We start from the raw sequence: 71,283 nt of genomic DNA on the forward strand, positions 1-71,283 counted from the left end.
GGCGGAATAATAAAGAGGAGATCTGAGCTAGAGGAACAATGAGACGAAAATTGGTGAGCAAATTGGGTTAAGACGATCTCAAATATTGATTCACGTGGAAGAAAGTCAAGCATTGACTTTCATTCTTTTGACCATTGAATCCACTGTTCATTCATCCCCAACATCGACATCGCCATTCTTCCATCATACAAATCACCATTTTTAACCATCATCACCTCGACATTAATATTCATCTAGCACATTCACGAACCACCATAGCTCACCATCACTCCACCATTCATTTACAATTATGCATCATCATCATACCTCACCATGCCATCATCAACCATACATCATTCACCATTTTTATCACCTCCTTCATTCGTCCCCATTACCTGCATCACCAACCTCCATGGCAGCCAACAACAGCAACAACCCGACATCCCATATGCTCAGCCCAGTCACCTTCATCCCGCCATACCCGCACATCATCATCACCAAACTCGAACCATTTACATCTCCTCTGCTCGCCTCCATTAAACCGCCACAGCTCACCTCCGTCACCATCATTAATCACCACTAAACTCACTTGTACCCTCAATACCAGCAGCAGCGACATCCCCCATCAGTCATCATCAATTCGTTCATCAACTCGAGCTCGAAATCGAGCTAAATTGAAGCTTTGAGTCCTATGCCGGTCAACCGCGATCGACTATCCACACCGCGAGACAACAACATCAATTTCTCTCTTTTTTGTGAAGTTCTCGCTACCGGTCATAGCCACCGGCAAGACAAGCTACTGCGCACGCAACACGCAATCCAACAACCTCGCATCAATTTTGTTCCCTCTACCGGTGCCCCGGCAGTCGACTGACCGGCAGAACGCACACCCCACTTGATTTCTACCCTTGATTCATTGGCCTCGCTAGGCATCAAGCCCGGCCGCCGGCGAGCCGGCAGGACACCTCATATGACTGCGTTGTTGTCTTATTGTTTTTCCCCATTCCTTTTCCTTTTTTTTTTCTCTTGTTTTTGTGGCGTCTCTTTTACAAATCCCCTTCCCTTTTCTTTTGTTAAGTGTCGATTAATTTTATTACTCCGTATTAATATTATTATTAATTATTATTATTATTATTAGATTAGTAGTATAAATACACACCACCATATTACACACACCTTACATTAGAATTAGACTAGAATTTAGATTAGTCTCTCTATTTTTCCTCTCTCAATATTTAGAACCCTAGAATTAATTTTCCTCTCTTCAATTAGTCTAGAAAAATTGTAATCTTTATTAGAAATCAATGTAATTGTTCTTTAATTTATCCAAGTTATTCATTTCTCATTAGTATACATTTAGTCATCTTTGGGTTGTATTTTGGAAGACAAGAAGAAATTCATCTCCTTTATCAATCCAAGTTCATTACTTTCCTCTTAGTTGGTATAATTCTCATCCTTTGTTTACATTTACTTTCATTAGTTTACATCTTTTATGTTGGTTAATTATTATTCATTCAAAGTTTCTATCTTTATCATGTTAACAATGTTTACTTGTGTGTTGTTGCATATTGTTGGTGATTTCTCATCCATGAACATGTGTGAGTAGTCTCATATAGAGTTTAGGGGGATCTTGGGTCATTAATGGATGTAAAATTGGGTTAATAACATTTGGTGTTGGGTGATTACTTGATATTTACTTTCATGCATATGAAGTGCTCGATGAAATGTTCGAACGAAAGTTGAATCTTTCATTAGCATGTTTAACTTATCTTGGTGCTTAAGCTATTAGATGGTCTTTATGCTATGATTAGTAGATCGATCGGTCTTGTTCTCATGCATATTAAGTGTTCGTAGAATAGTTTGAACGAAAGTTTGACTCTTTCTTTGACATGTTTGGCTTGTCTTGATGCTTATGCTATTGGAAGGTCTATATGCCATGTTAGTATTGAGTTCATATTAATTAAGTGACAACTTGTTAATAAACTCGAGGTGACTAGGAAATTAGTCTTAATTCCTTGACCATTATCATCACCCATGTCTTGTTTTGATCTTGTTTTATGCCCTCCTACCCAAGTGAACCCGAAGACTCTAGTTCTCCCATCAATTGAATACAACCCCATTTAGTTTAATCATATTTCTTATTTGCATATTAGTTTACAATTTATCAACATCTTATTTTTATTAGGCTAAATTGGGACTTAAACAAACCAAGTATCTAACCCCCGCCATCTTTGTGTTCGACACCCGACTAAATACTACTTTTAATTGGGTAATTTATAAATTGTTTTTGATTGGGAAACGACGGCAAATCCCTTATATCAAACATCCCCTTCGAGCTAGGCTATGAACCAACCGATGCAGACATCCAGGAGATGAACCTCCTAATTCGGAAGCGCAAGAAGCACGGAGTTATTCTCCGTCCCTACTATTTGACCCTCAATGGATACTTTGTCCCCGAGGGAAAGTCCGAGCTCTACCACGGCTTTCCTGAGCCGATCTATGACTCTGTGGCCAAGGTCAGACACCCGGGTGTAGTGATACCGCCGTAGAGTATCAAAGATAAAATTTATAATCCAAACTACTACTATAGCTAGTGGCAGTCAGGGTCGAAGCACAGAGAGGCGATGCAATTAATAGTTGTCTAATTTTAGTCTAAAGTAACAGTTGTGAGGGGGTTTTATTTGAATAGTTCTATAACTAAAGGTAACAAAATTAAAACTAAACTAAAGCAAGTAAATGAGTAATTAAAGAAATAAGATGAAATCAAATATTAAAAGGATGCTGAGATGGTCGGCTCACTGTAGTTTCGACGACAGTAACTCTAAGTAAACTGATTTGAACATGTTAGACGGGAAAAATAAAAAGTCCTCTCGGTCCAATTTAACAGGTATCAACCTTTCGGCCTAAGGTACGGGTCCCTAAGTCTCACTAATACTAACTTTCGTTCTTGATTAATGATACTTAAAGCCTAAATTAACTTATCTCTCGATATTATTAATTTAGTCGTCTTAATTAGGTAGTCTATTTCCCTCCCCTATCTTTCGATCTATCGGGTCAGTCAATTCCTAAGCATTCAACTAGTCGCGTGCACTCGATTCGTCAAATATAGCAATTAAATTAATTAAGTCGAAGCTAATCTAACACGTGGCAGTCGATCGACCATGCATGGCGGTCGATCGACCTACGGACCTAGTCGATCGACCAACGAAGTCAATCGATCGACCAGAGCCCGATAACAGGTTACCTATTGTCGAAACCATCTAACCTACAGATCCCCTACATCTTAGCACGCAGGATTTAGCTACTCATGATGATGATAATACCAACAATGAAAATAACAAATAAAGCAATTGAATTCATAATTGATTTAACTAAATAAATAACTAACATGAAACGATAATTCGGCTTTGGGAAATCTAAACTAGCAATTCAAAACTACGGAAGAATTAAAGCAACGAATTTAAACAAAGGAACAGAGGAATACCGTAAAGAAGAATTGAAGAGAAAAGACCAAAACCCAAAGCGAAAAGAAAACTTTATTGATGAAAACTGATCTAAACTAATGAAATAATCTCCAGTTCAACTTCTTTATATTGAACCCTAATTATTTCCCTAAAATTCGATGATCCCCTCTCCTGAAACCTCAGGTTACGTTATATAGATAGACTTACGCAACTTTAATTCCTAAAACCGAATTACATTTGGCTTTCTAATTCTCGTCCTTTTAATTCACGCCAGAATCACGGGGTGGTCGATCGACCACTAGGACCAGTCGACCGACCAAGCCTCGCTAAACAGTAGCTTCTGATCTCATTTAGGAATTGCGCTCCGGTCGATCGACCATGTAGGTCAGTCGATCGACTGCTTCAGCTGGTACTTTGCTCCAAAAGCCTCGTAAATTTGTCTTTCAGGCCTCGATACGCGCACCAAGTTCACTTCCCGAGTCTTTACTTCACGTCAAGTCCTATGCCTAGTACTCGGGAATGGATTCGGCTCATTTTCCGCTGCATTCTTCCCATTTTTGCAATATTACACAAAAACACGAAAGTAGACGGAAATAGGGAAAATAGTAGCATAAACTACATAATTGAGCTCTGAAATGCGTGTAAACTAGGGTGTAAAACATCATATTTAGGACACGCATCAAACTTCCCCAAACCAAACCCTTGCTTATCCCCAAGCAAGACTAGACTCGATCTTAAAACCTAATTGAAACGATTTCAATCTCAGAGCGAAATGCAAACTGCAAAGCCTAAACCAGTTTAATGCAACAACTAACAATAAATTAGCAATATGAATCATGCAAACGAGTTATGTAGTCGTTAAAAACTGCTGAACCGTCAACTATAGAGACTTATCAAGTCAGACTCTCACGGGTCGCTCAAATCACTCAATAAATACAGGTGAATATATGTAAAGATAGAAAGAAGTAATTTTGTAATGACTCTCACCTAACTACGACCTATAAGAACATGCCTGCAATCTAATATGAAAATAATCTCTACAACCGTACATTTGCATTACAAACAAACAAATGACCATGACACATGCCGAGGTAAATATGGATATGTGAGGTAATGGGTAAGAAGCGGCTAAGATAAATTTGGATATGAGGAGTTAAATCCAAGCTAGTAACTACATATCCAAATTACGGGAACATCCCAACTTCAAACTCAAGAACAATCGATACAAAACGGTGCCAATTAGAAGCACAAATCTCACAATTTCCACAATTAGTCAACTCCCCATAAGATACAAATACAACATGGGAGCAAAAATCGCCATTTAATAAAGACTTTGAATTATGCGATTTTGATTTTTTTTCCTTTTCTTTTCTGCAGTGCACGGTCGAACTTGCTTTTCATTTTTTTTTCTCTTTTTCCAATTCTATTTTTCTTTCTTTCTTTCCTCCTTTCCAACATTCCACCAACCTTCTCATAAAAAGCAATATAACAAAAATGCAATAAACAATTCCCACAACTACCAATACTAGCTCGGATAAGGTAGGTTAAATATAGTATGTAGCTTATGGGATAGAAGGCAATTTGGCTATGTGAGGTTTATGAGTAAAATGAAAAAAAGGGGCCTCTACCACATGTGTCAACAAACCACAAACCGAATGCATACAGGTATTAAGTAGATTAAGTTCATATTTATGCATATTTATGTAACATGCCTCATAAGGAGTAACTACTCACATCTTAAATAAACTGGTCATGGATGACACCAATTATAAGCTCTAAACCTCAGAAAATGATGTAGTTTGCCAAAAATCTAAGTTAAGTTTAAAGTTCAGCAATTTTTTTAATGAAAACTCGTAGGCTATGCATATGTGATTCTACTAATAACATGTCAATTAAGCACGGCTTAGGCATAAACATATGCAAGTGCAATGTCATCATTGAACTACTACCGTTCCGACTCGACCTACGTGCTAAAATAAACGTGCAATTTTTTTGAATTTTTGAAATTTTTCAAAAAATTTTTTTATTTGAATTTTTGTATATATATAAGAAATGAAATAAACAATGCAAGACAAAAACTAAACGTGAATGCAAAATAGAATGAATGCAACGCAAAACCCTTCCCCAAACCAAATCACACAATGTCCCCATTGTGCGAAATCATATAAGAAAGATAAACAAAGGAAATTGGGATTTTGCGGAATTATAACTAAAATTGACATAAAAGAAGGACTCGGAAACTCACAAGACATTAAGCGCAGCAGGAAACCTCCCCAAACCAGCGTGAGCTAGGAGGTTTCGAGGTTGATGCTACACAGTACACGAAAAGAAACAAAAGAACCGCGCGTAATTCCGAGAAAGCAATTTACGAAATGCAAAATTATGTGCAAAATAAGAAAACAGAAGAAAACAGAAATGAATCGGAGAATAAAGTGGAGAAAAGACTCCCTCAACTCCGCAAATCGACCAAACACAGCAGGGGAATGGTCGTGGAATGTCAAGTTGAAGGCGGTCGATCGACCATACCAGCCAGTCGATCGACCAAGGTGACAGGTACAGAAACCCCTGGAGTCGCGGCATAGTCGATCGACCGCACAAACCAGTCGATCGACTGAGATACCTGCTGTAAGTTTCTGATTTCTTCGAATTAGCTCAATAAATTGAGCTAATATGGTCTATGAACCTGCAAATACACATAATAACGTGCCCAAAATTGCGCAAAACCCAAAGTAACAGTCTAAAATCTTTAAATCCTAAGCAAACTTATTAAAGCGAAGTCTCGCGCACACCAAAGCAATAAAAAGTCTAACAAAAGCAATAAAATGTTTCTTTTTTAAAAAAGTCTTAATCAACTAATAGTTGATCAAGGATGGCCACGGAATGGCCCACTTGCTCAGCTTCTGGCTACAAGAGGTAGCCTCTACAGTACTCAATTCCTCAGCGGGGCTCCTAACAACTCCAATATCCGAAGAACTCAACGGATCAACATCCCTAACATCTTCCCAATCACTGACCTCGTCTGGCTCATCAAAATCCAAATCGGACTCCGTCACCTTGACTGGCTCCTCATCAGGATCCTCGTCAGTTTCATAGCTCAGACACCCTAGACCGCCTCTTTGAACGACTGGCTCCTTCACAGCTGGAGCAATGAACGACTCTTCCTTCCCCCAAACCATTTCCTGCAGCAGTCAAAGCATAAGGATCTTCCTCCAATTCGCTCCCAATCTGGGGCGGAGGTGTTATAACAAAATAGGCATAGGAGCAGGCATATCAGGCAACACAACATAAGATTTAGCTACATTGCAAGTTACCGGGTACATAGCATCCTTCTTCTTATAGGTCTGGGCAAAAACAATGGACTGTTTTCCCACCTTAAAGGTCAATGTCCCTGAGCCAACATCAATAACTGCACCAGTAGTGTGCAAAAATGGTCTACCCAAAATGATAGTAATGTGAGCATCCTCGGGTATATCTAACACAACGAAGCCAACTGGGAAAAAGAACTTTTTTATTTGCACAGGAATGTTCTCTAAGACTCCTATAGGCTGGACCGCAGAACGATCAGCCATCTGTACTGTCATATTTGTGATTGCAAACTTAGTTAATCTCAATCTCTTAGCAAGACTCAAAGGCATAACACTAATACTGGCCCCTAGGTCACACAATGCCTTCTCAATAGAAAAGGTGCCAATATTACATGGGACTGAAAAACTATCTGGGTCTTCTAGCTTATGAGGTGCAGTATGAGTCAAATAGGAACATGACTCCTCATTTAGTGCGATAGATTGCACAGTATCAAGTGACTTCTTTTTAGACAACATCTGCGTCATAAATTTCATACAGGCAGGCACTTGATTTAACTAATTCTAGGAAAGGACTTGCACATTTAAACTACGAATAACATTTTCAAACTTCTTAAACGATACATGTTCCTTTGTCGGCACCAATCTCTCTGGATAAGGAGCTGTAAGAAGCAACTTAGCACTCTCCTCTAGGTCTCTCATACCGGCATCAGTGGACTTAGGATGAAAATCCACTACTTTGTCCTTGTTGTAGCTCGAACCTTCTTCAGACCGTCTCAGGAATGAACCATTAACCGTCGTAGGGTCATACTTTGGAACTGGAACTGACCCATCAGCATTTGGATCTTGCCTCGATAATTTTGGAGCCGTCGTACCCCGAAATAAGTAGTCCCTCAAGTTATCTGGCATTGGAGGACGAAAAGGTTCACGAGCAGACGTATCTTCAGTCGATCGACCATGTAGGTTAGTCGATCGACTGGCTTCCGCAGGACCAGAAGCTTCACTGTTACCCGTACTGGTCGATCGACCAGGTGTGTCAGTCGATCGACTGATGTACCTGCTGATCGTCTTTTTCTTGCTACTGTTCATTCCAGCCTTTTTCTTACTTGGTTCCGCCTCATCTTTTTCAGTAACATCTTCGACCATAGCGGGCCCATCAAGGGTAGACCCACTCCTCAAAGTAATCACATTATGAGTCTCTTTTTGATCCGGCTGCGACGGTAATTGCCCCGGAACTCTAGCTGCACTTTTGCTTGCCAATTGGGCAATTTGACTCTCCAACATTTTGGTAGAAGTCTCTCTAGCTAGAGACTCCTTTTGCATCAAATCCGACAAATTCTGAACCATGTTTTTCAATTCAGAAATATCAGAACCTTGAAATTGCTGCTGCTGAGGCACATAGGGAGGCTTTTGATACTGCTGCTGCTTATGAGGGGGTACATAGTTTTGCTGCTGCTGCTGTGGACCTGGATTAAGGACATTCTGGTTAGTCCACCTCAAATTGGGGTGGACATTGGAGGGATCGAGATAAGTACCAGTCTGCCTAAAATGTTGAAAGGCAGCACATGTTTCATTCGAACTAGTACAAAACTCTGAAACATGTCCCTTTCCTACACATCTTTTGCATGTAAAGGGACCGTCTGAAACTGCGTTAACTTTATACATCCCACCTTTTTGGGATCCCCCAAAATCTAGCTTGTCAAATCTCGCAGTAAGGGCCTCTATCGCAGCTACAGTAGGAGATTCAGCCGATCTTCTCTGATTTCCTCTATAATTCCCATGCTCAGCTTTATGGGTGGCCATATCTTCAATAATCTTCCACCCCTTAGTTTCTCCAACATTCTCCTGGAATCTGCCATTAGCTGCAGCATCCAGAATAGCCCTCTGATCATCGTAAAGCCCATTATAGAAATGATTACACAGCCACCATTGTTCGAACCCATGGTGCAGAATAGATCGCACCAGCCTCTTGAAACGGACCCATGCTGGTCGTGTCCCCTTAGGAGGGTTTAGTTTTCTGTACTTGTCGTTAGGAGCACCTAGACCAAAACACAATTTATAACTCCACAAACAACTCTACAATTAGTAAAGAGGCAAGTAAAGGTCGGATCCCAAGGGACGAGAATTGAGATGAGATTTTCAATTGCAACTAGCGTAGTCTAGGGGTGTCACAATTAGGGGTTTGAAGTAGAAGATCACTAAACTAAATAGCAATAAAAGTAAACAAGCAAGATGATTAAAAATGGATGTAAACAATTGATAAAAGGCACTATGGTGTCATGGGGTCATAGGGGATTCATGGGAATTGATCATACAAACATATTCTCAAATTATAAGCAAGCAATTATTGTTGTGATGGATCGAGTTGGTTTATATCTTACAATCCTAGGAAAGTTTGGGTCCCGGAGCCGAATCGATTAGATTGTACAACACCTACAAGTCGACTTAATCTTCCCTACTCAACTATATGCATGGTCTAATGAGACTCGAGTTGGTTTATGTCTTACAAGTCTCATTGAAAAGATAGGTGATGGGTAAAAAATGCAAGGATTCATAGGCTCACATTTCATCAAACATAACATGTACATAAGTTGAGATCACAACAAGCAAGCAAATAAATTATGAAAACATATTAAATTAAGCATGAATCATTCCCTATGTTGGTTTCCCCTAATTACCCATTAAACCTAGCTAAGGAAACTACTCACTCATTATCATGTTGAACATGCTAGCAAGGTTGTCAATCATACCAACAAAGTAAAACATGATGAATAAATGAAAATGATTAACAATAATTAAAAAGGGATTAAGAGAATTATACCTACTAATGATTCCAATAATAAAGCAAAGAATAATAGAAGTACTTGATGCTTGATTGGAAGGTTGTCAATCTCCCAATAATAACCGAAATAATCTTCAATTACCCAAAATAAAGGATGAATAAAAGAGAGATTAAGGAAATGAGATTTGTATTAAAACTTGATTAAATGTTGATTATAAGATTAAAGAGAGATTTGATTGATATTAACTACACTAAAGATTGCTAAGAAGAACATGCTAATCTAATTAGACTAATGGGGTATTTATAGTGGGGATTAGGTACATAAATTAGGGTTAACTAAGGGCTTAAATGACGATTAAGTCCTTGAGGAATCGCCGGTCTCCAGAGAGACTCCGGTCTCCTTTTCGCCGGTCTTAGAAAAATATGCGCATCCTTCCTTGAAACTTGTAGAAGACGAAATGGCTGACACACAATCCGAGCGTCCAGGGCACGGGATGGGCGGATTGGGGAGGTTCTGGCCGAGCGGATTGTGGTGGTGGACGGGCGGATTGTGCAGTTTCTGGACGGGCGTCCATTGAGGGAAGACGCTCGGATTGCTCTTGCTGGATGGGCGGATTGTGGGTAATCCGCTCGGATTGTCTTACAGCTACTTTCTTTCTTCTTTTCTTCCTTTTTCTTCATAAAATCCTTGAGGATTTCCTCGGGGATTCAAGGATCTTTTCTCATCATTGCCCATCTACTATAGTATGTACAAAGGCCTTCTAGTCTTGTCTTCTCCTTGATGCTTGGTCATTGAATTCAATCATTTTAGCTTCATTTTGCCATGAAAATGCAAGGTTTGCACTCCTTTCCTACCAAGGACACAAAACCTCAAAGAATATTGAAAACAAAGGACTAAAGACAATAAATGACCCAAATATGCACTAAAAAGCATGGGAACAAGGCAAATTCGGGGACTAAATGTGCTTAAATTATGGTCACATCGCATGCCTCATGGAAATCTTCATCAGGACCCTGTTTAAAGCTTGTGATCTGAGCTCTAATCGCATTGGTCTTCGATGCAGAGAAATATTTCTTATAAAATGCTAGGGCCAGTGAATTCCAAACAGTAATCCCATTGGCAGCTCGATCCAGATCTCGGTACCACTCCCTGGCAGCATCACGGAGCGAGAATATGAACATCGTCTCTTTTATCTGGTCCTGGGTCACACCTGCTGGTGGGGGTATGGAATAACAGTAGTCAATGAATATCTCCATATGTTTAGTTGCATCTTCATTCGCAGCTCCCCCAAATTGGTTTCTCTCAACCAAGTTGATGTAGGACGGTTTTGCTTCGAATTTTCTTTCAGTCCCGGCTGGCAACGCGAATCCCTTATAGAGATTCTCATCTTTTGGCTCGGAGTGACTGGCTATACTTGCTTCTTCAGCCATATCTGGAGATGTAACAGTCTCAGCTGAAGAAGTAGAAATAGGAGACGAAGGTGGATCCTCCTCAAATAACTCGTTCTCGTAATAGCTGGACAGAGTACTCAGCTCTTCCTCTGTCGGCAATACTCTAGATGATCGTCTCAAGTCACGCAAAGTCCTTTCGATCTCAGGATCTAATGGTCGTAATTCACCACCCTATGACCTGCGCATACGAGGAAACTACAAGTAGAATATGAGAAGAGTTTAAGGAACAGATGTCCCTTAAACTAAGATAAAGACTGAAATAAAAACAACTAAAAATTAAACAATTGCCTCCCAGGCAACGGCGCCAAAATTTGATACCGCCGTAGAGTATCAAAGATAAAATTTATAATCCAAACTACTACTATAGCTAGTGGGCAGCGTCGTGGTCGAACACGAGATGCGATGCAATTAATAGTTGTCTAATTTTAGTCTAAAGTAACAGTTGTGAGGGGGTTTTATTTGAATAGTTCTATAACTAAAGGTAACAAAATTAAAACTAAACTAAAGCAAGTAAATGAGTAATTAAAGAAATAAGATGAAATCAAATATTAAAAGGATGCTGAGATGGTCGGCTCACTGTAGTTTCGACTTAAAGTAACTCTAAGTAAACTGATTTGAACATGTTAGACGGGAAAAATAAAAAGTCCTCTCGGTCCAATTTAACAGGTAGCAACCTTTCGGCCTAAGCTACGGGTCCCTAAGTCTAACTAATACTAACTTTCGTTCTTGATTAATGATACTTAAAACCTAAATTAACTTATCTCTCGATCTTATTAATTTAGTCGTCTTAATTAGGTAGTCTATTTCCCTCCCCTATCTTTGGATCTATCGGGTCGGTCACTTCCTAAGCATTCAACTAGTCGCGTGCACTCGATTCGTCAAATATAGCAATTAAATTAATTAAGTCGAAGCTAATCTAACACGTGGCAGTTGATCGACCATGCATGGCGGTCGATCGACCTACGGACCAGTCGATCGACCAACGAAGTCAGTCGATCGACCAGAGCCCGATAACAGGTTACCTATTGTCGAAACCGTCTAACCTACAGATCCCCTACATCTTAGCACGCAGGATTTAGCTACTCATGATGATGATAATAACAACAATGAAAATAACAAATAAAGCAATTGAATTCATAATTGATTTAACTAAATAAATAACTAACATGAAACGATAATTCGGCTTTGGGAAATCTAAACTAGCAATTCTAAACTACAGAAGAATTAAAGCAACGAATTTAAACAAAGGAATAGAGGAATACCGTAAAGAAGAATTGAAGAGAAAAGACCAAAACCCAAAGCGAAAAGAAAACTTTATTGATGAAAATTGATCTAAACTAATGAAATAATCTCCAGTTCAACTTCTTTATATTGAACCCTAATTATTTCCCTAAAATTCGATGATCCCCTCTCCTGAAACCTCAGGTTACGTTATATAGATAGTCTTACGCAACTTTTATTCCTAAAACCTTATTACATTGGGCTTTCTAATTCTCGTCCTTTTAATTCACGCCAGAATCATGATGTGGTCAATCGACCACTAGGACCAGTCGACCGACCAAGCTCGCTAAACAGTAGCTTCTGATCTCATTTAGGAATCGCGCTCCGGTCGATCGACCATGTAGGTCAGTCGATCGACTGCTTTAGCTGGTACTTTGCTCCAAAAGCCTCGTAAATTTGTCTTTCAGGCCTCGATACGCGCACCAAGTTTGCTTCTCGAGTCTTTACTTTACGTCAGGTCCTATGCCTAGTACTCGGGGATGGATTCGGCTCATTTTCCGCTGCATTCTTCCCATTTCTGCAATATTACACAAAAACACGAAAGTAGACGGAAATAGGGAAAATAGTAGCATAAACTACATAATTGAGCTCTGAAATACGTGTAAAATAGGGTGTAAAAAATCATATTTAGGACACGCATCATGTATAAGTCTTCCAAGACTGCTACTTCATCCCCGACAACACCGAAGCTGCATAAACTAAGTCCAAGTCGTCCTCGTGCCTCGACGGATAAGCTGTCACTCTCCTCTTCGGGGAAGATAACATCAAGCACCTCGACTATGAGGACATCATCAACATTACTCTAAAGGACAACCAGTTTGACCCCACCTCCTTAATCTCTGATACTGACCCAGAGAAAACTACATAGGGCTGGAGGAAACTTGTCAAGTGGACTGATCGTCAAGGTTGCATTCTCAAGATTACAACTTAAGAAGGCCCTATGTTCAAAGAGGGAAGTGAAGAAGAATCTGAGTCTGAGTCTGAGTCTGAGTCTGAGTCTGAGTCAGAGTCTGTCTTAGCTCCTAGCACTCCTGATGCCCCAGTCAAGGTCCCATTCCCACTGTTTTATCACAAAATTGTGGCTCCTTCAGAGGCTGAGTCAACTAGGGTCATCCCCACTCTCATGGAAGGTGACAACCAGGAGCTTGTTCCAGGGGCCACCTCCTCTGCCGTATCGCCTCTGACTGCCCACGACATGTCTGTCCTATCCGAGCTTTTCGCTCGAGTCAACTTAATGAAAGCTATGTTTGCTTATGACTCGTCCCAATTTAACTGCAATGCAATTCTGAATGACTATGAGGAATTTAACTTGAGTAACTACCCACCTCACCTAGCCAAAGAACTTGACAAGCGGGAAACCAGGACCCCCATAATTGACGAGACCGAACCGATTAACATAGGGACCGACAACGCACCTCAAGAACTTAGGATAGGGACAACCCCTGACCCCTCGGAAAGACAACAGTTCATTGACCTACTACACGAATACAAGGACGTATTCGCCTGGTCCTACAGAGATGCCTAGGATTCACAGGGAAATTGAAGAGCCCGGAGCTAAACCCGTGAAGCAAAAGTTGCGCCGGATGCGCCCTAAATGGGCCTTGAAAATCAAAGAAAAAGTGGATAAACAGTTCAAGGTCGGTTTCATCAAAGTGTCTGAATACTCTGACTGGGTGGCCAACATCGTGCTTGTACCCAAGAAAGACGGAAGATTTCGGGTTTGCGCTGACTTCAGGGATCTGAACAAAGCAAGTCCAAAGGACGACTTCCCTTTGCCACATGTTGACATTCTGGTGGAAAATACCGCCGAGCATGCTCTCATATCATTCATGGACGGGTATGCTGGGTACAACCAGATCATAATGGCTGAGGAAGACATGCACAAGACTGCATTCACTACACAGTGGGGGACATATCGCTACACTGTCATGCCCTTCGGTCTCATCAACGTCGGAGCAACCTATCAAAGAACCACTACCCCTCTCCTACATGATATGATGCACAAGGAGGTAGAGGTATATGTCGATGACATGATCGTCAAATCAAGAGAACGGGACGGTCACATCAACGCCCTTCGGAAGTTCTTCGCTCGTCTGCGGAAATATAACATGAGACTGAATCCTCAGAAGTGTGCATTCAGGGTCACCTCCGAAAAGCTCTTAGGACACGTCGTCAGCAAAAGAGGCATTGAGATTGATCCAACAAAAATCAAAGCCCTTCAACAAATGCCTCGGCCTAAGAACGAGAAGGAAATTCGGGGATTTCTCGGTCAGCTTCATAGCCAAGCTCACCATGATTTGTGAACCAATTTTCAAGAAGTTTCGTGCCTCCGATTACACCGATTGGGACGACGACTGTCAAAAGGCCTTCGACAGGATAAAGGAATCCTATCCAAACCTTCTGTCCTTATGCCGCCTCAACAAGGGATTCCCTTATCCCTATACCTGACCGTCACCGACACAGCCATGGGAGCAATGCTAGCACAAACAGTCGACGGCGAAGAACGAGCCATCTACTACATCAACAAAAAGTTCATCGAGTATGAGACAAGGTACACCCAACTGGAAAAGACATGCCTTGCCCTAGTATGGTCAACAAAGAAGTTGCGGCACTACATGCTCAGCTACACGGTTCACATCTACTCCAAGATGGACCCGGTCAAATACATCTTCGAAAAATCCCTACTAAACGGAAGGCTGTCTAGATGGACACTCATGCTATACGAGTTTGATCTCAAGTTCGTGTCCCTCAAGGTTATCAAGGGAAGGGTAGTCGCCGATTTCCTAGTAGAAAATCCCGTCAACGAGGATCCAATGACCGACACATGGTCACTTCCTGACGAGGACATCCTTTGTGCCGACTTCGACGCATGGGACCTATACTTCGATGGTGCATCTAATATAAGAGGCTTCGGGGTAGGAATCCTTCTAATATCACCATAGGGAGAACATGTCCCGATCTCGGTAAAACTAGACTTCGCTGTCACCAGCAATGCGCCGAATATGAAGCATGCCTCATCGGCCTCCAAGAAGTCATAACACTTGGCGTCAAGAGACTGAGGGTCCATGGCGATTCCTCGCTCATCATCAATAAGGTGTCCGGATCATGGAAAATCCGAAGTGACAGCTTAGCTCCCTACCGAGCAAAAATCAATCAAGAGGCCGAGTTCTTCGACCAAGTCGACTACTTCCACTTGCCACGAGAGGAAAATCAATTTGCTGATGCCCTGCAAAACTTGTCGTGCTCGTCAACATACCTGACGACATGACATCAATGCCCCTATGTGTCGAGAGAAGAAGCGAGCCAGCTTACTTCTGTACCATCAACAACGACGAGGAAAACCATGATGAACCTTGGTACCAAGCCATCCTCAACTACAAAACCAAAAACGAATTCCCTCCTAACTCCGATCCAAGAGGATAAAGAGCCATCCGTTTACTTGCATCACAATTCGTGATAAACCAAGAACAATTATACAAAAGAACACCCCAAGGGGTTCTGCTCCTTTGCATTGACCATCACAAAGCCAAAAGAGTCATGGGAGAGGTCCACGACGGAGAATGTGGCCCTCACATGAGCGCAATGATGCTGACCCGAAAAATCATGCGGTTAGGCTACTATTGGACCACCATGAAAGATGATTGTCGTAACTATGTCAAACATTGCCACAATTGCCAAATATTCACCAATATAAAAAAAATACCACCGTCCCTTTTATACACCATGACATCACCCTGGCCTTTCTCGACCTGAGGCATTGACATCATCGGGAAAGTCAACCCGATAGGCACCAAAGGGCATTGCTTCGTCCTCGTCGCCATCGACTATTTCACCAAATGGGTGGAAGCACAGTCATACACAGTCTTGACCGCCAAACAAGAGGCCAAGTTCATCCAGGACAACATCATCTGCAGATATGGGGTACCCCATGAAATCATCGAGTTAGAAGTCCCATCTCTACGCATCCTACTGGAAAATCAGGTTCCTGAGGCGGAACGGACCCGTCGAAGGTACGAGCAGCTCACACTTCTGGACGAACGGCGGCTCAACGCCCTGCACAATGTCCATCTATACTAACGACTTATACAACGGGCATTCAACAAGAAGGTTAAACCCAGGAACATCAAGGAAGGTGACTTGGTCCTCAAGTCGGTTCGAGCACTATTGCCCGTCGATCTGAGGGGAAAATTCAAACCCAATTGGGTCGGGCCATACCTGGTCAGGAAAATACTTTTGGGGGGCGCACTGAGACTGAGTGACCTAGACGAGGAGGATTTTACAAACCCGACCAACCTAGGCCAACTCAAGAAATACTACCCTTGAACCTTAATAACCAACAACCTCACCCTTGTTTTACAACTAGCGACCACCTTAACCCTTTCAAGTCAAGTTCCTCAACGCGTTCTGATTTGAAATTGCATGTTTTATCGAGTCTAAGTTGCGGCACCTTTCCCGTTTCGAATGCCCTTTGATCTGTCAAAGGCAACATCCATTTGCACTCAAACACAACCCCCTGAACTACGAGCATGGTTTGATTTCATCTTTTCAGGTGGATACGTAGGCAGTCCTTCTTATACGAGAGGGATAAAACCACAAAACCCCAAATAAATTCACAAAACATTTAGAACTACGATCATGGTTTGATTTCACCTCTTTAGGTGGATACGTAGGCAGTCCTTTCTTACACAAGAAGGATACAACCATCCCCGTCAAAAATCCCCAAAAAAAAACATTTCGTTATGCTTAACCACCAACAAAAAAAAATCACCCATATCAACTTCAAAAAAAGTGAGAGAGGAAAAACATTCCCTTTCCCACAAAATACAAAAAAGGAAGCCTTTCTCCCTTCCTACAAGAATCCCACTTTCCCAAGTGCAATGTTTAGGATAATTCAAGCCGAATTGCCTTTACAAAATGGATGGAAGAAACAAGCCTTCACAATTTTGTCACAAGCAATCCTCTTATTTAGTTAATAATGAGAAGGATTACAAATTCAACAACAAATAAAGCTCGGCAAGTCTACAACTTGTCAATGCTAAGGTGTTGACTAAGACACCTCACATAGTAAAACTAGCACGAAACACACAATACATAGCTAGTACAACATAATAATCACAACACTAATACAACATAATAATAAAATGGGTAATGGAGGTCTTCATTCTTCCATTCTACCCTTGCCTTTTCCCTCGGGGTACATCTTCCCCTTGTTCTTCTTGTTGGCCCGCCTAGCATGAACTTCCTCTTCGGAACGGATCCTCAACGGATCTACAACGGCGACAGCCTCCGGTCTCATGCATGACCCCATAGTCGGTCGAAGGCGAGCCCATACACAGCCCACTATATCTTTGGGACCCGAGCTTCTCCTCTTTGGTGGCCTCATCACATCCGGGCTAGCTCCACCTACAAAGTCCTCAAAGAAGGCACGGTTGGCCTTGCCAATCTCTCTATACTTCAAGTCAACAACCTCGTCCTTACTAGATTTGGACCTTTCCTCCAAGGTTTGAGCTCTTTACCACTTGACATAAGCGGGAGTCACCCATGTCGTGGCAACGGGATTTGGTACCTCCCAAAGCGGCCGGGTGGCCCACCACCTTTCGAAGACCTCCACAAGCTCGGAGTTTCGAAACACACTCTCTTGAACAAGAGTATGTTGAGCGGGCACCTTTTGTTGACGCCCCATTTGCCTCATGAGCCTCTCGGGATAAATAAAGGAAGCAACCTTCAAACCCACCACCATCAAAGAGCAAGAACTAGCAACCGGAGCGGGCAACCCCGTGAAGGACCTCAAGTGCCACCATGGCACCACCCAATGGATATGAGGACGACCCTCCTCCACCAATCTCGAGGTCCAATAGGCCTCGGTGGATGCAAAGCTATCCGAGTACAACTTCTGCCTCATAGTAAGGTGACGGAAGGATTAAGAAGAAGAATCGACCGGAGGCTCTACATACCTTAGACTCTCCAATAGCCATACTTCGAGGATCCTTAGGGATCCAAACGAGGGAGATTCTCCACAAGATCCCTTCTTGTCCAAAGCTTGGATAATCTCGCCAAGCACCAACCCTGATGGATCTCTACCGTGCTCCATTTGGTCAACCACGTGCACAAGGGTCATGATACCATAGCATTTTGACCTCTCTTTCTTCAAAGCATCAACAAAGAGGTATGCGTGGACAAGGCAAAAGGCAAGAGCCCTTCTCCTAGCCACTTCCGAAACATTGACGTCCAACCGGTTTGAGAAAATGTTGATAAGAGCCAACATATCCACACCATGAGGAGCAAGGAGAAAGTTGACTTGACTTGTTGACAAGCCCAACATCGAACGGAACTTCTCCTTGTAACACAACCGAGTCGGAGGAAGCACCGGAGCACAACCCGGCCACCCAACAATAGCACCTACTTCTTCGGCAAGAGGACAAATTTTACCTTTCGGGAAAACGAAAACATGATGTTTCGAATCCAAAAACCGATAGCATGCTTCAAGAAATGAGGATTGCACCTTGACTTGATGAAGCACCAACAATTGAACAACTCCCATGCAAATGAGTTTATACTTCTCGGGAGGCGACAAATCCCGACACCATTGTCGCAACACATATTCGAAAGCATCCATGAATAATTTTGTGGAAGAAGAAGAAAGGTTTTTATATAGATGTTTTTCGTGTTTCGGATGATGAGACAATGAAGCACAAACGTCTCGATTTATACAAAACAATCAACGCGTTTTTCCGGAAAAAGGGGGAGGCTGGCTTCTATCGCCAGTTGGCTCGCGCCTCTTTGGGTTGTTCCTTAGGATCCCCACCTTGAATTGTTCCTTTCAAGTTGTGTTTCTTCCTGACACCTCAAACCTCCCGCCGCAGGGCTCACGCCTCTTCGGGCCTATCCAGGATATTTTGTGTTTTCTCACACTCACATTTCCTTATTTTCGCATTTTACGAAATCCGACACGATTTCCATGACGCAGCTTTAAACATACGGGTTTTTCTCCTTTTTTAAGGGGGAAGGGCTAGTCGCCCCGATCCACGACGGATCGTTTCCAGGTCAGTCGAAATTCCGAAAATTTTTCGCTTTTTCGCATTTTCCACAAAATCAAAAATTGAAAAATACGTCAGTTTTCTTCAAAATTTCAAGCTCTCACAAATCCGAGTCTTCATCTCAAAAAAATCAATCAAATACACTCGCAAAAATCTATTTTTAAAATTCACCCATGGCGGTTTGAGTTTGAATTTTTCGAGTTACAAATCAATTTCAACAATTTCGATGCGATTTAATTCAAAACACGACTTAATCGCTCAAATTTCAAATCCATTCTTTTTGAGAAATCCAAACGTGAAGACTTGTCGCGGAATTTTCAAAATATCTTTTCAAATTTAAATTTTAACTTCGAGTCATCGTGGTTAATTTTATTTCCAATCAAATGCTTTTTATGTGTTTACATTCATGCGTATGTGCTACTTGTTGCCCGTTTTCTACACTAACGATGCAGAAACTAGTGCGAAGCAAAGGGGAACTAACAGCCGACAACGCTTCTCCGAAACACAACACAAAAAGCCAAAAATCATAAATAAACCACAATCCAAAAACACATATATACAAACGGCTTCACGCAAAATACATCAACACACGTTTGATACAAACGACTGACCATACAAACAGGATCCGGTACAAGTATTTATCATACAGAAACTGGCCTAAGACAACAAACTGGGGGCTATCTGCCACCTACCGAACTAAGCACTCCCCATCCCTCCGATCAAGAAAGAAAAGGAGTAACGGCAGAAGCAGAGGTGGTTACCATGACGGTAATACCACATTCCTGCTCCGCGACAAAAAGGAAAATGATGCCTGGCAGATTTTGGATGACATGACAACCGAGGATCGCAACTCGGCACGTTATCTCGACGTTAACCTCCCATCATCAGAATTCAAGGACAAAAGGGAACCATGACGCCAGGCGCTACCCCGATGTTGAACCCCAATCATCATAACTCAACAACGATCGAAGACAGCAACGTGGGATAGCGCACCCGTCTTGAACCCCACTCATCAGACATCTGAACCTCTGTAGACAACAACCAACGATCGGTACCCGATCATTGGCCGGGCAAAGGCCGCCAGGGAGAAACACAACCAAGCCTGTAACAAAACACAGTCGTCTCCTCCTCCTTCTGGATCATCCTCGTCCTCCAAAGTCTCGGCGATGGACCCGGTAGGCCTCGAACACTCCCCTGCGATCAAAGGAAAGGCAAAAGAGAACGTTAGCCGAAATTTCGACATTGCGACGGCATAAAACGGACAAATCCAAAAAAAACAAAACCCTGCAAAGCAAAACAAGGGCAATCCCGCCCGAACCCAACCAAAAAAAAAAAAAAAAAAACAATCCACAAAAACCGCACAAAAAAGACGTCTCGCCCTTCTTTTCAAGCAAAAGATGAGTCAAAACAACAACAACAACAAGAACGGCACCTGGAGACCCACACAAGGTCCACCAACAACAATCAATATATTCCCGATACAATGGTAGATTTTCCACGGCTCGAAAACGGCAATTTTGCCCCAATTCGAACACAAATAGGTCGAAATTTCAAAATACAACCACAACAAAGCAACGTAATTTTATCACGTCTCAAAGCGACCTAAACTACCAATAAGGTCCATTTCAAAGAAAACTGACTCAATTTGAGCTCAAACAGATGCTTATTTTGTTAGACATAAGACCGTCGCAAAAGGCAAAAATTCCAATTTTGCCCACAATACCCTGACAAAGGTTCAAAGTGGCAAACACGGTCTTCCCCGACTACAATACAACCTAGTGGGGCACACAACTCAAGCAAATAAACTTGACATTGTGAAATAAGACGGTCCCCTCGCCTCATTCACGTTTTTCAAGCATAGGGAGCGGGAACGGGGACCAAAATGCAAACTAAAAGCACCCCTATACTCCTAAACAAGTTTCTAACCTAATGCAATCATCAATTTCACTCGAAATTGGCTTAATCGAAAACGCCCAAATCGTTTTTCAGGGTATAAAGTTTCGCCCTAATTCAATCAACGAAAAGGCGAACAAATTCAAATGGATTCAAGAGGATTTACATACCTTGAGATGACATGATGATAATGGCACGAAAACAAGTAAGAAACAAGATCGAAAATGGCGTCCTTTTGCGGGTTTTTTGTGTTTTGTCGAGGAAGATGATGAGAATGGGGAGCTTCCCATTCTCGCGTCTTTTTACAGAAAAAGGGAAGCTCCCTTCCTTCGCAGCTATGCTCGCGCCTAAATGAGGCGCTCCCTGACTCATTTAGCGAAATTTTGGGCTTTGGCCCAATTTCCCACACAAATTATCAAATTTTAACGACGGCAATAAAAACCGTCATTTCAAAAATAATAATAGTGAAATTCAAAATTCACTATTTCTTCAAATTTCAACGACGGTAATAAAAACCGTCATTTCAAAACAATAATAGTGAAATTCAAAATTCACTATTTTTTCAAATTTCAATGACGACAATAAAAACCGTCATTTCAAAACAATAATAGTGAAATTCAAAATTCACTATTTTTTCAAATTTCAACGACGATAATAAAAACCGTCATTTCAAAAACAATAATAGTGAAATTCAAAATTCACTATTTCTTCAAATTTCAACGACGGCAGTAAAAACCGTCATTTGAAAAACAATAATAGTGAAATTCAAAATTCACTATTTCTTCAAATTTCAACGACGGCAATAAAAACCGTCATTTCAAAAACAATAATAGTGAAATTCAAAATTCACTATTTCTTCAAAATTCAACCACGGCAATAAAAACCGTCATTTGAAAAACAATAATAGTGAAATTCAAAATTCACTATTTCTTCAAAATTCAATGACGGCAGTAAAAACCGTCATTTCAAAAACAATAGTAGTGAAATTCAAAACTCACTATTTCTTCAAATTTCCACGGCAAAATTGAAAACCCCCCAAAGTCAAAACAATATAGCAAGATTCAAACTCGCTATTCTCACAAATTTTCAACACATTCATCAAATCTCAAATTGTGGAAAGACGAAATTGAAATCGTCCTCCCCAAACACGCATCGAACGATAGAGCACGCATCTGTCTCTTTTCTACAAAACCAACGGTAATAAAAACCGCTATCTCTCCTCGAGTTTCAAAAATCGCTGCCGACCCTGGGGGTTAGGCTCACGAACCTATCCCTTTTCGGCACCACAAACAAACACCGAGATTCCCCAACAGGGTATCGGAGACTTCCTCACGAAGCCCGCTAATTCAAACAAACTTCCCAAAACAAGCCCATCACGGCTATTTCCCACGGTCGATCAATCGACCTTCGATATAGTTGGCGAGCCTCAAAACGCAGCACATTCAAATATCGCTGGCAGGCCTTACAAACGCATATGGCTAGCGAGCCTTACAAAAGCATATGGCTGGCGAGCCTTACAAACGCGTATGGCTAGCGGGCCTTACAAATGCGTATGGCTGGCGGGCCTTACAAACACGTATGGCTGGCGGGCCTTACAAACGCTTATGGTTGGCGGGCCTTACAAACGCGTATGGCTAGCGGGCCTTACAAACGCGTATGGCTAGCGGGCCTTACAAACGCGTATGGCTGGCGAGCCTTACAACGCACATGGCAGGCGAGCCTTACAACGCACCGCGGCTGGCGAGCCCCTTTCATATACGCACCGCGGCTGGCGAGCCCCTGTCATATACGCGCCGCGACTGGTGAGCCCCTTTTATATACGCACCGCGGCTGGCGAGCCTCTTTCATATACGCACCGCGATTGGCGAGCCCCTTCATATACGCAACGCAGCTGGCGAGCCTTTGTCCGCAAACAAGAACGTGCAAGGACATATACCGAAGATGCCTCGAGTATGACTCCTTCTTATGGCTGGCGAGCCTTTGTACGTAGTCTAACAGACTTTAAACGACCCGCACGGACAGTCGACAGACTCTAAACTGTTCCCGACGACAGGTCCTCGGCTCGTACCCTTGAGTCGCCTTGGCGTCGCCCTTCCTGACGGCAGGTCCTTGACCCGATTCCTTTCGAGCCACCTCGACGTCGCTTCGGTCTCCAGGTTGTAATCTTCGATTGACATGGGGGCTCTACTTTGACTTTTGCCTTGTCCAAGCCTTAGTCAAAGTGGGGGCTTTGTAGATACCCAGTATCTGTCGAGTCTCCAATAAACATCCAATGATTATCGGACTACAACATGCTTAGGAATCGCAGCGTTTGATAGACAGTTTGTGTAAAACTTTACATCGGAAAACTTAAAACGATTTCGAAAATAAAACATTTCAAACTTTTCAAAAGTACCTGGAGTGTTTGATGCATGATGACGGGGTTGCAATGACACTAACTAGAGTCAAAACCGACATCGGACCAAAAACCGAATCAAAATTCAAATCCCGACTCCAACAACGAGTCAAACACAAAAAATAAACCATTCAAATGCTTCCATGTTAAGATTTCCCGGAATCATAAATGGTCAAGTACAAATCAAGTTCTTCCAAATCTTACGATAGAATAAATCATGACTTCCTCGTGTGATAGTGACAAGACACCTCGAAGACGTGCGACATGGCTCGCGCCTCTTTGAGCAGCCCATGCGGCCACGTCGCTCAAAACTCACACAACCACCCATTTTCCTATAAATACCCCTCAAATGCCACCATTTGAGAGTTACGCGAGTGTCCGCCCCCTCTTTTCTCCCTTAAAATTCTAGACTCGACTTCTCAAGTCACAATCCGACACGTGTTTACGACCTACCGATCGTAAACACAAGCCTTACACATTGTTTGGTACCGTCATCGTGCATTAAATCACTTGACCGACCATCTCGACCACTACACCATCACTAAACTTAACAAAACACTCTTTTTACTTACTAAAATGGTTTTTAAACTGCGTTTTCCGGCCAAACAAGTTGATACACTTTCGTCGGTTTCTCGCTACAAGCCTAGCATCTAAGTATGAGGGTGTAAAAATCTTCCTTTATCATGTTTTCCTATGTTTCATGACTATAACATGCTAAATCATGCATAACATGTTCCAAAACATGGGAAGAATGAGCCAAAATCGGATTTTTGGTTGAGGCAGAGGCTACTTACGTAGCATACAGGCTCGTGCCTAAAGCAGCTTGCCCAACCTAAATCCAAACCGTGTTCGGTCCCTTCCTCTCCTTCATTTTTATTTCATATTTGTAATCGGTTTTTACCATTTCGAGTATTTTCAAATCTTTCATTTTTTTTATGACAAGTTTAACCATAAAACATTTTTCACCCTTGGTTCCTAATACCATGACGGTTTAATCCGTGTTTCGGTGATAATATTTGGTTAATTACATTATAAAAGGTATTTTAAAACCTTTTATTTTATTTCTTTATATTTTTAAAACAAATGTATTAGTCATCAAAACAAAGTCATCCTTGGTTCCACATACCATGTCGGATTTTAACCCGAATACGATGATAAATATTGACTAATTACAAAACAAACGAACTTAAAACAATTAGTTCATAACCATTTTCAAAGCTATTCATGTCAAGCTTGCATAATCGAACCCGACATCGAATATTGTCAAAACAATGACGATTATTCAAGTGTCGTTCTTCAAATCAACACAAAAGCGGCCTAAACGGTCTTTTCAAATGAAGACGGGTTTAAACACCCATTTTTAATTACATTTTACAAACCTTTTTGAATGGTCAGAAGACGTTTTCCATCGTCTGTTGACCCGCGCCTAAACAGGCTACTTATTTTTCTATTTTCAAACCAGGGGAGACCTCTTTGCATCGCCAACAGGCTCGCGCCTCTTATGGTGATCTGATGCAGATCAGGGCAGACCCTTTTGCATCGCCAATAGGCTCGCGCCTCTACTGGCTGCCTGATGCAAGGTCTGTTCCCCTTCCAGCATTTGTCTAGGATGATCCCGACCTCGGTTAACCCGAATACAGGACGGATCAGATGACAAATCTGCTCATTCAACATTATATTTGCAAAATGCCTTACTAAGACAAATGATTCATGTTATGAACCATAAACCTAATTCGGTAAAAGGATGTTTAATTTCCGTCTTGGATGCAAATCAACGTTAAATCCAACTCGACATCTTATACTTGATACTTGGATTAAACAAACCGACATAGAAAGCTCACATGTTAGGTTCAAACTAGTGGATGCGCATTCATGCATTTACCCGTTTTATCAACTTTTGCATTTAACCAACCAATATCTTTCAGCAGAGGCCGCTTCCGCGGGCGGGGTTGGGTGTCTGATTAAAGGGCTTCCCAATACGTACCTTAACCTCTTAATCAGAAACTTTAGATAGTGGACGACCTTGTCCATGGCGTACGAGAGTCATTCTAGAGATAGGATGCTAAAGAGGGACGATTCCTTATCTGTAGTACCTATGTCAAACCCTGCTTTGTGCTTCGTTTGACCGAGGTATAAAGTGGATTCGAACGGGTTCCAAGCATCCTACAAATGCTTGGTGGCGACTCCGAACATCTCTTGCATCATTTCGAGACCCTTGCCGAGACGAAACCGACCGATCTAAAACGATCCGGTCGAAAGCATTCTTACGCCGTCGAGCGTGGCTTTTAAAAGACTGTTGCATGTCCACAGATTGGCTTAGCGTGCAGGTGGCCCGTGACTACGGACCGGTAGGCGGCATCGCGCCCACAGACCGGCTTGTGGCCCATGTCCACATATGTCAATTAACGACTCACTCGATGCAAATGAATGATAAAAGACTCATTTTATAAATAAATGCAACAATGAAACTGAGTAGGATAAACCTACCTCACAGCAAATCCGCATAAGCAAACCGTCACACAAGCTAGGTCCGTCTCGTAAAACCGTCTCACAAAACCCATTTCATAAAATACGATTATAATAAAAATTACAAATACGTATAAATATACCAATCTAATACGTATAAATATTCTAATCTATTTATATAAATACGGCTAATTAAACCTGTCTTATACACTAGCCAAAACCCGAGTCAAACTCAACCACCACTTACCACCTACTGCCGCCACCATGGCTCCTACCACCAGCCATGGTAGGCCACGGCTGACAGACACCACAACCGCAACAATAACAACCACAAATGACAACAACAACAACAACAACAACAACCCGCAACAACACAACACCACGCACAAATACCACAACCACAACTGCCACCGGCCATGGCCGGCCACGCCAACCAACACCATGGCCTCCCCTGACCACAGTGGTTCCAGGAGCAGCAATGGCGACGACATCAACCACCAACAACAGCCGCAACATCCACCACACGACCCACAAACAATGATAACAAAACAGGTCGTACAACCACATTTGGCCTCGATTTTCGACCACCACAACCACTATACCCACCCACCAAAACCACCACTAGCTCCTCCTTACTTCTCTCGACACAATCCACCCAAGGTTCGCCCAAAATAGCCACGAATGGTGGGTCACAATACTGTCTTAAGATCGTCGCACAAAACAGCTATAACCATGTATATAGTCGGTCAAACCCAGATTTAGGGTGGTCAACGGTGGTCAAGCGTACGGTCAAGGGCGGTCATATATGGGTCAAGGTCGAGGCAGGTTAATGGTATAAAATAGATAACATAAAAGCTAGCATAAGACGGTCTTACCTTACGAACTCGAGGCGGAGGGCGAAATCTCCACTTTCTCTTCCTTTCTCTCTTTCTTTCCTTTCTCTCTAAAGTTTGGTGGGTCATGGATTGTACTGATATTTTTAGTGAATAAGGGTGATAGGTGGATAAGGGTGAAGTATATAAGGCAGGTGGGTGGAAGTTTCTAGCAACCGTCATAATTACTACCGTCTCGAATTAATTATTATCGTATATTATTATTATTATTATTATTATTATTATTATTATTATTATTATTATTATTATTATTATTATTATTATTATTATTATTATTATTATTATTATTATTATTATTATTATTATTATTATTATTACTACTACTACTACTACTATTCCGTCTCAAGCCCAACTCGCTAAATAAAATAAAATATTATTATTATATAATTATTAAATACGGAGTATTATATAAAGTGTAACAAATTTTGCTGATACCACAAAATGTTATGATGGGACTATATCACTAGCAAATAAGGTGGGACCATGCACGATGGCAATGCCTTTTTATGTGGTTAGAAGTTTTTAAACTCGTGTAAACAATCAGTTTTATGATTTAGTGACCCTCATGCTTTATTTATTAAAAAGTTGTAAAATTTTCATGATTTCCACTGTTAATTACGTGTTAACTCTTTATGCGCTCCCGCGGGTTGTTAAAATGTGTTATTAAAAATTTTTCCTTTATTTGAGGGACATTCTATTTTCTATACACAGTCTACTAAATGCTATACAGAATTTTTGTATAGGATTTAGCAAAGTGTGTAGGAAATAACAATTATATTATTTTAATATGAATGATTTAAATTTGATTTTCAAGGGTTATTTTGAGTTATTTTAATTACTTGATTTTTAATCCGTGACATTTTATATAACAATATTATTTAAATATTTTTATTTTTTTCATCACACCCTTTGGCCTTAATCGAACTAGATCTCTTAGAGCAAATGCAATGATTGTTCTTATTCTTGAGTTTGTCAATAAAAAGTTTAAAAATAAAGTTATTCCATTGGGCGTATTATTGGGTTTGTCAAAATAAGAACTAGATTCTTATTTAAGAAAAAAAGTTATTTGATTATTTCAAAAGACTAAAAGAACTTGTTGGAGATTAAAAAAAAATTAATAGTGGCTCTTTAATAACAAAACGTAAAAGTTCGTCCATTAGTACAAAACGTTATTAAAGTTAGAGATTGGTAAAAAATGACTTAATATAAGAAGAATAAAATTCTTACATTACAATTGCTTTAGGATTTTTTTTATAACGCAATCTATCAATTCATACTCAATTTTCAAAAAAGAACCTCAGAGTGATGGAGAATAATAAGGGAATTGTTATATCACGCCCTCTTATTTACTTGTTATGCCCCATAACATTCTTCATTTTCCTATTTAGCCTTCTATCACTGTAAAATATTTCATTAAAACTTAAATTCGTTTTATTGAAAATGAGTACCCGCGATGATTTTTATAATTATTTAGTTCGTATAACGGTGAAGGAATGCAATTCAACAACGATTCATATAACGACGAAGGATCGTAATTCAACAACGATTAATTACAACTAAACAAAATATATGAATTAAATATAAAATTTAATAACAATATAAGCAGTTAAGCACTTTATCATGCATTACAACTCAATTTTAAAAAAAATCTAGGAAAAAAAAACAAAACAAAAAAGTACGGCTCAAAATTTTTTTTTAAAAAAAAGAGAGAGAAAAAGTGGCTTAAAGGTGTGGAATACACGTCTAAGCCTAGACGTGTGGACTACACGAGTTGGTCTTGGCCCAATTGTGTAATCCACATATCTTGGCCCAAGCTAATTACATTCGTTGTTTTTAGGACCGTTATAATTGGCCGAAGCTAATTACATCATAATTGCTACAAAATTGTAAAAATAATTTGTACGAGTTTTTAGGACCGTCAAACGTATTAAATTAGTTATTATAAAAATCTTCTCTGAAACTCGTTTATGATGAACCGATAATTAGTTATTATATAAACCTTCCCCCGAGAATCAATTACGGTATAACGATAATTAGTTATTATAAAAAAAACGTCACCAAAACTTAATTACTATTAAACAATAATCAGATATTATAAAAAACCGTCTCATAAACTTATTTACGATAAAATGATAATTAATTTTTACAAAAGTATTTTGGACGAACAAAGGGCAAAATAGGAAAAACATAAATGTTAGAGGGCGTAACAAGTAAAAAGGGGCGTGATATAACAATTTTGTATAACTAATTTAGATCTCACGCAAACGCATGATTTTTTAGATACTAACTAGTTTTTGTACCCGTGAGAATCACGGTGCGTTTGGGAATAATTGCGTAAGCACTTGCATAACGTAACCTCGTTTGTTTGGTACATATTGACATCATTGCCTCCACTGACACGAAAAAATGTTGGACATGAATTGTTGTTCATGTATTTTGGCGAGAAGTAAAACAACATACTTATTTTTAATTTCACAGTATTATAATATTAACCGAGCAAGTAAATGTAATAATATAGCAATGTAACCTAGAACTATTTGATTCAATGTTAAGGATTGTGATATAAAATTAACCATGTCAATTGAATATTTGATACCTGCACAACCTATGTTTATCATTGACCAATGCTTTCCTATATACTCCGTAATAAAGTTTAAAATTGTGTAGTTGTATAAGTAGTTATAATTACCTTTTAGGAATATCATTATATAAATTTGATAATACTATGATTAATATTTATATTAACTACCAAAATGAATGTGTTTATGTATCTAGTACACTTTTTATTTCCATCCTCTTTCCTTTAAAAAACAATAAACCCAATTTCGGAAAACCTAATTTGATTATAGAAAATGTATTTGATTTGTTTATTAGAAATTATTGGTTGTATTAGTGTTTTTTTTTCCGTTTTATATCACTCATTTTCGTTTTATTTAGGAACTGCGGTTTTTATGATTTTATTTGATTGACGGTAGTTGTGTGTAAGTCAAGCTTAAAAGGCGTGTTGGTGAGAAGGGTACAGTGATGATGAACAATTGGTCAATAGGCGAGAGAGCCAGTGCTTGACATGTTTCTAGAAAAAGGGAAGAGCGGATTGATGGTGGCTTGGAAGGGGTTGATCGGTTGGTGGTAGGCTAGGAGATGATGGGCGTGTTGGTGGTGGAGTTATGCGTTTTTGTTTAATTTTCAAAATATAAAAATATCTACATAATGCTCGTATTGTTTAATTCTCTCTATTTCTTTATGTATTTCTGAAGGTTTTTTTTCCCTCGCTTGTTGTAGCACGTGATTTTTTTCGCTTTAATTTGTTTTGTTCTCATCGCAATGCATTTTATTTAAATTGTTGCATAAAAAGATATTTACATGGTGTATTTTATTTTGTCCTTATAATGCGACACTACTACAAAAAAAAGCTTAGAGAACTGTTGAAATCAACTTTAGAGAATGCCTTAGAGGCGTTCTTCAACTCAGTGTTCTCTAAAGCTTAGTGTAGATACCCAGTATCTGCACCTTTCAAAAAACCACCTGATGATGATCGGACTATAACGTGTTTTTGATATGCGTGCGTGGATTGGCTATACATGAGACGGTTTAATGCACTACTCGAATATGAAAAATGATTTCAAAAGTTTTCTAACTTCATTTGCATTAAAATAACACTATTTAGAGTTAAAACTGTCTTCGGACCCAAAACCGACTTAGAAACCCGCAACTCTAGTCAACCTGAGTCAAACCGGGTCAAACCAAATCTCAAATGTCGAAAATAATGCCATGAATGTCTTTATCATGTCATTTCCATCAAAATGACCCTAATTAGAGTCAAAACCGACACCGAGCCAAAAACCGTCTCGAAATTCAAATCCCGACTCACACGGGTCAAACCCGATCAAAGACACAAAATACCTACCCCAAATATCACCCAAGAGGAAGCTTACACGGCTAAGTAACCATCAAAGACCACAAAGCACAACCAACAAAACATTGGTTAGAACAAATGCAAAATCCAAATTTGCGAAAGGGAAATACACCCATTTCCATCACGAGGTAGCTCGCGCCTCTTTAGGCATGCCCTTGGCCAGCAAGCAAACTTAACCGACTTGCTACCACCCCCATTTCTCTATAAATACCAACCTTCACACACCATAATACACACGCGAGATTCCGCCCCCTCCTTTTCCCTTAAACTTCTAGACCCGACTTCTTAAGTCACAAAATCGACACGTGTTTACGACCTACTGATCGTAAACACAAGCCTTACACATTTTGTTTGGTACTGTCGCCGTGCATTCGACCGACCTATTCGACCAACTCAATTCATCAATCAACATGTTTTAAGTAACATATTTTCAACATATTTTCCAAACAAAAATCCTTTTTTAAGGCACTCTTTTAAACTTCTTTGATCGTGTGTAGTCGCTACGAGAAAACCGACTCTAAATTCGTCTACGTCGCAAACATCAATACACGTAAGTTTGAGGGTGTAAATAACTCATTTAATTCGTATCTTTACTGTTTTGATGAGTTTATAAGCATGAACAATGCATAACCCGATTCAAATATAGGTTAGACCAGCCAAAACCGAGTTTTGGCCCGAGACAGAAGCCCTTTGCTATGCAAAGAGGCTCGCGCCTCTTGTGGGTTCTCGGGTCAGACTCAAACGTGTTTGTTCTCGTCTTTCCTCTTTATTTTATTTCTTATTTGTAATCGGTTTTTACCATTTCAAATGTTCCAAATCATTTTATGACAAACCTTTTAACCCTAAATTATAATCACCCTTGGTTCCATATACCATGACGGTTTAATCCGTGACTCGGTGATATTAATTGGTTAATTACATTTTAAAGGAAATCCTTTTCTTTTATTTACCATTTTAATTCATTTTTATGATAAACATATTTTGACCATTACAAAAATCATCCTTGGTTCTTTATACCATGACGGTTTATTCCGTGACTCGGTGATATTAATTAGTTAATTACACTTTAGTGGATATTTTAACACCATTTTTCTTTATTTAGCTTTTTTCTCATTTATTTACATTTGCAAACAAATTAGTCATAATTCATAATCATCCTTGGTTCTTTATACCATGTCGGTTTAATCCGAGTACGATGACAAACTTGACTAATTACAAATAATTGAACTTAATATAATTACTTCAAATCAAACATTTTACATTTTTATTTGTAAACTATGCTTTTCATGTTAGAAAACATATTTTAAATATCACATATTTTGGTTTAAAGTTTTAGTCATAAAAACTTAGGGATCTTAAGCATGCAAAACTAGAATAAGACTAAGGAAAAATTGGTTTCATACCATATGAATATTTCGGCCAAATATGGGCACAAAAGTGGTCTCCTTCTACTACTTGTTCTTGAGCAAATAACACAATGGATGATCCTCCAAGTATTCAAAGTAGAATACCTCCAATAAGTTGCACCCAAGACTATCCCATAATACCCATATAATTATTAACTAGATAATTATATAAGTTACCTTAAAAATTCTAATATACATATTACTAACACTAGTAATCTCTTATATTAGTTTTGAACAAGATACATAAAACTAATTTTATGTGTAGTAAGAATTAGAGAGGTTTTTCTATAATTTTATTTATAATGAGAGATAAAGAGAAAATGAGAATAAGCATCAATTAGAGAGAAGACCACTCATCTCTCTTTTGTTGTAGTCACCGAAAAAGAGGAGGAGGGGAGAGGTTAAGCATGCCCTTGTCACTTCTCTTTTTCATGCATTGGCTAGAGTAAAAGTGCCTTTTGCTTTTTGTCTTCACAAGACAAATTGTGTAAGCCTTTGTCCATAGTCATGTCACTATCAATCATTTTAGACAAAATGAATAAGGCAAAGACTTCTCACACTACCCTCAAAATTTCGGTCAAGATGTATAACATGGAATCCATTTTAACTTTGTAATTTTGTCAATTGTATAACATGTGACATGTGACATCTCATATGTCAAATGTAATTTAAATGCACATTTAACTAATTAAATGTCATTTTAAAATAGTTAAATCACATTTAACAAATTGACTAGTAATTCTAAATTACTTTTACATAAAATGGTCATTTTAATATAATTCACAACATCTTGTAATTATAACTAACTTATCATTCTCATCTCGCGTGTTTCGCAAACACCGGTTTATTTTAGTAATAAATAAAATCTTATTTAATCACAATTTAATAAGATGTCATTTTCTTACTTGTAATTATAACTTGTTCAATTTTAAGGAATTAATTAATCTGCATCGACATACAATTAATTAATCTTTTTCAATTAAGGGAATCGTCCTTTAGGTGTGACCTCAAGGGATCAACTGACCACCACCGTCAGACGACAGTAATGTCAAACTCTAGTTAGGCAATCATTACCGATTTATGTTGGTCAGTTGACTATTTAATTGAATCATCCCTTGCGTATTCTTATTATGAGATTTAATTATGTCATTGACAATGTGATCGCATTATTGTCGGGGACACTTACTCCAAAAATCTCCCACTTGTCTTCGACAAGTGTGCGTCACCAATTCTCTTGTCCTATTACTATCTCCCACTCAATGCAAGGTGTCTTTCGGGTCGTACTTGCAAGTGATCATATCGAGAGTGGTTTCCTCGATCTAGATGATGCGTGTCTAAAATATGATGTTTCACACTTTATTCTACACGCATTTCAGAGCTCAAATGTGCAATATATGCCATTATTTCCCTATTTTCCTCTACTTTTGTGTTTTTGTCTATTATTGCAGAAATATGAAGAATTGAGCGGAAATCGAGCCGAATCCGTCCCTAAGTAATTAACATTGCATTTGACATGAAGTATTGACTCGAGGAATGAGCTTGGTGCGCGTTTCAAGGCCTAAAGATAGCAAAAGCATGGGTGCGTACGAGTTTAACAAGCGAAGAAGTGCTTCTCGACATTGCAGCCTGCTTCATATGGCTATATCTTGAGTTCTAAACCTGATAATCGAGTGATTCCAATTGGAGGTGAAAGCTTATCCTCTTAGCTTTCCAACACCGTGTAGAACGCTTGATTTGACCAAGGAACGAAGAAATGGCAGCTGTTTTAAGATCGGTGCGCGCTGCAGAATTCGTCGAATGCACTCTTGACTGACAACCTTGGTCGATCGACCGATGCTTATGGTCGATCGACCGAGCACGAGATCGAAGCTACTGTTCATTATAGGTTGGTCGATCGACTGAGCAACATGGTCGATCGACCAAATTCTGAGCTGATACGCGGATTAAACATAAAGATCGAGAAATACAAAGCCCAAAGCTATATTAGATTTAGGGATTTAGTTACGTTAGTTTGCTATATAACGTAACCTGACTAAGAACTTCATTCATTCAGTTTTTCATTAGGTTCTTTATCAGTTTAGTTTATCAAATAATTAGGGTTTGGGAAACTATTTCGCATTGGATTTTCGTTGTGCTTTCAATCATTCCGTTACAATTCTTCTGCGATCTTGGTATTCTTCTTATTTCAGTTTATTACTTTATTCGCATTCATAGATTTAGAATTGTTAGTTAGTCTCCCGAACCCAATTTATCATTATTGTTAATTGTTTGTTCATTCGTTTTAAGCATGAATTCTTCTACTTATTTCGTTAATTTCATTGTCGTTATCATCGTTAGTATGAGTAGCTAATTAGTTTGTGCTAGGATGTAGGGGAATTATAGCGTAGGCGGCAATATGATGAACACGGCCTGATTCGCGTGTTGGTCGATCGACCGCCATGCCTGGTCGATCGACTGACCACGTGAGGTTTTTATTTTCGTTTTAATTGTTTTAATTCTTAATTTGACGAATCGAGTGCACACGACTCGTTGAATGTTTAGGATATGACTGACCCATTAGATCGAGAGATAAGGACAGTTGTTAGATCACCAATTAAAATGACTAAACTATGCTGAGATCGAAAGATAGGTAAAGTTTAGATTATAAGTCACTTTTCAGGACGAAAGTTAGTATTAGTGATATTAGGGACTTATAGCGAGATCGAAAGATGCTATTTGTTAAGAGTGGACCGAGAGGACCTCTTTATTTCCCGCCTCATGTGTTTTGATTTAGACTGTTTAGTATCTTTGCCCCGAAACTATAACGAACCGACCATCCTTGCACCCCTTTTATTATCTATTTTTATCCGTATTTTGTTTATTGTCTTTATTTGCTGTTAGCTGTAGACCAAATCAATTAAACCCCCACTTTCATTACCTTAGACTAAATTAGACAGCTATTAATTACATTCGCCTCCTTGTGGTTCGACCCTGTTACCACTAGCCTAGGTTAGTTTTAATAGGAAATTATAAATCTTATTTTTGGTACTCACAACGATGGGTATCACTAGAGAATAACTGATTGACCGGAATTATCCACCATAGATACCTTCCGAGCGTGGCCACGTATTTCCAGTTCATTACTCCTCGAGTGGCCCTGAGATATTGTTTTAACCCTGAAAAGGGGGTGGACAATTCCTATCGCACTATTCCCTTCGACTAGCCACAGCTCATCATAACCCAAAATAAGCCCATTTAACCCCATTTATGAAGGTCGTAGGATTATAAATCAAAGTTACTTTGAAAACTGTGCCACCTTAGGCGAACAGTCTTTAGTCAAAAGAATCGACTCATTAGAATACTATAGTAGCTCTCGCCACGACCAGTCTCTATAAATTTGCCAGAACTTTATAAGCGGTCACTGCCCGACAGAGTGTACCATACCGTCTGCCTATGTGATCGACTAGTCATCCCATATGACTCTATGGCACTTGAACTTGCCATCAATCGCATCACACTCTAGTTACTTCGAGACGTCACCTCATATAAGCAACTAGGGGCGAATACTATGTTAATCCAGTTCACTTTAATGGGGTTCATGATTGTCTCTACAACCCATTGGATATAACAAAGTACAAGATGAGTTAATGTTAACTCAAACGATAAATGTGATTATCATATGAGTAGTCAATACCTGATTACTACTTCATATTCTATAATCCAATTTAGATCTTGTATGTAGTTGTTCATATCAATCCAATTGAAATGACATGACTCATCATGTTAAGCCAATGAATAGGCATTGGTTAGTAGGTTTTAGCAACTCCTTGCTCAACCTTGCTACACACTTGTTTTCCTTTCGTAATGCATACACTTGTATCACAAAAACTTTCTGAGTACGTGTCTAGATCCAACCTAGACATAGGCTCTCTTGCCTTAGAATAGCTCCCACTGTTTTCACAGTGTGCGGGACTCATCCTTCTTGCACATCTCATGATTGCAAGTGTACTCAATTTCCGTTGTAAATATCTCTCATTGTTCTTTATTGCCTAGAACGATTCTAGGAAATCTATTTCTTAAATAACATAGCCACAATGGTTCCTTAACCATCTTTATTTGTTTTGAATACGGTTTTGTCGGAAACCTTGCGCAATCTCAATTTGTCATTTGTGTAATGCTTTTACACAAATTTGGTGAATTGCATCAATAACACTTAACTTTACATCCTTAATGCTTCCTCAAGTACTTAAGGATAATCTATATGGCTACTAGGTAACTATTACTTAAATTCGATTTAAAACAATTCATCATACTCAAAGTATATGAAGTGTTATACATCATTACTCATTTAATTGATCCGGCAGCGGAAGCAAATGGAATCAATCAAATATGTTCAACTTGATTGAACTAATCATGAATCTTATCAACATAAGACTTCTTATTTGGCGCTAATATCATGTGGATTTATCTCCATAAATCCGGATATTAAAGATGTATTATATTACTCCAAAAGTCTTAAATCATTCCCAATGATCAATATGTCATCCACATATAAGATTAATCAAAATTTTCGTAACTCCCACTAAACTTCATGTATAAACACAACTTCTCGACTTATCGAGAAAAGTTTTATAACATGATCAAAACATTGATTCCAACTCATTGATGTCCTACTTAAGACCATTTCTTAAGTTGCACATTATCTTAAGATTGCAATAATCAACAAAACTCATGTCATGTATTGAATACATTCCTTCTAAGTGAAGAAGTGGGTTTTAGATTCACTCGCTATATATCATCATAATGAAATACAATCGCTAAGAAGATCCAAATAGACTTAAGCATTTCAACTAGTGCAAAACCCTTTGCCACCAATCAAGCTTTGATATATAACAAATCCACTTGGAATTTATTTCGGATTTACATGGCTCTAAGCCTTGTATTGAGTTGTGACTTAAACATTCTCATGCAACTCATATGTTCATCACTTTCTAGAAGTAACACTAATTCATCATCTTCAACAAGTGATGAGATTAACCTCCTAGGTTTCGAAGAAACAACGTCTCATGTAGCCAAGAAAGTAGCCAAGAAAGACCAGTTTCTTGTGACATGTTTCTTGTGACATGCGATTATTTTGTGGCTCTTGAATATTTTCTCCCACTCTGTCTTCTAGAAAAAAACTTGTATTCTAGAAAGACAGCTTCACAAGCCACAAACCCGTTGTACTCGTGATTATTGGGAGGGAGAATGAGCACTTGTTTCTTTTCAAACTTACAAGCATGATACCCTACCATTTCATATCTCATATGACTCGTTTAGATTTAGTGGAAAAAATATTTTAGACAAAATGATAAAATCCCCAAAAATAAGATCAAGTAACTCAAAGTAACTTGATTAAAGTCCAAACCATATCGAATAAGGTTTGATATCTTCATTTAACCACACCTTATCCCATAATCCTTGCTAAGAGAGATTAACTTGTGATACTATATAACATTTCCTTTGGCTTATATCAAAGTCTTCACTTAGATAATCCCATCACGACTACATCATGATTCCTGGAACTCTTTGAACTTCTTCAAAGATTTCTCTTTTTTACCTTATTAAGTGAACACATTAGTGTCAACTTAAATCGTTGGTAAAACAAAATGATCAACCTATTCTGGATCAATGATTTACGTCCTCGATCTCCTTTTCAACCAAAAGGCACGAGACATCTTGCTTTGAATACAAGATACGCATATACCATAAGATTAACAATCTAATGGTTCCAAGAGTACTCGCTAACTCTTTGCGTTCATCATTCCAGAATTTAAAGTTTAATCTTGGGTTACCAATTTGAGTCTTGCATCATCTACATGATATATCATTATATTTTGGTTTAGAATTTAATCACCTTGATAATGGGCTAGCCATACATCAAATCGTGGTGTATAGGGTCACATAAGTGAAACCTCTTTTGTATCTTAACAAGATTATATTCTTATTCAGAGTTTATGCACTTAATAGTCATAATTAAGTACAACTTTAAACCCAAAACTAGATTGAGTACACAATGACTCTATCTCTCGACATTATTTGATGCTAGTCGTCATATTAATCATCTTATGTATCGAATACAATGATGAAAACCACCACCGGTTTCTAAAATTGACGAAGTAGTACTAGCAAAATTTATGTCAATCAAATAAACATTTAAAGAAGAAAGTCCCATTAGATGCCCCACAACTAACTTGCTGATTCTTCAATAATTTGGGATAGTTTCCTTCCAGTGTCCAACACTTCCAAAATGGAAACTTTATCGGTTGGGATTGATAGGTTTAGTATCGTTATTCTCAATAATTTTACTTTTATCATTACCTTGTATCAATTCCATTCTAATTTTACTTCTTAGAACCTCGTCCTTTTCTTAACGGTTAAGAGAATGCTCCCACTCATTTTAATGAGTCTTTGCTTGGAGAAGCAAAAATTTAATCTCATGAAGACTACTCTTCAATTCATTCGTTTAGTCTTAAAACTTCCATTGAAGTGGTTGCGGTATTTTGGTCAATTTCGATTTCTAACAAATCTAGTCACCAAAATGATTTAACGTTTCAAAGTACTTAACTCAATTAAGCACATGAGAAACAATCCATTGTAAGTAGATATGTTAGTCAAGAATCAAAAAACCCTTTTGATCACGAATAACTTATATCTATACTCTTCACAAGCGATCCGTGCAATGGTTAATATGAGGTTTTAGAAGAAAATTTAATTTTGTCTTTAGTTACGATGTTTTAATGGAGATTTGAACTAAAAACGAAATGATATCGTATATAATTTGAGGTAAAGAATTAGAACAATATGATAACGGAATAATGGAAAAATTAAACATTTATCGTTAAATTAATACTTGTAAACATTTTAAACAAGTTTTAAACATTTATATAGTGACCTCCACCCAACTATTATAAAGGATCCCGAGATCCAAATTCATATTAACTCGGGCACGGTGAGCCGATTCATCCCTTATCAATATAACTCGGTGGATTAACTCTTTAATCGATTCTACTTCTAGAACTCTCGGTCGATAAAATTACTCTAATATTTATCTTTAGCCCGGAACACATGCGATTACGGTCACGAATACTTCCGTTGAGCTCAATCCAAATTTCGATGTAATAACATTTTACTACCCCCACTTCGCCAATGTAACAAGGTTTGTATTACGGTGAAGCCGGATTAACTCCCTTATGAAATTGGGTTTCGTGGGTTCTACTATTTGGTAAGGCTAAATCTCAATTATTAATTTAGTGAGAGGTCTTGTCAATTTATTATCTATCACGTTTTAAGTGAACTAAAGCGGTAACTACGATAATTATAATTAACACGGTCGATGACCCGATAAAATAAAATAAAATGAAATGCATGTTTAGTTATGGCGATTTAGCGATGCATGCAAACATATAAATAAAATGCAAAGCATAAAACATAAAATCCTAGTATGGCCTTCCTAAAAAGAAAATTTAATTAACTATTACAAATTCGGAAACCAACTCCATTGGTCCATTGAACTTCACTTGGCACGCATTCCAAGACAACACCGTCTTGTCGGAACGCCTTTCCTAATGGCACCGTCTTCAAGGATCTCCGGAATTACAAGTAATAATTAAAAATACATAATTTCCTATTATACATTTGTAATAAAAATTAAATCTATTAAATTACAAAACGGTGATACGAGATCACAATAATTACAACCGAATTGGTATTCCCATACATTTCGGGTAATACCAATTAAAAAGAAATTAAGGCCATACTAAGTAAAATTACATAATTCAAAAATTATATAAATCATAAATATGACAATCATAAATTAAATTCATCATTATAATATATATGAACATGCTTAATTTTATACTAAATCGCCTTTTAAGAGCCAATATCGTATATTCTATTGGTTTTTATGGATTTGCGTGATTATAACTTGTTAAAATCACAAAATGTTACATAAATTCATATTTATGTTCAAGTTAATTACCCTAACTATTTTAGGACTCGAAACTTAGTCTTCACTAACTTTTTGACAATAATTCAACTTGATTTCTTAATATTGTTCATTATGGACCCAAAATACAATTTTATATTATAAACTCCAAATTAAATTATAATAATTTCAAATAATTTCAAAATTTGAAATTCAAACTCATGAACATTCTGGAAAAATACCATGACACTCATAATATTCAAAACTTAGGTTAGAAATTTCGAACATTTTTCGAGAAAAATATTGTTGCGGTTTATCGGTTATCAAATATGACTATTAAAATATGTGAAAATTAATTTTAATCAACTTTTCACTTTTAGATCTGAAATATGGGATAAAATGCAACATATGACGTTTTTCTTTAGTCATGAAATATGCTTTAGCATTATAGGCTAATTTAAGTCACTATTTATTGAATTTTTACTCAAAACTTCATAAATCATGCCAAAGAAGTTCAATCCATCTAAAAATTTTACACACACTGAGTAAAAATGCGTGTGACAACATATTAAATTTTCATGACCAGATTCGAAATATAACTCATATTAACCTAATAAACCCTTTAAATTCGATTCTGACTTATAAAATTCATATTTTATGAAAAATAACTTAGTTTTTCACGAAATTAAAAATGCAACTAGTAGATAATATATGTGAAATCATATCCAAAAATCACTGAAAAATTCGAAGTTTAGCTATTTTTCGTCCAAAAATGACATTTTTAATCATCAAAATCACATTTTTATGCCATTTATATATAAGATGAACAATAAAATCCATAAATCAACCCATATGACCTAAAATATATTTAGGACCAGAAACTTTTAACATGCAAAATTATTTCGTGATTTATCTTCATAAATCCTAAATAACAAGTTTTATTTGTTAACTAATTAACTCGGAAAAACAAACCCGGTTTTGCAAGCAACAACCTTGTGCTCTGATACCACTTGTTATAAAACATATTTTAAATATCACATATTTTGGTGTAAAGTTTTAGTCATAAAAACTTAAGGATCTTATGCATGCAAAACTAGAATAAGAGTAACGAGAAATTGGTTTCATACCATATGAATATTTCGGCCAAATATGGGCACAAAAGTGGTCTCCTTCCACTACTTGTTCTTGAGCTAATAACACAATGGATGATCCTCCAAGTATTCAAAGTAGAATACCTCCAATAAGTTGCACCCAAGACTATGCCTTAATACCCATATAATTATTAACTAGATAATTATATAAGTTACCTTAAAAATTCTAATATACATATTACTAACACTAGTAATCTCTTATATTAGTTTTGAACAAGATACATAAAACTAATTTTATGTGTAGTAAGAATTAGAGAGGTTTTTCTCTAATTTTATTTCTAATGAGAGATAAAGAGAAAATGAGAATAAGCATAAATTAGAGAGAAGACCACTCATCTCTCTTTTGTTGTAGTCACCGAAAAAGAGGAGGAGGGGAGAGGTTAAGCATGCCCTTGTCACTTCTCTTTTTCATGCATTGGCTAGAGTAAAAGTGCCTTTTGCTTTTTGTCTTCACAAGACAAATTGTGTAAGCCTTTGTCCATAGTCATGTCACTATCAAGCATTTTAGACAAAATGAATAAGACAAAGACTTCTCACACTACCCTCAAAATTTCGGTCAAGGTGTATAACATGGAGTCCATTTTAACTTTGTAATTTTGTCAATTGTATAACATGTGACATGTGACATCTCATATGTCATATGTAATTTAAATGCACATTTAACTAATTAAATGTCATTTTATAATAGTTAAATCACATTTAACAAATTGACAAGTAATTCTAAATTACTTTTACATAAAATGGTCATTTTAATATAATTCACAACATCTTGTAATTATAACTAATTTATCATTCTCATCTCGCGTGTTTCGCAAACATCGATTTATTTTAGTAATATAACTTCTTAAATTACTAAATAAAATCTTATTTAATCACATTTTAATAAGATGTCATTTTCTCACTTGTAATTATAACTTGTTCAATTTTAAGGAATTAATTAATCTGCATCGACATACAATTAATTAATCTTTTTCAATTAAGGGAATCGTCCTTTAGGTGTGACCTCAAGGGATCAACTGACCACCACCGTCAGACGACAGTAATGTCAAACTCTAGTTAGCCAATCATTACCGATTAATGTTGGTCAGTTGACTATATAATTGAATCATTCCTTGCGTATTCTTATTATGAGATTTAATTATGTCATTGACAATGTGATCGCATTATTCTCGGGGACACTTACTCCAACACTTCAAACATGCAAATCCGATAACGAATGTTACTAACACAACAGGTAATCATTCCGAGTCATGTAAACAACATTTACAAATCTTTCATCACAAATACGGTTATAAATAACCTTTTCAACAACAAGGAGACGCCCCTTTGGGTCGGCTCATGGCTCGCGCCCCAAGAGGCCGTATGTTTTCATATTTTAAAAACCTGGGCAGAGCCCCTTCTCTCGCCAATAGGCTCGCGCCCCAATGGGGCTGCCTGGCACTGTTCTGTCTCATTTTGGTACTTGTCTAGGACGATCCCGATTACGGTTTATCCGAATACGTGGCGGATCAGATTGACGAGTTTGCATTTTATACTTTGTCTTTTAAACACACTTTTTCAAATAAATGGAATCGTGTTAAGTATCGTAATCCGAATTTGGTAAATGGATGTTTAATTTCCGTCTCACATGCAAATCAAGCTAAATCCAACTTTGACATCAATTTCTTAGTACATGCATAAACAACCGACTTAGAAAATATTCACATGTTAGGTTAAGACTTTTGGATGTGCATTCATGCATTTACACCGTTTTATCAACTCTTGCACTTAAACAACCACGATCGATCAGTAAAGGCCGCTAACGCGGGCGGGATTGGCTGTCCGATGAAAGGGCCTCCCAATACGTACCCTCACCCCTTACTCAGAATCTTTGGATAGTGGATGGCCTTATCCAGGGCGTACGAGAGTCATTTTAGGCATAGAATGCTAAAAGGGGGACGAGTCCTTATCTTTAGTACCTATGTCAAACACCGCTTTTTGCCTTGATTGTCCTAGGTATAAAGTGGATTTTGAACGGGTTCCAAGCATCCCACAAATGCTTGGTGGCGACTCCGAACATCTCTACATCGTTTCGTGACCCTTGCCGAGACGAAACCGACCGATCTAAAACGATCCGGTCGAAATCAATTTTACGCCGCCGAGCGTGGCTTTCAAAAGACCGCTGCCATTGTCCACAGATCGGCAGGGCATATGCAGGTGGGCCCACGTCCACAGATTGGCGACTCCGCAGGGGAAAACTAGGACACTTGTGTCTTTGTGATCCTTAGAGGTGAAACTCGAACAAGGTCGTGGTTAAAGTGCATTAATTGATAATACGGTCATAAGTCAGGTTCCTTGTCCGGTCCCACAACCTAACCTTTTTCGACCAATTGGCTCGTCCCGTCGGCGTGAGTTCTCTCATCCCCGCGTTTCGAATCCCGATTGAGTCAAGCATACCGTTGACGTTACACCTTTCTGTTTCGTCAAAGTGCTTTCATCACCTTCAAGCACGAGGCTAGGGCACCCTCCTTACACATTTTGTTTAGATTGGTATCCCTCTCGCAAATCGGGGTTTGATTGCTTGGTGTGTAACCCACCCTATTAAGCCAAAACCCGTGTCTGCATTATGCATAATATAATGAACTGTGAGTGCTTATGTGTTATGTGATCATAAGTCCTTCCGTATCATTTCAAACTTTCAAAAACACCTTTTTGCGTCGTTATAATGGCCATTTCAAACCTCGGCCTTTCGCCGACCGTTGCATTTCAAACAACACGCCTTTCTAGACCGTCGTAATGACGATTTTCAAACCCGGTTTTTATAACCATTTCAAAAGCACCTTTTTAGGCCGTCGTAATGACAATTTTCAAACCCGGTTTTTCACAACCGTTTCAAACCTCGGTCTTTCGTCGACCATTGCACACCTTTTTATGCTGTCGTAATGACCATTTTAAAACCGGTTTTCTACAACCGTTTCAAAGCACCTTTTCATGCCGCTATTATGGCCATTTCAAAACTTGGTTTTTATAACCATTTCAAAAGCACCTTTTTATGCCGTCATAATGACGATTTCAAATCTTGGTTTTTCACAACCGTTTCAAATCACTTTTTACGCCGTCATAATGACGAATTCTACCCTCGAATTCTCAAAATTCGAAATCAATTTTCAAAAAAAAAAATATTTTTCAAACCGTCGTAATGACGATTTCAACCAGTGCAACTTTCCAAATTTCAAATCTCGTTTTCGAAATCAAATTTGGCTTTTCTAAGCCATCGTAATGACGAATTCAATTCTCACACTTTTCGATTTGCATACCGTCTTTCAATTGTTAAAACGGTTTTCTAACCCATCGTAATGACGATTTCAATCCTCATAATTTCAAATTTCAAATATTTTAAAACAAATTTAACTGTTTTCAAATTTCAGATCCGATTTAAAATCATTTGAAAACAAATTTAACCGTTTTCAGATTTCAAATCAAATTTCAAATAATTTGAAAACCAATTTAACCGTTTTCAAATTTCAATTTAAAATCAAATCTTTGAAAACAAATTTAACCGTTTTCAGATTTCAAATCCGATTTCAAACCATTTGAAAACAAATTTAACCGTTTTCAGATTTTAAATCAAATTTCAAATAATTTGAAAACAAATTTAACCGTTTTCAAATTTCAATTCATAATCAAATCATTTGAAAACAAATTTAACCGTTTTCAGATTTCAAATCCAATTTCAAACCATTTAAAATCCGAACAAATTTAACCGTTTCCAAATTTCAAATTCAAAATCAAATCTTTGAAAACAAATTTAACCGTTTTCAAATTTCAAATTCAAATCTTTGAAAACAAATTTAACCGTTTTTAAATTTCAATCCAATTTTAAATCCTTTGAAAACAAATTTAACCGTTTTCATGGCCATTGTGATGACGATTCCAAATTCTTCAATTCTCAATTTTCAAATCCATGATTCGGAATTTCAAAAACCGTCTTCGGAAACAACACATTGTTTTCAGAGCTGCCGCAATTTCAACTCAAACCGTCTTTTGAAAACAAACCTACGACAACCCTTTCAACTAGCCGACCTTTTGATGATCCCTACTCTTTGGAAGCCGTCCTTAAAGGGACAAATGAATCTTTTTGAAAATTTCTATTTTCGAAAATTTCAGTCCACCATTCTGATTCAGCCTCGAGTCGATTTCAAGTCAAGTCGTCTAGATAACGTTGAGTCTCCGCCGAAGTTAGTACCTACCTTATGGTCTAGGTCGTGTCGCCTAATTATCGAGACATCTTCAATGGCGTTAGGAGAGTCAAAACCTCTCGGGTATTAAGCCCGTCTTTCCCCTACATTAGGGGTCAAAGGTCAAGTTTGTGTACATGTCTTGTCCAACAGCGTCACGCCAGCAACAAACCTCCAAACTAAGTCAGAAGTCGTCTGTCTAGGCATCACTATGCCAAAGTCGACACTCGAGTCTAACTTCAACGTCATGCACCAAGAGATCAAACACGAGAGGTCATTCACGATCTTTAATGAACTCATAACCTGGTCACATCGTCGCGTCTTCACGAAAAACTGCCTTTCATACATATGTGTCGCACTTGCCTTTGTTTGTGCAATACCTTGCCAAGACAAGTTATAACGCCCATCGTTATGTCAAATAGGAATCCCTTGGGTGCCACCAATCGCCAACCAGAAACTCAAGAAGCTGATCAACCTTCATCCGTCATGACTTCTGCCGAAACCAACAACGTGGTCCTTCGACTCCTAGCTACCGTGGAAAACTTGAGCACTCGTCTCTCCCAAGTTGAGGAAAAAATAATAACTGGGAATTTTCCCTCTTCTGATACTGAGCAAAGGGTTAAGCTCCTTGAAAGCCGGTTACTTGCCAACAACAAAGCCAACCCTAGTTGGAGGACTACCAAAACCATTGAAGCCAATCCCTTAGGTGCGCCACCAACCAAAACCAACCGACCTCATAGGTCCTTCCCTGATTTGGGTATGCCTTATGCCACAGCCTTGGAAAGGCTAATCTCACAAGGAAAGCTCAAACCAATTGATCCAACTCCAGACCCTCTACCAAACAAGCGAGGTCGAAGATGGGATGGAAACCTCTTTTGCCAATATCACCAAGGACGCGGACATGACACTGAAATGTGTCTCCCCCTGAAAGGTGCCATCCTTGATATGATCGAAAAGGGTGAATTACCATTACCTCCCTCAAAAAACAACAAGAACAACCCTCCAAAAAACCCTATTGGGCACAGTCAAGAATCTTCCCTAGACTGCTCTCACCTCATCTCTCCCGACGATGAGAAAGTTCATGCAATTGATGAGGATGGCATACAAAGCGATATAATGATGCTCTCCGTCTCCATCAACAATATATTCTCAAAGCTGCAAGTGGCTATCGATGATTTGAATACCCGGGTAGCTAATTTGGAGGAGAGGTTTGGTAGTACCAAAAATGAACCTGACCACCAAGGAGAAAACCAACCCTCCGTTCACCAACAAACAACTGTTGAAAATAAGGAGTCATCCGATGGTTCCCACATCCACGAACCTACCAACAAAGAAATCACCTCACCAACATCCCTTTCAAAATATCAAGCAACATCCCAAAAACTTCCCATTAATAACGATAGAATCCTGCTTTCGCCCAGGATTGACAAAAACAAAAATAAAACTCACAAAAACATCCCAAAAAACACCAATGTTGGAATCGTGGGAAAACATCAAAGGGTATTCACATATCTGGGAATAACATATGGCACCGCTCTGGGGATACTTACTTCAGAAGGATTACTGCAACCGATTGGACCAACTCCGGATCCAACTAAGGCTAAGAAATCCCGTTTCTGGAACCCTAATGCCTATTGCCAATACCATCAAGGCAAGGGCCATGACACCGAATCCTGCTTCAAACTCAAGAATGTCATTCAAGATATGATCGAGGCTGGCAAAATCATAGTCGCACCTCTCAGTCAAGACAATCCTCCTGGTTGTCTCAAGCCAAACAACAAGGTTGAACGTTCTCAAAGGACATTCACTAGACTCAACACAACCTATGCCGCAACTCTTCAAAAGCTCATGACTGAAGGGAAATTACAACCAATCGGGCCCACTCCGGACCCGCCTGAACGCAGGAAAACCCGTTTCGGGGACGGCAGTGCTTATTGCCAATATCATCAAGGAAAAGGTCATGACACTGAAACATGCTTCAAACTGAAACATGTTATTCAAAATATGGTCGACAACCATGAACTAATAGCTTCATCCCTATGCCAACCAAGTGATGAAAACAACTCTAATGAACATCTCTTTCTACAAGGAGATGAAAGCCTCATGGACTATTGTCCTCATATCGTCCCAAACAACGAGAGTGAAGTGCTCAAGTGGGTCAACGCTCAAAACCAGACATTCAAGCCGCTGGATGCTGCGAAAGAGACCTTCTAAGAGGAAAGTGATGATTAGGAGTCCGTATCTACGATTGAGTCTGAGTTCGAGTTCGAGTCCGAGTCTTAGGCTTTCTCATATCTATCCTAGCGTCTGTCCTTTTATTCCTAAATGACAACTGGGGGCTGTCCCCATGAGTCACATGTATTCATCGAGTCTGTGCTAACATCTTATTTATCTAAATAAAAGTACAATTTCCAGCTATCATATATTCTCCCCTTTACCATTTCCCGTTGACAACGAGAATTGATTTGAGAATTGATTTAAAACAAACAATATGTTCCAATTCAATGTGAGTACACTCGAGTGACGTTCCGTACCGAGTAAGCAGAGGACCCGAAACTCCGTGTCCATCTCTTTACCTATTCCATGTCTGGCAATAGAAACCTTTCATTAGCACCCAATCTAGAACGAGCTCTTATCAAAGGGATTCTACGACGAACCCAGATAACAAACAAGGACATCTCCATGTTCATAATCAATGACGGAAGGAAAGCCCATTCCCCACAAAAATATTCCCATCACAAACAATCAACCTCTCACCAACGGGTACATCTCCGTATGCACGTTTACCTTTCTCGAACGAAGGACGGCAAAGAACCAATAGATCCAAGTCAAAACAAAGGCCAAAGCCAAAGCCAAAGCCAAAGCCAAAGCAAAACCAAAGCCAAGGCTAAAGCCAAAAAAACAAAATAGTGAAATTCAAACTCGCTATTTCCACAAATTTCAAACGACGGAAATTAAAACCGTCATTCCCAAAACAAAAACAAAATAGTGAAATTCAAATTCGCTATTTTCACGAATTTCAACGACAAAATCAAAAACCGTCATTTTCAAATCACAAATACAAAATAGTGAAACTCAAATTCACTATTTTCACAAGTTCCACACGACGGAAATAAAACCGTCCTTTTCAAACAAAAATGAAATAGTGAAATTCAAACTCGCTATTTTCTCACAATTCCACATGACGGAATTGAAACCGTCCTTTTCAAACAAAAATGAAATAGTGAAATTCAAATTCGTTATTTTCCCAGAATTTCAAATAACGGAATTAAACCGTCACTTTTCAAACTTCGGACCAACAAGTCCAACACCAAAATACAAAATCCAGGACCAACAAGTCCAAAGCCCAAGACCCATGAGTCCAACACACAAAGTCCAGGACCAACAAGTCCAAAGCCCGATACCCATGAGTCTAACACACAAAGTCCAAGACCAACAAGTCTAAAGACCAGGACCCATGAGTCCAACACACAAAGTCCAGGACCAACAAGTCCAAAGCCCAAGACCCATGAGTCCAACACATAAAGCCCAGGACCAACAAGTCCAAAGCCTAAGACCCATGAGTCAACCACACAAAGCCCAGGACCAACAAGTCCAAAATCCCGGACCGACAAGTCCAAAACTCCAAACACTAAAACCTCAACCAAAACTACTTCACCCCTAAGTCCTTCTAGAGACTACTACAGGGAGACCTATCTAGGATCTTAGGGATTCCCCTCAAGATCAAACCCAACATTGCATCACCCTGTTACAGTCAAAATAAATAAATAGTCAGGCTGAGTCAGCAAATAGTTTGTTATAAGTTTGTTAGCATTCTGTTAACATTTCTGTCTATAAATACCCATGTAACTATCATTTTCTATTCATTCAATACATAATACATTTACAATCTTCTCTCTTCTACTTCTCTCTCTAAATTCTGTTACTCGAGCTACATCAAAGCTCCTGTACATTTCTATAATTGGTACTCGGATTATCCCAATTCCTGTACTACATCATTGGTATCAGTAGTCTCGATCCTGTGACCTGAGGTTCTACAATGGCGAAAGGTAATAAAGATTCTGGAAATGAGTTGGACGACAAATTACAGTCATTACAAGAGCAGATTCAGCAACAATTAGAGGCACAAAATGCTCAATTACAGCAGCAAAACAAGGAATATCAACAACAAATGGCGGAATTACGGTTAGAAATGCTGCAGTTCATGAAGAACATGGACAAAAAATCAAGAACTGGGGATGATGATGATGCTGCAAGTGTTCATCCTTCTAAAAATGGGGGTTTCAGGAGTTTTGATTCGGGTAATTCTAATAACACCAAATCTTCTTATGGGTATGCTCCTAAACTTCAATTTCCTGTTTTTAATGGTATGCATGCTCGTTCTTGGGTGAAAAAGTGCAAAAGATACTTTGATTTGTGTAAAATCCCTGAAGAGCAACGCATTGATTTAATGTCCTTACATATGACAGAAAAAGCAGAAATTTGGGTAAACAGTTATTTGGGATCAGTGAAACAAATTGAATGGGAAGTTTTTGTTACTGATTTGTATGCTAGGTTTCCGGACACTAATGAACATTATGTGGTAGAATTGTTCAATAAGTTAGACCAAACTGGATGATTGGAAGAATATGTGGATGAATTTGAGACTTTAAAAGGATTTATGTTACAAAAAAACAGATGTTTAACTGAAGACTATTTTGTGGAAAGTTTTATTGGAGGCCTAAAACCAAGTATTAAGCCATTTGTGAGAGCCTTTCAGCCCCTCACTATTGCTAAAGCCCTTGAAATTGCTCGGTTACAGGAAGAGCATTTAACCATGACCAAAACCTTCAATAAATTACCTTATCCAGCTAAATCTGTTACTGCCCAAACTAAACAATCACCCTTGTTACCTACACCATCATTTTCTAAGAACCCCTCCACACCAGCACAATCTGTTACTTCCAGTATAGGGTCTAGTAATGAAAAGCCCTTGAGATTACCCTCTAGGAAGGAAATGGATGAGAGGAAGGTTAAGGGCCTATGCATGTATTGTGGAGATCCCTATACCCCAGGCCATCACCTAATACACAAAAAACCTACACTGTTTTGGATTGACACTGAGGAAACTGAGCATGAAACTAATTGTGACACCCTAGAAGAAAGAAATAATGTCTCAATGGCGTGTATATCTGTGAATGCAATTACTGGATCTGCTACTTTTCAGACGATGAGAGTGACTGGTTTCTGTAATAAAAGACCATTACAGATATTGATTGACAGTGGTAGCACCCATAATTTTGTGGATGGGGGTACTGCCAAGTTGCTAGGATGTCAAATGGAGGGCATTCATCCTAAAACAGTAAAAGTTGCAGATGGTAACCAAATTCTAGTCACTAAGATTTGTAAAGGATTTTCTTGGAAATTACAGAATACACATTTTACCTCAGACCTGATGGTGTTACCTTTGGGTAGCTGTGATGTTATTTTAGGCGTTCAGTGGCTATCATCCCTAGGACCAATTATTTGGGACTTCAAAAATTTGACTATGGAATTTCAATTACAAGGAAGAAAGCATGTTTTGAGAGGACTAGCAGCAAAGAGATTAAAATCTGTGAATAGCAACAATTTAAATAAATTGCTAACAAATGAGGGTCAATTTGCTTTGTTAAATTTGTGTGAGTCCACAACTGATCCTTGTGAGGAAAATATTGAGTGCTCTTTCTTATTGGCCAGTACTGAGTCTTTTCACTTAGAAACCATGGAACCATTGTTGCTTAAGTTTAAAGATTTATTTGAAGAACCACAAGATTTACCTCCAATTAGAGGAACATTTGACCATAGAATTCCAGTTTTTCCTGGGGCCAAACCTGTTAATAAGAGGCCTTACAGATACCCTGTCTTACAGAAGAATGTCATTGAGGGTATGGTGGATGAAATGTTAAAGAAGGGTGTAATTCAAAATAGTTGCAGTCCCTATGGGTCTCCTGTGGTTCTAGTGGGAAAAAAGGATGGTACTTGGAGGTTGTGTGTTGACTATAGGGAGTTAAATAACCAAACTGTGAAGGACAAATTTCCAATTCCTCTTTTAGATGATCTGTTGGATGAACTTGGGGGAGCTACTGTGTTCACAAAATTGGACCTACGAGCTGGGCATCATCAGTTAAGAATGCACAAAGAAGATATCTATAAAACAGCCTTTAAAACCCATGAAGGGCACTTTGAATTTGTAGTAATGCCTTTTGGCCTTACTAATGCCCCTGCTTCATTCCAGGGTCTTATGAACCACATTCTAAAACCATTTCTTAGAAAGTTTGTGTTGGTATTCTTTGATGATATCCTGATCTATAGCCAAGATCAGACTACCCATTTAGAGCATGTTCACAGTGTGTTTTCTTTATTACAAGAACACAAATTGTTTTTGAAAAAAAGCAAATGTGCTTTTGCGGTTGGGAAGGTTGAATATTTAGGGCATTATATTTCTGCTGAAGGGGTAGCCACTGACCCTGCTAAGGTAGGTGTTGTACAGTCATGGTGTAACACCCCGATTTATGAAGGAGCCTTTAGCAAGACATTCCCTAATAAATCGGACTGTTACCATCTCGGTTTCCCGAGGTAGTGAATAACAAATTAAACTCCAAGGCAATTTGTATAATTATACATCTGAAATGAAACAAGTCTCAAACTGAAAGTAAAGTCTGATAACTAAACAGAAATAAAAGTGGGCTAGCTCTAAGTCAGGCAATCCAAGCTCTCTTCCCATCCAGCTCCTATCAGTCTCTGAGGTACCTGTCAATCTGCTCCCCATTAAAAGGTTCATCACAGGTGTTCACGAATACACAGGGTCAACCACGAGGTTGAGTAAGGAAAACAATGAAACAACAAAAGTATGATATGCATGCTCCTCCGTCACCTCCATCTCCATCTCAACTCATATTTCATAACTCATATCTCATAACTCATAACCCGGACAACCCAGCCATACCGATCCCCGGTAGACTATATATATCGACCGTAGCCGATCTGCCAGCTCGCAGCTAAGGACACCAGGGCAAGTCCTGCAGAACCCGCCTGGGCCTTATCACAACATCATCATCACTACATCACATCACCACAACATCCTCCATCTCCAATGCATATGAATGCGCAACAGTAATCAATGCAACACAATATGTATATCAATGAATGAAATCATGCCAGCTACCAAAAATGTTGTGATAACATACTCAACACGATCATTGATCAACCACATTCCAAGTACATAAATCATAACATAAATCAACAACCACGAAACAAGTCAACGTTCACAGTTTGGTCATATGAAACACAACGAGTCAACACAACTTAACAACAACGCTGATAAGTCAAGTGTATTTCCCTACCTTTTCGCAATCCAAGCTCACACAAGCAATCAATTATGAACCTTCACATATCCATCACCTACATAACATAATTATATATAATTACCACCTACTCAATCAAATAATCATGCACATAACCTAGACTCATCATAACTTAATAGGAATATCAACTTAAAGAACAAACACGATTTTTCCTGATTTTCCAGCACATGACAGACTCGGAATAAAATACATAACTAATTCCAGAAAAATCAAATTGATACAAGGCCAATTGAATTGGAACCCCGTGAGCCTTAGCTACAAATTATATCTAACGTGTTTTTCCCAAATTCCATACTTATCAAGGGTTTCCAGACTGATTTCCAAAAACTGACAGAAACCGTCGCATAAAAAGTATTGATTCATAAAACGAGTTTAAAACATTATTTTTCAGAAATTCCAAATCCTATTATCATCTAGACTATACAAAGATTATGTATGAAGAAGCCTCATAACTGAATCGACATAAAAGTTAAGGTTTCAAATCATTTTCCACAACCAAATCAGATTCGCGGACTTTTCAGCGACATGTTCATAAATAAATCACCTAGGACAAACCAAAAAGAATATGACTATGAGATTTTATATGAATAAACTAGACATCAAATAAACAGGACTCTCTTTTCAAACTTTTCCAAAAAGACGACTTTAAAACAGTATAAACAATGGAATGAAATCGACTTACAAACAGGGAATCGAATTAGGTTGGAATCGATGAGCAATCTTCAATCAAATGAAAGGATCGTGTGTGTGTGTGTGTTGGTGTGCGTCGAAAAGAGGGAGGCGGGTGAGATGAGGGTTGTGTAGTGTTAGGGTAAAAATTAGGTTAAGAATTAGGTTAAAACATGATGTTGGGTGTTGGGTTAAACATGTTATTGGGTAAACTCTAATGGGTCGAGGGTAAATGGGTTAGCTCACATCTCGAATTCCATGTAAACCCGTCTCAATTAACTTACGAAACAACTCGATCTTACGATACAACACGAGTCAAGTAAAATAACATAACGTAATTATCGACTAAACAATTAACCCGACTTAAATAGTAATATAAAATACGGAGTATTACAGTCTTCCCCCCTTAAAATGAACTTCGTCCCGAAGTTCGCTCATCTATCAAACCTCCAAGCATCACCGTGGGTACCAAAACAGATTTTCTAGTATAAGAACTCAAGAACTTAGGCCCATAAAACAAAATGTTACATTCTACCCTCCTAAATATAAACTTCGCCCCGAAGTTTAACTCATCCGCCCTTAACCCAACTAACTACAACCAATAACTACCTGAGAACACAAGTGTATAACAACTAAATAATCACCTGAGAACACCGTCATCTTCCATCTAAATTTCAATCTCAAACTCAAGTAACTCAATAACCATGGTCACATTAGACCGTGAACATAACTCCCGTAAACATAACTCGGCTCATAGGCCCCATAACTCATAACTCATTACCAGTAGTTTAACCACACTCTCCTTTACACATCAACCAACTAACAGGAGTAGGAACAAAACATATAGAACTCATTTGCATAGGTACCCCACAACGAAACATCAACTTGATCAAAACTACAATCTACAAACAAGTGCAACGTAAACCTTAAGATTTTGCAATCCTACCCAACTAGAAACATGGTTACGTCCTCGTAACCTCTATTCAACTTTCATATACATATGCAGCAAAATCACTGTCAACCACATGTAACAGGAAAGAACACATGATAAGAGATTGCGCATTAACATTAAAGTCGAAAACAAGGTTTTATTTATGGAATTAATTGATTGTCAACAAGTAACACTTATTACTTAGCTCATGCTTAACTTAAAACACAACATCAAACTAAAAGAACAGCAAGAAAGGAGCTAAAGGTTTACACGGTTTCATAACAGACCGATCATGGTGTTACTAGCTCTAACCTAACCGTCCTAGGTCGCGCTTATTCTGCTTCTGGTGACTTCTATGTCATTCCCTACCTGGTTCACCTCTTCCCCAAAGTCTGGTTTGGGCGGTTCAGTCGTACTTTCGGCATCAGGTACATTAGCATAAAATTCGTATCTCAGGTCGCCTGATATAAAGTCAAAGGTATGCTCGGGCGGGTAACTGGCCCCGCCGCAGTAATTGGGGTCACGGCATAACTTCATGCAATGGGTGGACAACTCTCTCATATAGAAGTGTTTGCTGTCCTTTAGTATGCCAGAGTCAGGGATAGTATCGATAAGGGTATACGCTCTTAAGCGAGTATTAGTTAAGTACTCGGGGGTGCCCATTATGGCCATACTTGTCCATGGCAAAGACAAAGTTTCTCACAATGCTCATTGAAGTCGCATCAAGTGACATGTAACGATTGTCGCGGGTGTACATTGTAGGGATCCATCCTACGAGTTGAAAGCTAAACAAATTAGGACACAAGGGTGATACCGTAGAAGGATGTTAAGATAAGGATTCATTCACGAGGTTTAAGTGTGCGAAAGTCATATAACAAGTTTTCAGAGTAGCTGTTGTAGAACCAGGGTTTTGGTCAACTCAAGATTATCACAGTTCGCATTATCTACCAGAGAACAACAACCTTAGAAAGATCAACCATAAGGATATACGTATACCAGCATACAATTTTAACATTGACCCCACCAAATTCCTCTCTCAAGTCAAAACTACTACTAATTCCGAACAATTGATCCATATGCGCATTCATTCCGCTTTACTACTAACAATCACCAGGAGTATTAAAACATGCTGCACATATGCACTACTTAAACACTTTGAAACCACAGAAAACATAACATGTAATCAAAACCATTTGACTCATCAGCTATGCAACACGAATTAGTCAGTTTGCATGATATCAATTTACGAAAACATATTTCCCAATAAAAGTAACAACATATGATCCATGACAACAACAACATTACTTCCATATCACACATGTGTTTAACATTTTAGCAACCTTATCGTTCAATTGTGTCCAGCAACGTAGTATAACTCATTTTCAGCAAAACAAAAGATATCGCATAATTAGCTTAAACATACACATTTGCCTTCATATACTTTGTAGGACATTATCTATGATAAAAGATTAGCAACTTGAACAACTTCTCTGATTAGTACGATTTGAATAATTAGGCAACGCGTAGGCTCAATTAAACGTAACCATAACGACTATTATTTAAACCAACGCATATCACGTGAATCATCAAAGGGTTATCCCATTATAATTGCCAACATAGTTATCATAAATAATCTCCCTTAGAATATAATTGATAGCAACGACTCGAGAATATAGATATGTCAAATGTCGTGCTACCTCAAACAGTTTCCTTTATATCACGCCCATACCATTGCAAGAATCACTTTAGCATTTTATGACAAAATAACAACGAACATATGCAATAAGGAGGAACAACACTGTTTATTATCATGTCATAGTTTAGGTTCAACTAAAATAATTTAATGCAATGAAAGTCATAATTACAACTATAGGCACACAGACTCACATAAAAGACATTAGAACCCAGATGACATCCTACATGTGAACATTTAGACATACTCATTACTACCATCCATGTGTAAACATTTAAACATAATTATTATAATTATTCACGCGAGTATATTAGAACAATCAAGTTAACGTTTAACGCCACCAACTTTACCAAGATATGACAATATAGTTTTATATTTATATATATCCGACCACTATACAAATATGATGAACACACCAGAGATATTACAACATGCCAAACATATATAAAATATGCAACAACTGGACTCGTATTAAAATATTTCATCCTCGATTAAGAATCAAATTAAGCTATTCAATTTCACTCATACTATCATGCCAACAATGTTATAAACTAAACTTTAATTTTTTTATCACTTGTTAAGATACATAACCAATGAATATATGTGCTACTATCATCATATAAGGACACTATAATTTCTCATTAATAAGGCTCATGAAATAATCGAACAACTGTATGAAAACTTAACATAGAATTCACATTTTAAAAGTTATGATTCGCGTGGTAACTTCCAAAAATCACGAATAAATAACCGTTCAACGAAAACTTGAGTTATATTACTTTTTATAAAATACAGAGAGTTAATAATTCGTGAGAAAAAGAATGAGGTCCAAAGCTCAAGAATTCAATTTTTAAAGGATTACAACTCAGTTGGTCCAAACAAGTATGTGACAGCAATTGGTCCGAAACTTGGGTCAGTTTGCAAAACTTACCATTTAATATAGAAACATCAAGGATTTTCGTGGCTTATCAATTTGAAAACATATGCGAATCTTCTGATCGATGGAGTTGGAATTATGCAAAAATTATTAATACAATTTAAATGAGGATTTTTACAAAATCGTTGGTCAAAACATCACTGCACAGGAACTTCCTGACCACAGCCGACTAAAATATTTATTACTCCTAATCCGTATATCCTATAAGTATGAAACCAACGCCAAATGAACACTAATTCACGAGGCTATCTCTCAGAAAATTTTCATCCATAGGAGACAAACAGAAAACGAATGGAAGTAAGATCAATTAGAGAGTAAAATCAAACAAAACGTGTTTCAGCACTAGGTCATTCATTTACTATGTTCCAAGCTCTTACAACCACACTATCGATACTAACCCATCCTAACTTAAATCTCACACTTTGTACTTACGTAAGCATCTATCCCATAGCATCCCTAAGCATCTCGATCTACTCCTTACATCTAAATCACGATTGCTATGACTAGAAACATGCAATTCAATAGTGTTTCTCATTACTATCACAATACTATCCTAGCATGGCTTCGGGATCACATAACCGCATATCACGAGACATAATAGCATTATCAACACGTCATTCGACATCCATCCAGATAAATATCATCAATTCGCAATTATTTTCACGCTCACGATTACCACAATCCAACAATTATCAACCTGAACACGAAAATTTTAATTCTCATCTCCACAACATCACATGATCACGCCATCATTCATACAAAATACTTACCGTAACGTTGTCATGCAGCATGGTTAGAATATATGGGTCTCAAGGTGTACATCCACTCGATTATATCCAAGGTTTTCCTTCTAACTACCCCATTCACTCAATTTATCTCGGGTTACCTGGTTCAAAACTGAGAGGGCAAAAGAGCACGTATTAAGGGCGCCTTCTTAACCGCACTGTGAGCTACTAACAGTTTATTCCCAGGGGTTCATTTTATTTAGACACATCCTACATTTATTGGGTTCATTGGTTTAGGCCTGAGGATCGTTCGCTCTGATACCACTTTGTAACACCCCGATTTATGAAGGAGCCTTTAGCAAGACATTCCCTAATAAATCGGATTGTTACCATCTCGGTTTCCCGAGTTAGTGAATAACAAATTAAACTCCAAGGCAATTTGTATAATTATACATCTGAAATGAAACAAGTCTCAAACTGAAAGTAAAGTCTGATAACTAAACGAGAAATAAAAGTGGGCTAGCTCTAAGTCGGCAATCCAAGCTCTCTTCCCATCCGGCTCCTATCGGTCTCGAGGTACTGTCAATCTGCTCCCCATTAAAAGGTTCATCACGGTGTTCACGAATACACAGTGGTCAACCACGAGGTTGAGTAAGGAAAACAATGAAACAACAAAAATATGATATGCATGCTCCTCCGTCACCTCCATCTCCATCTCAACTCATATTTCATAACTCATATCTCATAACTCATAACCCGGACAACCTGACCATACCGATCCCCCGGTAGACTATATATATCGACCGTAGCCGATCCGCATTTCCTTGTTGAGGACACCAGGGCAAGTCCTGCAGAACCCGCCTGGGCCTTATCACAACATCATCATCACTACATCACATCACCACAACATCCTCCATCTCCAATGCATATGAATGCGCAACAGTAATCAATGCAACACAATATGTATATCAATGAATGAAATCATGCCGACTACCAAAAATGTTGTGATAACATACTCAACACGATCGTTCGATCAACCACATTCCAAGTACATAAATCATAACATAAATCAACAACCACGAAACAAGTCAACGTTCACAGTTTGGTCATATGAAACACAACGAGTCAACACAACTTAACAACAACGCTGATAAGTCAAGTGTATTTCCCTACCTTTTCGCAATCCAAGCTCACACAAGCAATCAATTATGAACCTTCACATATCCATCACCTACATAACATAATTATATATAATTACCACCTACTCAATCAAATAATCATGCACATAACCTAGACTCATCATAACTTAATAGGAATATCAACTTAAAGAACAAACACGATTTTTCCCGATTTTCCAAAGACATGACAGACTCGGAATAAAATACATAACTAATTCCAGAAAAATCAAATTGATACAAGGCCAATTGAATTGGAACCCCGTGAGTCTTAGCTACAAATTATATCAAACGTGTTTTTCCCAAATTCCATACTTATCAAGGGTTTCCAGACTGATTTCCAAAAGACGTAAACCGTCGCATAAAAAGTATTGATTCATAAAACGAGTTTAAAACATTATTTTTCAGAAATTCCAAATCCTATTATCATCTAGACTATACAAAGATTATGTATGAAGAAGCCTCATAACTGAATCGACATAAAAATTAAGGTTTCAAATCATTTTCCACAACCAAATCAGATTCGCGGACTTTTCAGCGACATGTTCATAAATAAATCACCTAGGACAAACCAAAAAGAATATGACTATGAGATTTTATATGAATAAACTAGACATCAAATAAACAGGACTCTCTTTTCAAACCTTTCAAAAAAAGCCGACTTTAAAACAGTATAAACAATGGAATGAAATCGACTTACAAACAGGGAATCGAATTAGGTTGGAATCGATGAGCAATCTTCAATCAAATGAAAGGATCGTGTGTGTGTGTGTTGGTGTGCGTCGAAAAGAGGGAGGCGGGTGAGATGAGGGTTGTGTAGTGTTAGGGTAAAAATTAGGTTAAGAATTAGGTTAAAACATGATGTTGGGTGTTGGGTTAAACATGTTATTGGGTAAACTCTAATGGGTCGAGGGTAAATGGGTTAGCTCACATCTCGAATTCCATGTAAACCCGTCTCAATTAACTTACGAAACAACTCGATCTTACGATACAACACGAGTCAAGTAAAATAACATAACGTAATTATCGACTAAACAATTAACCCGACTTAAATAGTAATATAAAATACGGAGTATTACACATGGCCTATTCCTTCTACACTTAAGCAATTGAGAGGCTTCTTGGGGTTGTCAGGCTATTACCGACGATTTGTTAAAGGATATGGCCAAATTGCCAAACCATTAACTGATCTCTTAAAGAAGGATAACTTTTCTTGGACACCTGAAGCTCAGGTTGCTTTTGATACTCTGAAGAAACTACTGTGCACAGCACCAGTACTGAAACTGCCTGACTTCAACAAAGAATTTATAATTGAAACTGATGCATCTGGCTATGGAATTGGTGCTGTCTTAATGCAACAAGGGCATCCTTTGGCCTATATTAGTAAAGCCTTAAGTCCAAAAAATCAAGCTAAATCTGCCTATGAAAGGGAATTGATTGCTGTGGTTTATGCAATACAGAAATGGAGTTCTTATTTGATAAATAAACACTTCATTATTAAAACAGACCAAAAAAGTCTTAAACATCTCATGGAACAAAGAATTTCAACCCCATGTCAGCAAGATCTCCTTACTAAAATCATGGGATATGATTTTGAAATACAGTATAAGAAGGGAATTGAGAACAAAGTGGCAGATGCTCTTTCAAGATTGACAAGTTCAGATTTACAGCTACTAGTCATTAATGCACAAGACACTGATCTTTACCAAAGGGTAGCTGCTTCTTGGGATTCAGATCCTACCTTACTCAAGCTTATTGCTGAAATAAAGGCAAATCCTACCCATCATGTTCAATACACTTGGTGTAATTCTGAATTAAGAAGGAAAGGGAAGTTAATGGTAGGATCTGACATGGATTTGAGGAAGACCATTTTACATTGGTTTCATGATTCTCCTTTGGGGGGTCACTCAGGCAGAGATACAATACTCCATAAGATTCAGAATTTGTTTTATTGGAAGGGAATGAAAAAGGATATCCAGGAACATATTCGTGCATGTGATGTATGTCAAAAATGTAAACATGATAATGCTAAACTTCCTGGTCTGCTACAACCTTTACCAATCCCTGGCAGTGTTTGGTCTGGAATTTCAATGGATTTTATAGAAGGTTTACCTCTTTCTAATGGGAAGAATGTGATATTTGTGGTAGTTGATAGACTAAGTAAAGCAGCCCACTTCATTGCCTTAGCACATCCTTTTACTGCACTCGGTGTGGCTCAAGCTTTTATGGACAATGTTTTCAAATTACATGGATTACCAGATTCCATTGTCAGTGACAGAGATACTATTTTCTTGAGTGATTTCTGGAATGAACTGTTTAAACTTCAGGGAATTGAACTACTGAGGTCCACTGCCTATCACCCTCAGACTGATGGCCAAACTGAAGTGGTCAACAGATGCCTTGAAACATACTTAAGGTGTATGTGTCATGAACACCCTAATACCTGGAACAATTGGTTATCCTTGGCTGAATGGTGGCACCTCACTAATTTCCACACCTCATTGAATACTACTCCCTATGAAATCTTATATGGACAAACTCCTCCACTTCACCTACCTTACCTATCAGGATCTTCCAATAATGATGCAGTGGACAGAAGCCTAATTCAGAGGGAGAAGGTTATGAAGATGTTACAGTTCCAATTACAAAAGGCTCAGAACAGAATGAAGCAACAAGCAGACAAACACAGAAGTAACAGGGAATTTCTTATTGGAGCTTGGGTATATCTTAAGCTACAGTCCTACAGGCAGAGGACAGTAGAGCAAAGAAGTAATAACAAGCTCAGTCCCAAGTATTTTGGTCCTTACCAAATCATTGACAAAGTTGGGAAAGTTGCTTACAAACTCCATCTTCCACCAACTGCTCAAATTCACCCCATCTTCCATGTCTCACAGTTAAAAAAGTGTGTTGATCCTACCAAAGCGGCCGGCACACTACCTGCCTTATTCCATGATTCAGCTATTCCCAAGGTACCTGAAGTAATACTTGAGAGACAAATGGTTAAGAGAGGCCGAATTGCTGCTACAAGAATTCTTATCAAATGGCTAGGGTTTCCTCCTGAGGAAGCTACATGGATGTTCTACAATGATTTTCAAACTCAGTTCCCTAATTCTAATCTTTGAGGACAAAGATTTTTCAGAGCAGGGGAGACTTGTTACAGTCAAAATAAATAAATAGTCAGGCTGAGTCAGCAAATAGTTTGTTATAAGTTTGTTAGCATTCTGTTAGCATTTCTGTCTATAAATACCCATGTAACTATCATTTTCTATTCATTCAATACATAATACATTTACAATCTTCTCTCTTCTACTTCTCTCTCTAAATTCTGTTACTCGAGCTACATCAGAGCTCCTGTACATTTCTATAATTGGTACTCGGATTATCCCAATTCCTGTACTACACACCCCTAAGTCCTTCTAGAGACTGTTATAGGGAGAACTATCTAGGCTTCTGAGGATCCCCCTCAAGCTCGTAATATCACACCTTAACCTTTGAGGTCCAGACATGGGATTCTTATCCCAAACTATTTACCAACCATTTCGTGCTCAGGCCACATCAAGCCTGAGACCATATTCCACACCACATTACAAACCGTAATCCATCGGCCTAAACACCACAAATCCAGATCTTTATCTATCAAACAAACCTTTTATTACCAACCTTCACATTCCAAAATGCCGAAGCCATTTTCACCTTGACTCAGATTCGGAGTCTTCAAAAAACATTGCTCCCTGGAACGGGACATGCACATTTCATTCTTAGAGACCACTTTTTAGTGTACTCACATAACAAGAAACCTTTTCACAAATTAAGCCTCTTCGATTCATGATCAAGAGGGATTTCTATCCAATCAACCTTTGAGTCACCAAACGGAATTTACCGTCGTGACCCTAAACTCCAGATTTTTATCTGTCAAACAAACCTATTATTACCAGGCTCCACATTCCATAATGTCGAAGCCACTTTCACCCTGACTCAGATACAGAGTCTTAAAAAAACATTGCTCCCCAGAACGGGACATGCCCATTTCATTCTTAGGGTCCACTTTTTAGTGTGCTCACTCAACAAGAAACATTTTCACAAACTATGCCTCTTCGATTCATGATTAAGAGGAAATTCTCTCCAATCAACTTTCAAGTCACCAAACGTAATTTACCGCCGTGACCCTCAACTCCATATTTTTATCTGTTAAACAAACCTTTTATTATCAAGCTCCACATTCTATAATGTCGAATCCTTTTTCACCCTGACCCAGATACGGAGTCCTCGAATACTTTGCTACCGAGAACGGGACATACCTAGTCTACCCTTAGGGTCCACTTTTTAGTGTGCTCACATGATAAGGAACATCCAATTACACCTCTTCGTTTCATGATCAAGGAGGAATTATCTCAAGTCAATTTCCGAGTCACCAAACGGAGTTTACCGTCGTGACCCTCACACTTTAAGGTCCTAACAACTCGCTTAGGCACACATTCAGACGAGTCACCAAACGAAATTTACCGTCGGGACCCTCACACTTTAAGGTCTGACAACTCTCTTAGGCACACATTCTGAACTACGATCTGGTTTGATTTCACTTCACGTGAATACGTAGGCAGTCCTTCAAGGACACAACCATACACCTCAAAATCACTTAAGGTCCTAACATCTAGCTTAGGCACACACATTCACTACTACAGATACAGCCTATAACAACGGGTAAAAACCGTTGTAAAATAAAAAAGCGGACGTTGTTAAAGCGGCCGTTGTAGAAGGTATTTACAACGGTTTGCTTATTTATGGAAACCGTTGTCTAAAGTATTCACCACGGTTAAAAGCCGTTGTTGTTGGGTGTTCTCCGTTGTGGAAAGTGTTTCAAAATTTTGGAGGGAATAATATAACAACGGTTGTCGTATGTATAACCGTTGTTGTAACTTTCCCTCCAAAATTGTGAAGTCTTTGACCACGGGTTTATGCTACCTACCCGTTGTTGAAATTTTTAGTAACAACGGTTTTATGTATAATACCCGTTGTTGTAATTTTACCTCCAAAATTGTGAAGACTTTTAACAACGGTTTTATGCTTAATACCCGTTGTTGAATATTATGCGCGGGTATTTGTGAATGTCATTCACAACGGTGTTATTTTTATTAACCGTTGTGAAAGGTATTCACAACGGTGTTTGTTTAGTAACCGTCATTATTACATACTCCTAATGTTTTGAAAAAATAAATTTGTTTCATGCCATTCAAAAACCTGCATATGTCAGCAGCACCATATACCAGCACCAGCATAAATCACAGCTGGGTTCATCAGAACTCAATAGATTCAATTCAACCACAACAGCAGCTGCATCATATATATATATATATATATACTTACAAGGAGTTGAATTTACATGAAGTAATCATTCCCTAACTTCAACAAAAAATTTACTAATAAGTTGATCTAAACTCTGAGTATCATGCATTTCTAAATATATTCTAAGACGTAGTTGCCCCACATGTCTCTTACCTCGTCTATATCTACACTTGAGTACTGCTCAATCTGTTGTGACGGGTTGATTGCATACTGCGGAAAAAACAAAGAGAAGACATTATGGTATATATAGCAGCAAGCAAGACAACATTAGCAACATCATGGTATATATATATAGCAGCAAGCAAGACAACATTAGCTCTAATTTAAAAAAAAAGTAATAAACACATGTTTAAATTATTACTAACCTTATCTGGAATAACGAGATATCTTCGCCTAATAATCTCCAACATGAACCGACAAGCGTAGTATCCACATTGTATGCTATCCATTTTGGCGAGGGGCCTATTATTACATAAAAAAAACAGACGAGAGAAGGCTCACATCAGAATCTTGAACTTTAGGTATTGTATTAGTATTAAACACAGATTTTGCACTTAATGTTATTGTATTTGAGCACGTACCCCTGTTATCGTAATAAAATCAGGGCCAACATCAGAATCTTCCGTGGGTTGATCCTATTTGGTTTGCTCTTTTCTTCTTAAAGGCCCTTTTTTTAAAAAATAAAAAAGGAGGCAGAAACTAATTTTTTTAGGGGCAAAAATATGAAAGAACTTTTTTCTATAAATAAAAAATGAAAATGTTATTATAAATAAATCAGTATTATAAACTTACATATTAATCAAGTGCTTAAAAGTCTCGTTTGGTTGATTATGTAAAGAGTCCAACCAAAAAACTTTATTCCTTGTCGGCATGATGGCTGCTAGCACCCAATGAGTCCTACATCAAGAGACATCATCATTATTAACAAGTACATATATTAGGTATGAAAATGCAATTGTAGGGGGAAACGTAATATTAATTTGTTTATTACCCTTTTTCATTATAAGCGCCAAAAATCGGCTTCTTGGTTGTCGCCAATTCTTTGAGCAATATAATCTACCCGTTGTTCGAACGAGAAATCCGGAATAAATAAAGATAAAACATAGGGGCACAGGAACTGTATAGATCGGATGGAATTTTCTTCTCGGGGATCACTCTCAATTTCAATATCCTACATTATTACGGTATTAATTCCGGTATTTAAAACACTATCTAGTAGTCAGAATATTAGACTATGAAATTATTTATTAAGAAACTTACTTCATCCAAACAAATATGTGTGATACATCAATCTGGTCTAGGCCAGCCCATACGGCTAGCAGATCCCATGATATAAGCGCTTGGCGCTCAGCCCCTAGAATATCCTCCTCGAGCGGAATAATTATCAATTGCTCGGTGGCTATGCGAAGGCTAGCCTCCTCATGCAGTCTCATCATCGTCACCGTTCTTACTTTTTGCATGTAATCCTTCCCTTTATATTTTGTGGAGTTTAAACTCCTAACTTTCAGGTCCGGGAAAGAATGAGTCTTTGATTTTGTGCTACTACCACCAGCCTACACATGTAGTAGATAATTAAAATAATAAAAAATCCAAAGGTAACATATCCTAGCAGTTGGAGTAATAAAAATAAAAGCGTACTTAATTAAATACCTCGTCAACCTGCTCTTTCAATGATGAGGTAGTAGAAGCAGGTAAGACTGGTGGGGACTTAGGCTTATCACTCTTTTTTGTCCCCTACACAAAATTACCATGCTTCTTATAAATACAGACAAAATATAAATAAAGGGAGCAAGGTTTTTAAAAAAATGGAGAAGTTAATTAAATACCTCATCAAGTTGTTGTCTCGACGAGGTCGTTGGCATGTCTGTGGACTTAGGCTTATCCGCCAAAGCCGCCTTTTTTGTTCCCTACAAAAAAAAAAATAACATATAATGTTAACATATAAAAACATTCAACAATTAAAAATGTAACATATATATAAAGGTATTTCTTCTAACCCCAACTGCTTTCCGCTGCTCAGGCGGCGGAGATATCTTCGCCAAGTAGATGTGAGTATCAGGCCATTGGATGAAACTTCCAAGCGCATCTCCCAGAATGGTAATGTCGTCACGAATCTGGGACACAGCGGTTGAAAGTTTTCATGGCCTGGATTGATGTAGTTATCTCTACTATTCTATGATTCGGCAAAAGTTTTTCGCCATGAACTACGATTTTTTCGCGCTGCAGATTTGTTTTCTACGAGACCCGGCCAACACGCACATGTGGCTTTTCGATTCTATTAGGGTCGCAAGAATAATCGGCCTCTTGTTTACGGCTGAAGAATATACACATACATTATTATATCTTTGCAAAAACGCTTCAAAATTCAAAAGATTTTGCAAAAACGCTTTTCTGTCTCGGCCGATTTTTGCACAAACTTCAAAGCATTCATATAAATTTAACTAATTAAACACTTCATGCATACCTTACTTAAAACAGGAACCGACTTGAAGGGGATGTATCTGTTTTCCATCACCGTCTTCTCAAGTTGAATCTCCTTTTCAGACCCATTATTTACCTAATAAAATTAACCATGTCAGAAGTTGGCAGTGAACACACCCCCGATCTTACCCAAAAAAAAAAACAAAAGAAAAATAAGGAAGTATTAGGTACCTGATCGGCTTTAGTTGTTACAACTTCGAAGCATTAGGTACCTGATCTTTCTGAATCTCGTTGACCGATACTTCCTTCTCATGTATTGCCAAGGTAGTAGCGGCCTCTTCACCAATCTGTTGTACCTTATTATTACCCCTTTAGAAATGACATCCTCCATCATCTTCACTTCTTCTTTGGAAAGCTTACCTCCAAAGATTCGACTTTAGTAGTACGGATGCCATTAATCAAGTCGCTTGCCAAGAATGTAATGTGTCAAGCAATTTTTAACCCAACAATAACATGTGAATTGAACTTAAATGAAAATAATAGAATAAATGTTACCATGTCAGCGTTCTCAGACTTAGTCTTCCTTTTCTTCTTTATCTGGGCAGTTTTCCCATAATATTTCGTTACTCCAACCTGTAACGGGACGCCCCTCAAACGATTTGGATGTTCGGGTCGGCCGATCGCTCTAGCAAGAACGTCATTACGACCACTGGGAGTGAATTTCCCTTCTTCTACCTCTTTCAATACGTTATCCTATAATATATTAAATAAACTTCAAATTATATTTGTGACTAAAATAATAAAGTTAGTAATGAACTCGTCTTAATAAAATAATGCTTACTATGTTGGCCAAAACTTCCTCATCATATTTGTCATGCGACGACCGGGATCCTTTAGGCGTGTGCCCATGTTTATAAGTTACATGCCGATCCACCTCTTTCACTCCCTTTGCCACCTACACATTAACATGGTAATATTTATACACGTAAATGTGTATCAATGCAAGTCCAAGTGTGATTAAAAAAATAAAGTCTAACAGGGCAATAATGCATGCTACTTACGAGGTCCTCTTCTATCTTTCTCAGAATCGCCTCGAGAACCATAGAATTTCCCCTTCTTGCATGAAATGTTAGCACGATTTCTTTTGCTAACGGCCTTCAAATAATTATATAAAAGCGCAAGTAGATGAGATAATAAAAAGATTATATAAAGGACTCATTAATTAAAAAATTGATAGGTAAATCGTTAAAAGGCGAGGATATTTAACCCGAAACTTCTCAGTAGTTCTCATCTTTTTGAAAAGATCCCATTCTTCTTGCTTGATGGTGGGACACTTGTTTTCCGGTGGGCTCTTACGCATCTCCCCGTTGCCTTGTCCACATACAACCAATCCCTAGCAACGCCACACTTCCACTGCCCGTGGACATCCCGCCTTATGCATTAAATACTCATCATGGCTTATATCGGGTATAATAAAGCCTTCCTTTATACGAGCCAAGTATAACTCCGCCAATTTTGGATTCAAAGTTCTAACATCATCTAAATGGATAGGCACAAACTGTCTTGTGCAAGCACCAATCCAACTGGAGAAAAGACCCGCATTTGGACCGAGAGGGAAACCCTTCTCACTCCATGTTATTCGAACTACTGCTTAGTTTAGCGGCTATAGCCGCAAGGACTTTCTTGCACTTCGTAGCACCCCTCTCACCAGGCTTATTATCACCAGGCTCATCATTATTCTTTTGACTTCTTTTACGTTTTTGACCCATGATAATCCTAAAACCCAAATATGAATGATATAGGAAATGAACAACTTAACAACGTACATGCAGAGTATTATCTAAAACCCTAAACCCTAATAGGAATGAAAATTTAAAACAACAGATTGAGCTTCTAAAATCCTAAACCCTGATAAGAGGAATAAAGTAGATGATGCGGGATGATAAAGATAACAAAGAAGACGAAAAACAAACAGATGCATGAAAAAGAAACAAGATGATCGTCCTAAAACCCTAATGACGACACACAAAATTAAAGTGAACATACCTGTTGATGATGATGATAAAGAGAACGAGCAGGATGATAAGGGAAGGCAACGGAATCGGGCTTGAAATCGGCGACGGCGGCGCGCGAGAATGTAAAAAGCGAGGAAGAGAGAAGAATTAACTCAGGATACCAACGGTTGAACTAATAATAATGTTGTGTGTGTTTGTGTATGGCATGCTGTATGGGTTTCTATATTAGTGTTTTATTAAGACAAACTATTGACAACGGGTGCTCAAAGAAGAACCGTTGTTATATGTTAATAACAACGGGTCAATAAAAGTCAACCGTTGTCAAAACTTTATTACAACGGTTAAAATATACCACATCTAATAATAAGATCAAGAAAATAAGACAACACCAGCATGCATGCATACTGTGTCCTGATGAACTATTCTCAGGATCGGGGACGTTTCTTGGATGTCATAGTTTCTTCGTTAACCCAAATACCTTCACCATGGTCATCACGCATATAGATGCTTTCAGTGTCCTCATGATCAGTGTCAACATCGTCGAAATAAGATACAGTGGTAGACTGATCCATTCCCTCAAAAATGACATCCTGATCATCATCACCATTATCGGATGGACTACTCCTTCTTTTCCTTATAGACGAGCGATAAAGACCACTTCTTATCCATAGGATCGGTGACATAGAACACTTGTTTAGCTTGGGATGCCATTATGAAAGGATCATCCTTATTATTGCCAACCTTACCCAGATTGACCAACGTAAATCCCATCTTATCCTTTCGGACACAATGGATGTTGTTATCAACCCAGTTACATCGAAACAAAGGCATTGTGAAATCAATGTAATCTAGTACCAATATTTCTTGAATAACACCATAATAAAGGCATTTTCCCCAAATAGGCTTTTTATCTTTTGAAGTAGCAAAGTGCATTGCCTCAAATTCAGAACTCACACCACTATTTTGCATTGTGCTCACCTCATCTTGCTCGCGGGTGTAAAAAGTATATCCATTAATGGCAAAACTGTTGTAAAAGGTGACCCTGGCATTTGGACCTAAACCAAGACGTAGTAACCTAGGAGAGATGTCATCACCGGTTTGAGCGATACATCGTAAGACAATATTCCTAAACCACTGCGGAAACGTCTTCGTATGCTCGTTCGCAATCCACTTCTCGGTCTTGTTTTGGTGATCGTATTTGAGCTCATCTTTGTGTTGTTGAATATAAGGTTGCACCTCATCTTCGTTGTATAGCACATACATGTGTGCTAAATGCAACATTTCACGTGTCACAATTTTTTCAACCCGGCCCCTAATACCTTTTACGGTCATCCAATCACTATGACGATTCTTAGGAACGCCAATCAACTCCTTAGGGGAGAGATGAGCGTAACAATATGAAAGAGCTTCGTCTAAAATAGCGTTCAAAGCAATACAACCTTCCCGGACGATACCGATTAGATGTATAGTCCTTGTAGACTTTCATCAATCTTTCGAAAGGATTCTGGTATCTCAAGTACACGGGCCCAAGGTACAAAATCTCCCTAACCAAGTGAATGGTCGGATGAATCATGATAGTGAAGAAAGAGGGTGGAAAATACATTTCCAACCGACAAAGAGAGGTTACAACGAGGTCCCGCAATGAATCGCGTCATCGGGATCGATGACTTTTCGCATATGGATGGAAGAAGAGACAGAATCTAGTTATAGCATATCTTACCTTTTCAGGTAAAATGGAACGAATAGCCACAGGTAGTAATTGTTGCATCAAAGTGTGACAATCATGTGACTTTAACCGGGTGAGTTTTAGGTCTTGCATCGACACTAGGCTTTTGATGTTCGACGAATAACCATGTGGCACTTTAATTCCATTCAAGCATGCACATAACTCTTTTCTCTCATTCCGTGAAAGGGTAAAAGATGCTGGCGGTAAAAATGTACGATTACCTCTCTTCTGTGGTGCCAACTCTAGCCTAATACCCATCATTTTCATATCTTCCCTAGTTGCGGCGTTATCCTTTGTTTTACCAGGAACATTCAGAAGGGTATTGATAATATTATCACGGCCATTTTTCTCAATGTGCATGAAATCGAGGCAATGCTCGACCTCCAGTCGGCCAATATGGAAGTTTATCAAAAAATATGGATCTTTTCTTATACCCACGAGTAGACAATTTAGAGCCGCTCTTCTTCCCATAATCTATCTCAATATGCTTTACTTTTTGATAAACTTCATGCCCACTCAAAATTCTAGGAGGTTGACGAAGTTCTTGTCTTCCATTGAATGCTTTCAGCATCTTGCGATAACAATGGTCATGAGACAAGAACCTCCTATTTCCTATATACACATACTTACGAGAAGACTTCAAGTATTCAGACTCGATAGCCTCCCCACACAATGGACAAGCCTCTT

At 38.5% G+C, this 71,283-nt stretch overlaps 2 protein-coding genes across 2 annotated transcripts; one reads left to right on the forward strand and one right to left on the reverse strand.

Annotated features, from left to right (window-relative positions):
* Positions 1–49,618: 49,618 nt before the first annotated feature.
* Positions 49,619–52,055, forward strand: LOC141588299 (uncharacterized). The gene is made up of 3 exons (XM_074409747.1): positions 49,619–50,133; positions 50,257–51,880; positions 52,029–52,055. The coding sequence occupies exons 1-3, from the start codon at positions 49,619–49,621 to the stop codon at positions 52,053–52,055; spliced, it is 2,166 nt and encodes a 721-aa protein (XP_074265848.1).
* A 13,635-nt stretch (positions 52,056–65,690) lies between these two features.
* Positions 65,691–66,576, reverse strand: LOC141588300 (uncharacterized). Its single transcript, XM_074409748.1, has 4 exons — positions 66,556–66,576; positions 66,261–66,341; positions 66,085–66,168; positions 65,691–65,987 (listed from the first exon to the last, which is right to left on the reverse strand). Exons 1-4 carry the CDS (start codon positions 66,574–66,576, stop codon positions 65,691–65,693), a joined length of 483 nt encoding a protein of 160 aa, XP_074265849.1.
* Positions 66,577–71,283: the final 4,707 nt, after the last annotated feature.

This window comes from Silene latifolia, chromosome 6 (genome assembly GCF_048544455.1).
Source record: "Silene latifolia isolate original U9 population chromosome 6, ASM4854445v1, whole genome shotgun sequence".
NCBI lineage: Eukaryota > Viridiplantae > Streptophyta > Magnoliopsida > Caryophyllales > Caryophyllaceae > Silene > Silene latifolia.

What these genes read in the sequence shown, in the direction of transcription:
- LOC141588299 (XM_074409747.1), top strand. Translation starts at nt 49,619, where the DNA reads ATGGCGAAAGGTAATAAAGATTCTGGAAATGAGTTGGACGACAAATTA. An exon ending in GTTACTGATTTGTATGCTAG is followed by an intron (nt 50,134 to 50,256) that starts GTTTCCGGACAC and finishes ACAAAAAAACAG; the next exon opens with ATGTTTAACTGAAGACTATT. An exon ending in TTCTTAGAAAGTTTGTGTTG is followed by an intron (nt 51,881 to 52,028) that starts GTATTCTTTGAT and finishes TTGAATATTTAG; the next exon opens with GGCATTATATTTCTGCTGAA.
- LOC141588300 (XM_074409748.1), bottom strand. Translation starts at nt 66,576, where the DNA reads ATGAAAACTTTCAACCGCTGT. An exon ending in TGAAAACTTTCAACCGCTGT is followed by an intron (nt 66,342 to 66,555) that starts GTCCCAGATTCG and finishes TTTTTTTTGTAG; the next exon opens with GGAACAAAAAAGGCGGCTTT. An exon ending in CGAGACAACAACTTGATGAG is followed by an intron (nt 66,169 to 66,260) that starts GTATTTAATTAA and finishes AATTTTGTGTAG; the next exon opens with GGGACAAAAAAGAGTGATAA.